At 37.4% G+C, this 60,948-nt stretch overlaps 1 long non-coding RNA gene across 7 annotated transcripts; it reads left to right on the forward strand.

Moving 5' to 3' along the window:
• Nucleotides 1–23,215: 23,215 nt before the first annotated feature.
• LOC308657180 lies at nucleotides 23,216–60,296 on the forward strand. 7 transcript variants are annotated; one of them, XR_014023863.1, is made up of 17 exons: nucleotides 23,216–23,569; nucleotides 24,036–24,087; nucleotides 24,625–24,790; nucleotides 30,723–30,807; nucleotides 31,263–31,506; nucleotides 36,925–37,099; nucleotides 37,224–37,415; nucleotides 39,461–39,611; nucleotides 40,317–40,432; nucleotides 42,078–42,359; nucleotides 42,535–42,685; nucleotides 43,467–43,639; nucleotides 45,421–45,568; nucleotides 46,994–47,134; nucleotides 47,681–47,718; nucleotides 56,890–57,043; nucleotides 59,528–60,296. It is a non-coding gene; the product is annotated as an uncharacterized lncRNA (long non-coding RNA). The 7 variants fall into 7 exon arrangements; XR_014023864.1 differs by having other exon boundaries at nucleotides 23,217–23,569; nucleotides 23,993–24,087; XR_014023869.1 differs by lacking the exon at nucleotides 23,216–23,569 and adding an exon at nucleotides 23,640–23,696 and having other exon boundaries at nucleotides 23,993–24,087.
• The last annotated feature ends 652 nt before the right edge of the window (nucleotides 60,297–60,948 follow it).

Below are 60,948 nucleotides of genomic sequence, written 5' to 3' on the forward strand. Positions count from 1 at the left end.
CAAGTACTCTACCACTGAGACCCAACTCTATCACCCCCAGTCCTTTTTGTTATTTTGAGGCAGGATCTCACTAAGTTGTTCAGGGTGTTGCCAAAATGCTGAAGCTGGCTTTCAACTTGTGAATCCTCCTGCTTTAACCTCCAGAGTGTCTAGGATAACAGGCATGTGCCACAATGCCTGGCCAATACTATTTTATTCATTATTTTTATGTGGTGCTTCATGCATGCTAGGCAAGTGCTCTGCCACTGAGCTATAGCCCCAGCTCTAATGCTACATTCTTAATGGGATTGCTGAGCAAATCAAATGGAATAATGTATGGAAAGCACATCTGCTCTAAAATGAGTGCTGAATAATTGTTAATTATTAAGTTGTGAAGAATTAAAACACACACACACACACACACACACACACACACATTAAAATAGATGTAGTTCCTGCCTTCTTGGAGCTCACCTGGAGGATGAGGTTTGGACGTGTAAATAAAATTGCCAGCATGAGATCTTCAGAGTGACAATATGGTGTGTCGGGAGCCTCATAAAAGGGACACTTATCCTGGGATTGAGGTCAAGGAAGGCTTCCAGAATAATGTTATGTAAAAAATGATATAAGAAAGCTGAGTAGGACTGTACCAAATAAAGAAAAGGAGGAAGAGTATTCTAAGAATAGCATCTTCAGAGGCTGAGAGTCAAGAAACAGCTTGAATCAGTTGAAGAATTGAAATAAATTCAGCATTATTGAAGCTGAGAGGCAATTCTTCAAGTTGAAAGTAATAACAAGAACTAAGGCTGGAGGTAGGTACAGACACATCATACCGAACCTCATAAATCAGTTTAGGAAGTGGGAAGGGTAGTGGGAGGACATAAAAGAATTTTAATCTAGGAAGTCACTTGATCAGATTTGCAGTGTACAAAGACTGCCCTACCAGCTGTTGTTATTGGGAGCAGCATGTCTCCAAGTACAGAGACCACCAGGCAAATTCAGAGACTGTTGTCATAATCCAGATCAGAGATGATGATGGCCTGACCCTGGAGGTGGACTGGGATGGAGAGAAACAAACTGATCAGAACACATTTAAGAGTTAAGATTCTTTCATCATGGATGGATGTGAGAGTTGAGCTAAGCATGATGATCAGAAAGCCTGGTGGATGGTAATGTTGACCTAAAATAAGAGCAGAAAGAGTAGATTTCAAAATAAATGAGTTTATTTGGGAATGAGCTGGGGATTATAATTCAAACTATGCCTGTTGTGATGGATCATAGGCATATCTGAGGAGGTAAGGGCAAGGGAAAGATTTTAAGGGCTAAAAGGAGAAGTTCACACACAATGTCCTGAAACAAAGTTTATTAATCACAGAGGCTCATGGCAGAAGCTGGAGATTACTCATTGTTAACACTGACTGTTGCCGGGGAGATGTCTTTGCAGAGCAATTTATCTGGAATGCTTTGTGTATTAGAGAGTTCTTGTAATTTTTATCATAGGCATACGTGCATAGGGACCTTCAAAAGGGCTTTGTGATAGTTCTTATCAAGGGCATGTGCTAAGAGACTCTCCTTTACGCTCTCCTAACTCCCTTTTGTTAGGATTTGGCATAACACAACTTACTTTTGATTATGACAACTTTCACAGTAGTATTATTGCATGAGGTAGGGAATACCGGAAGTAGTTGTTGGGGTGGAGTTCCTGGGCAAATAATAAGTTCAATGTTAGCTATATTGAGTTTTGTTGAGTTTGAGGTGCTGGGGAAATATTTAATAGGCAGTTGGATAACCAGTTCAGAAGAAGTATCTGGGAAGGAGTTATAGCTTTTGAGTTGTCACATAGAGTTGTCTACAACCATGGAAGTTAGTGACAAGTGTACCCTGTTGTGGGTAAAGTGAGCTGAAAGAGGACCAAAGAAACACTGACAAGAGTTAATATAGATAGGGGAACACAAAAAAAGAGGCAGAAAAGAAAAGGCCAGAGCAATATGAGGAAAACTTGGAGATTATGTCAAAAACCAAGTGAAGAGAGTTTAAAAGAGGATGCCGTTGAGCTAGGCTCAGTGGCATATGCCTATCAATTCAGCTATTTTGGGAGTTCAAAGCATTTGCAAGTTTGAGGCCAGGGCAACTAGAGAGACCCTGTCTCAAAAACACACAAGTAAATAAAAATAAAAAGGGCTGGGGATATAGCTCAGTGGTAAAGTGCACCGCTGGGTTTGATCCTCAGTACCAGAAAAAAAAAAAAAAGAGGATGATGTGGACAATATCAAGTTTATTGATTGTTGAAGAAAGGACTAGGAAATAGCCAGGGGACCTAGCAACAAAGTCATTAGTGAATTTACTGAAGGTGGTTCCTGTAGGAGGCAGAAGCCAGATAGCTATGAATCGAGGAGCAGGTGACATGAAGAAGTAGAAACCATGAATGTAGCTAGCTCTTCCAAGAGGTGTGTGGCTGTGACAAAGGAAATAAGGTGGTAACTAGAGAGATGCTCTCTCTCCTTTGAAACAGGAGAAGAAAAAAATGGCACATAAACTGTAGAAAACTGAGTTTGATAAGAGAACTGAGGGAATTCTTATTTAATGACATCTACTATTTTCTATAAGAATAAGAAATTGGGCCATCTGCTGTGTGTGCCAGGGAAGGGTTACAGATTTAAAGAGAAAACAACTCTGAATAGTTAGAGGACTAACATCCAGAACTATAAAGGAACTCAAAAACCAAAAAACCCAATTAATAAATGGGCACATGAATTAAACAGACATGTCTCAAAACAAGAACTATAAATGACCATAAATATATGAAAAAATGTTCAACATCCTTAGCAATTAGGGAAATACAAATCAAAACTATGATGAGATTTTATCTCTTACCAGTCAGAATAATAGAGTTCATCAAGAATACAAACAACAATAAATGTTGGAGAGGATGTGAAGAAAAGGGGACACTTTTACACTGCTGTGGGATTGTAAATTAGTACAACCACTATGGAAATCAGTATGAAGTTTCCTCAAAAGACTGGGAGTGGAACTACCACATGACCCAGCTATAGTGATGCATGCTTATCCATATCTATAGCAGCACAGTTCACAGTGGCCCAACTATGGAACCAGCCTAGGTGTCCAGCAATAGATGAATGAATAAAGAAAATGGGATATGTGTACCCAGTGGGGTTTTGTTCAGCTATAAAGAAAAATGAAATTATGTCATTCTTGGGAAAATGGATGGACTATTATGTTAAGTGAAATAAGCCAAACTCAGAAGGTCAAGCGTTGTACATTTTCTCTCACATGTGGAAGCTAGAGAGGAAAAAGGAAAAGAAAGGTGTTAGGTCTCGCCAGCGACCAGTGCAAATGAGATGAACCGGGTTTAAAAGAGCTGGCTGCTACATTAAGCTAAGAAAAAGGGTGAAAAAGCACAGGACACAGAAGTAATTTTCATATCGAGGGTGGGACAGCTCTGTGACCTTAGGGGTCAGCTTCTGCTTGGAAAGAGAGTGTGCACCCAGAATCTCTTTATTTTTTATAGGGGGACACACAAATGAGTTTTGATAGAATGTTCTTCACCAAATAAGGCAGGGGATTAGGTTTCAAAGGGGGTTGTCCAATCCCATTGGGTAACACCCAAGTCCAGGGCTAGAGCAAACTTTTTTTGCCAAGCGAAGTTGGAGGCCACTTGTATTGCACAGTGTAAGACGAGTAATGCCAGACCAACACCCCCTTACTCAAGGCTGGGAGAGGATGCTTAGCTTATGGGCGGCCTCCCATAGTTGGGGTGGGGAAAATCAAAAGTCGATCAGTTGAATAAAGGAAAGGGATTAGGAGGTGGGAGGTGGGGAGGGAGGTTCGAAGTGCTGGGGAGAAATAATTGCCAAATTATATTGAATATGTAACAACAAATTTTACCTTGTGTACAAGTATAATGCACCAATAAAAAATGTGAAAAACAAAAAGAAACTCCGAATAGTCATTGCAAAGAGTGGAAGAGAGATCTGACAAAAGTCATGGGGGGATTTCTGACCAATGCCATTATCCCAGTTGAGATTGAAAACTGAATATTTGTACCAGCTCGGTAGGCTGTAGGGGTAAGCAGAGAAAGTGTGGGCAGGAGAGACTGTTTTCCTGACAGGTACAACAGAAAGTCCCCAGAAAATAGCTGAGAATATTGGCAAGTGATTAGGAGAAATGATGCAGCATGAACTGTAACCTGATTATAAAAAGAAAAAACACAATGGAATGTTAATAAATAGAATAAAAGTAGAGTGGTCAAGGAACTAGGAGTCTTTATAAAACACAGGGGCAGGGCTGTGGTAGCTCAGTGGAAGAGCGCTTGCCTAGCATGTGTGAGGCAGTGGGTTTGATCCTCAGCACTACATAAAATAAATAAAATAAATGTATAAAAAGTACAGTAAAAAAAAACCACAGGGGCAACTTTAGAGAAAATTTTAAAAAGATTGGAGAGGCATGATGGTGTATACCTGTAATCCCAGCAACTCAGGAGGTTGAGGCAGGAGGATTACAATTACTCAGTAAGGCCCTGTCTCAAAAGAAAAAATAAAAAGAGATGGGAATGTAGTGCAGTGGTAATGTACCCCTGGCTTCAATCACCAGTATGACCACGACGACTACTACTATTACAATAAATTTAAAAAGATAGGAGGCTATAGTTAGGATTGATAAGGGATTCTCGCAGAGAGACTGGACACGGAGGCTTTCAGCCAGGAAGCAACTTTGTTAGTGCTAGCACCTTCGGAGTGAATTGGCATTTATTAGGAAAGTGCCCTCTGCCTCTTGCTAGGTAACCGAAACCTAACTTTAAACAATAATTGCCCTCCTCTTGCTAAACCAAATCTTAGCTTATAGCAAGAACTGGCCTTGAACATAAAAAAAAAAAAAATAGAAACTTACCCTTCCCCCGAAATCACCTGGTCCTTACAGCCAACCAAGAATATTAACCCCGCCCTTTGAAGAAGTCGCAATGGCTGTTCCAACTAGAGGCTGTCCCCCCTTAAAAAAAAAAAAACCCTTGTTTAGGTCTGGGGTTGTGGCTCAGTGATAGAGCACTTGGCTAGCATGTGTGAGGCACTGAGTTCCATCCTCAGCTCCACATTAAAAAAATAAATAAATTAAATAAAGGTAGTGTGTCTGTCTACAACAGAAAAAAAATCTTCCAAAACAAACAAAAAAACCCTTGTTTAAAAATCCTTTGCAGGGGCTGGGGATGTGGCTCAAGCGGTAGCGCGCTCGCCTGGCATGCGAGCCGCCCAGGTTCGATCCTCAGCACCACATACAAACAAAGATGTTGTGTCCACCGAGAACTAAGAAAAAATAAATAAACATTAAAAATTCTCTCTCTCTCTGTCCCCCTCTCTCTCACTCTCTCTTTAAATAAATAAATAAATAAATAAATAAATAAATAAATAAATAAATAAAAATAAAAATCCTTTGCAGATTTTCTGAAAGTGCAGCACTCCTCTCTCTGGGTGTCTACCCAGTAGTCTGCACCAATAAAACCTTTTATGCAGTGTGGTCTTTTCTCAATAGTTAACCTTACAGAATCCTAGTTAACCTTACAGAATCCAAAGGCTGAGCCCTCAGCTCAGCTGCACAATGCCTAATAGATCCTCTATTAGTTTTCCCTTTACATGTTAGGCCCTCTATTTCCAGTAAGTGGTAACAGTCATTCTGATTGGGTATTTTATTATTGATGTATTATATGTTTTACATAATGATGGGATTTGTCTTTACACATTTCAGTTATAATTTTTTGTTTATTTTTTACTTGCCTGCTTGGCCAAATACATATATAACAAATATAAATTATATGTGTAAATACATATTTAAATCAACATACTCTTTACAGAATAAAAATACTGAAAAAATAATCACATATCTATGCAAAGACACACTTATAACTCATTATTAAATGTATCACATCACATTCACCCTTGTGTTAAAGCTAGTTTACTTTTCTCTTTTGAGTATTTGAGAATGCATATTTTTATAGATTTGACTTATTCTAATGGACCCAATTATAATATTTTTAAATAAAATTGCTATAGCTTGACCAGTGGATGTATCTTGAAACTTTGTCTGTTTGGCTCTTCCCCTTATATTCTTGAAATATTTTTTTCTTTCTTGCTTCAACATAATAGTCCAAAGACATACTGATTTGTGTGTGTGTGTGTGTGTGTGTGTGTGTGTGTGCGCGCGCGCGCGCACTGCATGGAATCAACTACTCTGCCAAAGCATTCCACATTCTTTTGGTAGATAAAAGCACTAAAGATTATTTTTCTTTATTTGGTGCCCAGGGCCTTGGGTGCAGGGGCAAGCTCTCTATCACTGAACTACACTCCCAGCCCCAAATTTAGATTTTAGTGGTGTTCTTCAGACTAGATGCTGGGCAAAATTTTTTGAGCAGCTATCGGGCCTTTTATAATAGTGACAAATTTAGAAAAAAAAATTTAAGGTCATGATCTTGAAATTTTGTTTATGGAATCATAATTTTTCCCCCGTGGTACTGGAGATTGAATCCAAGGTCACTCTATCACTGAGCATTATCACTAACCCCTTTAAAAATAGTTTTGGGTCAGGATCTCACTAAGTTGCCCAGTTGGCTTTGAACTTGTGACCCTCCTGACTCAGCCTCCCAAGTTGCTGAGATTATAGGCATGTGCCACCTGGCCAAGATGAATCATACTTTTCTTACAAGTTTCACTGACCACTAACACTTTTCCAATATTGATAAATATTATCTTGTCCTATTAGTTATTTGCTCTTCTGAGAGAATCCTTTAGAAAAAAAGAAAAAAAAAGAGAATCCTTTAGAACTCAGAGAGGGCTGTTAGCCCTTGGTAGAAGTCTCTGGTCACATATGTATTTTAAAAATTCTTGCATTTGAATCCCAAACTATCAAAATTGAAAAAGTCCTTAGAAAATTTCTTTTTAAATTCATGCAGATTGTAGATGTACTGGATTTTAAAATTTTTGGTAGTCTAAGCATCCAACACTCCCTCTGACTCAGAATATTCTGATCTCCCTTTTAGGGAAATTCTCCATTATTGTGGGTGAAGATGATTCTCTGCCTGCCTTCTACTGCCAGTCTCACAGTGGAAGTTGTCTTAATCCATTTTCTGTCACCAATAGCACACTATCATATATGGGCAAGTTATAAAGAAAATAAATTAGGGCTGGGGCTGTAGCTCAGTGGCAGGGCACTTGCCTAGCATCAGAGGCACTGGGATCTATCCTCAGCACCACATAAAAATAAACAAATAAAATAAAGGCATTCTGTCCATATACAATTACAAAAATAATTTTTAAAAAAAGAAAATAAATTTATTTTGGCCCATATTTCTGGTCCAAGGTGGAGGGGCTGCCTCTGGTGTTGACCTTGCTGGCATGACCTTCATAGTAACTTCTGTGTTTTAATTTAAACTTGCTGAGTATTCCCTTGTATCACTAGTCTTATTTATTTATTTATAATGGAACCCATGGCCTTGTGCATGCTAGGTAAGTGCTCTACCCCTGAGCTATATCCCTCCCATTGAAATATTATTAATGAGATCTATCTTTGTAATCCACAGATGAAGTGTGATGCCAGATTCGTGGGATCCCAATAGAACTCCAGGAGCCGAATCCGATGCAATCACACAAGAGTCTTTATTGCAAGCTCGAGCCTGGACTCACAAGCGTTCTCGACGCAGCGGTCCCAGAGAGTGAGTCCCAGTCCTTTGTTCAGTGAGATTTTATTGGTTTGGGGGGGATACTCTATGCGTCACAACATCACACAGCAAATCATTCCATACCTCGGGAAAGTCAAACAACAACTCTTAACATTGATTAGCACATTCACTGGCGGGAACAAGTTGTGTCCATCTACAACTAAAAAAAAAGATAAAAATGTTTATATGACTATAGACGTGAAAAAGAACATTTTGCTTACAAAACAAAGGATTAGACTTTGGCTTTCTCTTCTACAATACATCACTCTTGGGCAAACTGCTGACAATTTTGGAAATACCATAAAATATATGGTAGAGGTTGCTAATGTTCCACTAAAATCCACCCTTCCTCCTTTCTGTGAGATTGTAATTGTAGTCTGGAATGTGTCCCTCTATCTTGATCCCCAGTATGATTAACGTGTAGCCATGTGGACTGAGTTGCATCTAAATGAATGCAATCAGAAGGGTTATGTGCCATTTCTGAACCCAGCAACTTAAGACCTTGTTCACCTCCTCTATACTCACAGAAGATGTGCCCTTGATCCAGTTACAATGACAGAGAAACAAGATGTGAAAATACTCTGTCTCAAAATAATTGCATAATCAATTTTATTTGAGCCATTGATTTTTGGGGTTTATTTGTCATAGAAATTTAGTCTTTAATACATAACCTTATCTGAAGAAAATAATTTGAAGGGTAATCTAGTTTTCAAGGTATTGGAAAATGAAAAAAAGTGTGAAAAAAATAAATCTGTACACTATAGTTAAATCTACATAGAACAGAACATTTTAACTGAGAATATATCATCAAAGTATAAAATAAAAATTCTTGAAACAGAAAATGCATATGTAAAGGAAATTCTAATCACACATGATAATATGCAGTAGTCCCAGCTTCTTGGGAGTTAGAGGCAGGAGAATCATTTGAGCTCAGGAATTCAAGGCCAGCCTAGGCAACACAGTGTGACTTCCTTCTTTTAAAAGACAAAACCAAAACCCAAACTAAACTTTAAAAGGAAAAAAGAATTTCTTAAAGGAAATTCCTAGTAATATCAGACTAAAATTTGCTATTGTATTGTGTTATTTATTGTTATTTAGCAAAATATTCCAAAACTTAATGACTTAAAACAATAATTTGGTATTTCTAATGATTGGTCATAGTACTTCCATTCCACATGATGTTGATGGGGTCATTTCTGTGTCTGTGTTCTGCTAGAAATTTGACTGGAATATCTAAGATAGTGTCACTCAATTTTCCTTGTTTCTAGAATAAATATAATATTTAATCATTTTAAGTTGAAAACATAATAGCAGAAACAAGATAAAGATGTCCAATTGCATGATTTTCATTCAACATATTATTAGAGGTTTTAGCCAATACAATAAAGCAAGAAAAAGAAATAAAAGTTATAAGATTTGAAAGGAAGAAAAACATTAGAATTAATAAGTGAATTTAGCAAGGGTGCTACGTTCCAAACCAACATACAAAAGTAAGTTATATTTTTGTATTCATACTGAAAACAAATAATTATAAAATAAAAATCTTATAATTTAAAATAATTAAAAATATTAAATCACCTAGAATTAATCTAACAAAGACATAAGCAATCTTTATGCTTAAAACTATAGAACATTAAGATAAATTAGAGACACCAAAATAAATAGAAAGACATTCTATCTTCATAGATTAGATGAGTAGACCCTTTATATGCTGGTATTAGTTTCCTAGTATTTTAATAATACTTTAATCCCTGTCTCTCTTGTCACATGGTGTTCTTCTATGTGTCCATCTCTATGTCTCTTTTCTTATGAGAATGTTAGTCAAACTGGATTTAGGGCCTGTCTTACTCCAGTATGGCCTTGCCTTTACTAATTACATCTGCAATAACCCTATTTCTAAATAAGGTCACATTTTAAGAGTTAGGACTTCAACTTATCTTTTGGGGAAGACAAAATCCTACACACTAAGTAACAAATACTTATTTTACAAAATAACTATACAGCTTCAGTATAATATTGAATACAAACCCAGCTAATTTTAAAATTTACAATTTTTCTTATAATTGATCTGATTCTAAAATTTATACAAATATGCAAAGGAGCAAGGAAAGCCCAGACAATCTTTTTTTAAAAAACATTTTTTTAGGGCTGGGGTTTTGACTCAGTGGTAGAGTGCTTGCCTAGCATGTCTGAGGCACTGGATTCGATCCTCAGCACCACATAAAAATAAATTCAATAAAGGTATTGTGTCCATTTACAACTAAAAAATGTAATTTAAAAATTTTTAGTTGTAGATGGACACAATACCTTTATTTTATTTAATTACTTTTATGTGGTGCTGAGGATCGAACCCAGTACCTCACATGTGCTAGGCCAGCTGTCCACCACTGAGCTACAACCCCAGCCCCACAAACACAATTGAAGTACATAATGGGAAGGAGGATTTTTTTCTATCCGATATCAAGATTTATTATAGATCTGTAACAGAAATTAAGACAGTGTAGTATTTCCATAAGGAGAGACAAAGGAACAAACTGCATGGTTCAGAAACAAACCTATGCATATATAGACAAAATATATGACAAAGGTGACAGTGCAGAGAAATAAAGGACAGCCTCTTCAAAAATAGGGTTTTGTCAATTTAATATTCACATAGAAAAAAAACACCTGATTTACCACATACTATATACAAAACCCAACTTCAGAAGGATAATAGCTCTAAAAGGGAATGACAAAGTAATAAAACTTTCAGAGATTTCCAACCTATGGTAGGAAAATATTTCTTTTTTTTTCTTTTTTTTAAAATTTATTGTTGGTCGTTCAAAACATTACAAAGTTCTTAATATATCATATTTCACAATTTGATTCAAGTGGGTTATGAACTCCCATTTTTACCCCGTATACAGATTGCAGAGTCACATCAGTTACACTTCCATTGATTTACATATTGCCATTCTAGTGACTGATGTATTCTGCTGTTTATCCTATTCTCTACTATCCCCCTTCCCCTCCCCTCCCCTCCCCTCCCCTTTTCTCTCTCTACCCCCTCTACTGTAAATCATTTCTTCACTTGTATTATTTTTCTCTTACCCCTCCTTTCCTCTTATATGTAATTGTGTATGACCCTGAGGCTCACCTTCCAATTCCATGCGATTTCCCTTCTCTCTCCCTTTCCCTCCCACCTATCATCCCTGTTTAATGTTAATCTTCTTCTCAAGCTCTTCGTCCCTACCCTGTCCTTGGTTACTCCCCTTATATCAAAGAAGTCATTTGGCATTTGTTTTTTAAGGATTGGCTAGCTTCGCTTAGCATAATCTGCTCTAATGCCATCCATTTCCCTCCAAATTCTATGATTTTGTCATTTCTTAATGCAGAGTAATACTCCATTGTGTATAAATGCCACATTTTTTTATCCATTCATCAACTGAAGGGCATCTAGGTTGGTTCCACAATCTTGCTATCGTGAATTGTGCTGCTATGAACATCGATGTAGCAGTGTCCCTGTAGCATGCTCTTATTAGGTCTTTAGGGAATAGACCGAGAAGGGGAATAGCTGGGTCAAATGGTAGTTCCATTCCCAGCTTTCCAAGAAATCTCCATACTGCTTTCCAAATTGGCTGCACCAATTTGCAGTCCCACCAACAATGAACAAGTGTACCCTTTTCCCCACATCCTCGCCAGCACTTGTTGTTGTTGGACTTCCTAATGGCTGCCAATCTTACTGGAGTGAGATGGTATCTTAGGGTGGTTTTGATTTGCATTTCTCTGACTGCTAGCGATGGTGAGCATTTTTTCATGTACTTGTTAATTGATTGTATGTCCTCCTCTGAGAAGTGTCTGTTCAGGTCCTTGGCCCATTTGTTGATTGGGTTGTTTGTTATCTTATTATCTAATTTTTTGAGTTCCTTGTATACTCTGGATATTAGGGCTCTATCTGAAGTGTATGAAGTAAAGATTTGTTCCCAGGATGTAGGCTCCCTGTTTATCTCTCTTATTGTTTCTTTTGCTGAGAAAAAACTTTTTAGTTTGAGTAAGTCCCATTTGTTGATTCTAGTTGTTAACTCTTGCGCTATGGGTGTCCTATTGAGGAATTTGGAGCCCGACCCCACAGTATGTAGATCATACCCAACTTTTTCTTCTATCAGACGCCGTGTCTCTGATTTAATATCGAGCTCCTTAATCCATTTTGAGTTAACTTTTGTGCATGGCGAGAGAAAGGGATTCAGTTTCATTTTGATGCAAATGGATTTCCAGTTTTCCCAGCACCATTTGTTGAAGATGCTATCCTTCCTCCATTGCATGCTTTTAGCCCCTTTATCAAATATAAGATAGTTGTAGTTTTGTGGATTGGTTACTGTGTCCTCTATTCTGTACCATTGGTCCACCCGCCTGTTTTGGTACCAGTACCATACTGTTTTTGTTACTATTGCTCTGTAGTATAGTTTGAAGTCTGGTATCGCTATACCACCTGATTCACACTTCCTGCTTAGCATTGTTTTTGCTATTCTGGGTCTTTTATTATTCCATATGAATTTCATGATTGTTTTATCTATTTCTACAAGAAATGCTGTTGGGATTTTGATTGGGATAGCATTGAACTTATAGAGAACTTTTGGTAATATCGCCATTTTGATGATGTTAGTTCTGCCTATCCATGAACAAGGAATATTTTTCCATCTTCTGAGGTCTTCCTCTATATCTCTCTTTAGGGTTCTGTAGTTTTCATTGTATAGGTCTTTCACCTCTTTTGTTAGGTTAATTCCCAAGTATTTTATTTTTGGGGGGGATATTGTGAATGGAGTAGTTGTCCTCATTTCCGTTTCAGAGGATTTGTCGCTGATATACAAGAATGCATTTGATTTATGCGTGTTGATTTTATATCCTGCCACTTTGCTGAATTCATTTATTAGCTCTAATAGTTTCTTTGTAGACCCTTTTGGGTCTGTTAGGTATAGAATCATATCATCTGCAAATAGTGATAATTTAAGTTCTTCTTTTCCTATTTTTATGCCTTTAATTTCTTTCGTCTGTCTAATTGCTCTGGCCAGTGTTTCGAGGACTATGTTGAACAGAAGTGGTGAGAGAGGGCATCCCTGTCTTGTACCAGATCTTAGAGGGAATGCCTTCAATTTTTCTCCATTCAGAATGATGCTGGCCTGTGGCTTATCATAGATTGCTTTTACAATGTTGAGGTATGATCCTGTTATCCCTAATTTTTCTAGAGTTTTGAACATAAAGGGATGCTGTACTTTGTCAAATGCTTTTTCTGCATCTATCGAGATGATCATATGGTTCTTATTTTTAAGTCTATTGATGTGGTGAATAACATTTATTGATTTCCGTATATTGAACCAGCCTTGCATCCCAGGGATGAATCCTACTTGATCATGGTGTATAATTTTTTTGATATGATTTTGAATCCGATTCGCCAGAATTTTATTGAGGATTTTTGCATCTAGGTTCATTAGAGATATTGGTCTGTAGTTTTCTTTCTTTGAAGTGTCTCTGTCTGGTTTAGGCATCAGGGTGATGTTGGCCTTGTAGAATGTATTTGGAAGTTCTCCCTCTTTTTCTATTTCCTGGAATAGCTTGAAAAGTATTGGTGTTAGTTCCTCTTTAAAGGTTTTGTAAAACTCTGCTGTATACCCATCCAGTCCTGGGCTTTTCTTAGTTGGTAGTCTTTTGATGGTTTCTTCTATTTCCTCTATTGTTATTGGTCTGTTTAGGTCGTCTATATCTTCCTGACTCAATCTGGGCAGATCATATGACTTAAGAAATTTATCGATGCCTTCACTATCTTCTATTTTATTGGAGTATAAGGATTCAAAATAATTTCTGATTATCTTCTGTATTTCTGAAGTGTCTGTTGTGATATTGCCTTTTTCATCCCGTATGCTAGTAATTTGGGTTCTCTCTCTTCTTCTCTTTGTTAGCATGGCTAAGGGTCTGTCGATTTTATTTATTTTTTCAAAGAACCAACTTTTGGTTTTGTCAATTTTTTCAATTGTTTCTTTCGTTTCGATTTCATTAATTTCCGCTCTGATTTTAATTATTTCTTGCCTTCTACTTCTTTTGCTATTGTTTTGCTCTTCTTTTTCTAGGATTTTGAGATGAAATATGAGATCATTTATTTGTTGGTTTTTTCTTTTTTTAAGGAATGAGCTCCAAGCAATTAATTTTCCTCTTAGAACTGCTTTCAATGTGTCCCATAGATTCCGATATGTTGTGTCTGTGTTTTCATTTAACTCTAAGAAGTTTTTAATTTCCTCCTTAATGTCTTCTATAACCCATTGATCATTCAGTAACCTATTGTTCATTCTCCAAGTGATGCATGATTTTTCCTTCCTTCTTTTATCGTTGATTTTCAGTTTCATTCCATTATGGTCAGATAAGATGCATGTTATTATCTCTACTCCTTTATATTGTCTAAGAGTTGCCCTGTGACATAATATATGATCTATTTTTGAGAAGGATCCATGTGCTGCTGAGAAAAAAGTGTAACTACTTGATGTTGGGTGGTATATTCTATATATGTCAATTAAGTCTAGGTTATTAATTGTGTTATTGAGTTCTATAGTTTCCTTATTCAAGTTTTGTTTGGAAGATCTGTCCAGTGGTGAGAGAGGTGTGTTGAAGTCTCCCATGATTATTGTATGGTGGTCTATTAGACTCTTGAACTTGAGAAGAGTTTGCTTGATGAACGTAGCTGCACCATTATTTAGGGCATATATATTTATGATTGTTATGTCTTGTTGGTGTATGGTTCCCTTGAGCAGTATGCAGTGTCCTTCTTTATTCCTTTTGATTAACTTTGGCTTGAAATCTATTTTGTTTGATATGAGTATGGACACTCCTGCTTGTTTCCGCAGTCCGTATGAGTGGAATGATTTTTCCCAGCCTTTCACCTTCAGTCTATGTATATCTTTTCCTATCAAATGCGTCTCCTGTAGGCAACATATTGTTGGGTCTTGTTTTGTGATCCATTCAACTAGCCTGTGTCTCTTAATTAGTGAGTTTAAGCCATTAACATTTAGGGTTATTATTGAGATATGGTTTGTTCCTCCAGCCATATTTGTTTATTAATGTTACTAAACCTGATTTGTTTTCCTCTTTGATTACTTTCCCCCCTTTACTGTCCTACCTCCCACTGATGGTTTTCAATGTTGTTTTCGATTTCCTCTTCCTGTAATGTTTTGCCAAGGATTTTTTGAAGAGATGGTTTTCTAGCTGCGAATTCTTTTAACTTTTGTTTATCGTGGAAGGTTTTAATTTCATCTTCCATCCTGAAGCTTAATTTCGCCAGATACACGATTCTTGGTTGGAACCCATTTTCTTTCAGTGTTTGAAATATGTTATTCCAGGATCTTCTAGCTTTCAGAGTCTGTGTTGAGAGATCAGCTGTTATCCTGATTGGTTTACCACTAAATGTAATCTGCTTTCTTTCTCTGGTAGCTTTTAAAATTCTCTCCTTATTCTGTATGTTGGGCATCTTCATTATAATGTGTCTAGGTGTGGATCTCTTATGATTTTGCACTTTCGGCGTCCTGTAGGTTTCTAGGATTTGGGATTCTGTTTCATTCTTCAAGTCTGGGAAGTTTTCTCATATTATTTCATTGAATAGATTGTTTATTCCTTTGGTTTGGAGCTCTGTGCCTTCCTGAATCCCAATGACTCTTAAGTTTGGTCTTTTAATGTTATCCCATATTTCTTGGATGTTCTGTTCATGGTTTCTTAGCAGACTTGCTGAGCTGTCTATGTTCTTTTCAAGTTGGAATACTTTGTCTTCATTGTCTGATGTTCTATCTTCTAAGTGATCTACTCTGCTGGTAGTATTCTCAATTGAGGTTTTAAGTTGGTTTATTGCTTCCTGCATTTCTAGGATTTCTATTTGTTTGTTTTTTATTACCTCTATCTCCCTGTGAAATTGGTCTTTTACTTCCTGGATTTGTTTATGTAGTTCCTTGTCAAAGTGATCTTTCATTGTCTGGTTTTGCTGTCTCATGTCTTCCTTGAGACTCCAGATCATCTGAAGCATGTATATCCTGAACTCTTTATCTGACATTCCATCTGTTGCAGCTATTACCTCTTCTAGAGTTGAGTTGACCTGCATTGCTTGTGGTCCTTTCTTTCCTTGTCGTTTCATACTGCTTGCGTTTCTTTCTGCTTGGTGAAACTGTTGTGTTTTTGAAATTTTCCCCCCATTTATTTATATTGCTCTTGTATAGTTGGGAGATCTCTCTTGCAGGGCGGGTAGTCACTGTGCTCCTCCTCTAATTAGGGTGATCTATCTACCACGCTGGTTGGTCGCAGGTCTGCCCACCCTGCGGGCGCGGGTGGCAGCTCTACTCTGCCCCCACTCCAACTGTGGTGACGTAACTACCACGCCCTCGGGTCGTTGGACCTGATCCGGATGTGGGCGGCAGCTCTGCTCCGCCCCTACTCCAATTGGTGTGATGTGTCTACCATGCTGGTCGGCATCTAAGCCTGTTCCACCGGTGGGTCGCAGATCTGCCTACCTTGCGGGCTCGGGCGGCAGTTCTGCTCAACCCCCACTCCCAGTGGGGGTACCTAACTGCCTCTCCAACGGGTCGCTGGGCCTTTTCCGGACATGGGCGGCGGCTCTGCTCAACTCCCACTCCAACCAGTGTGACGTGACTGCCTCGATGCTACTTGTCCACCACACTGGCAGGCTGCCGGGCCTGTCCTGCCAGTGGGTCGCAGGTCTGCTTACCTTGCAGGCTCAGGCGGCGGCTCTTCACAGCCCCCACTCCAAATGGGGTGACTTGGCTACCGTGCAGTCGGGTCGCTGGTCCTGTTCCAGGCGTGGGCGGCTACTCTCCTCGGCCCCAGCTGCAGTTGGGGTGTCGTGATACCACGCCGGCGGGTCACTTGGCCTGCTCTGGGCGCAGGTGGCAGTTCCACTCTGCCCCCCAGGCCCCCACAGCACCCAGCAGGACCCGAACCGAGAAGCAGACCCTTAGGTTCCCCAGCCCTGGGCCAAAGCAGCTTCAGGAGCCAGAACCCGGCCTTTCCAATCCCAGCCACGCTCTGCTAGGAGCAGGCTCCACAGAGCAACCGCCGGGGATTCCCAAGCCCCAGGCCAAAGCAGCCCCGGGAGACCGAGCCTGGCCACTCCAAACTCTCCCAGCTCGGTGCACGCTCCGCTAGGAGCAGGGTCAAAGACGCAGTCCCCGCGGGCTCCCCAGCCCCAGGCCAAAACTGTTCCGGGAGTCAGAGCGCCGCCGCCCCTCAGCGCACGTTCCACCTGAAGCTGGCATCAGCTCGCAGTCCCCGCAGGTTCCCCAGCCCTGGGCTAAAGCAGTTTCGGGAGCCAGAACCCGGCCTCTCCAATCCCAGCCACGCTCTGCTAGGAGCAGGCTCCACAGAGCGACCCCCGCGGGTTCCCGAGCCCCAGGCTAAAGCAGCCCCAGAAGCCCGAGCCCAGTCGCTCCAAACTCTCCTGGCTCGGTGCACACTTCGCTAGGAGCAGGGTCAAAGACGCAGTCCCCGCGGGCTCCCCCACCCCGGGCCAAAACTGTTCCGGGAGTCAGAGCCCCGCCGCCCCTCAGCGCACGTTCCACTTGGAGCTGGCGTCAGCATGCAGTCCCCGCAGGTTCCCCCACCCTGGGCCAAAGCAGCCCGGGGAACCAGAATCCGGCCGCTCAAAGACCAGCTCACGCCTTGCCAAGAGCGAGCCCCGAAGAGTATTCTCCTCAGGTTCTCCAGTCCCGAGCCTGAGTGATCTGTCTGCGAGACGCAGGCAAATACCAGCTTGGAATCACCTGTTCCGTAGTTGAATGAGCTGAGATCAGTAGAAAACAGGGATCATTACATCAGCTCTCCAAGATGGCGGCTGCTGTCCTCCTCCGTGGTCCGACTGGTGTCGAGAATCGAACTGGACCGCTTCTCTCCTCTGTCTCAACGCCGGAACTCAGCACTAAGCACGGCCAGTGCACCGCTGGCAGGAGCCCCCAGAATCTGCATCGCTGTACTCCCGCTTCGGTACCTCGCCGCTATCCAGCAAGCGTCCCAGACTCCATCCGCGGGGCGGTCCGCCGAGCAGGTTCTGCTACCCTCTGTGCGGAGAAATCGCCCGCGACCGAGCCCCCACAGTCAAATCCTGCACACTGGAAATCCGTCCTTTAGATTCTGGAGCACCTCGATTTCACTGGAAATTCCCAACAAGGTAGCCTTCAGCCGTTTCACCTCGTCTTTCTCCCGCACAGTGACGCGGCGCACTCGGTGATGCACTCCCATCGCCGCCATCTTCTCTCCGGAAAATATTTCTTAACAGTATGCAAAAGGCACTTAGTGTAAAAGTCTTCTACATTCATCAAATGGCACCAAAATAAAGTGAAAAGGCAAGCAACTAAATGGGGGAAGATATTTGGAATACTTGTATTCAAAAAGGACTTGACATAGTCCATTTCTATTGTTACAACAAAAACTGGGTGATTTGTAAATAATAGAAACTTATTTCTTTTAATATTTATTTTTTAGTTTTTGGTGGACACAACATCTTTATTTTATTTTTATATGTGGTGCCGAGGATTGAACCTAGCGCCCTGCGTATGCCAGTCAAGCACGCTACCGCTTGAGCCACATCCCCAGCCCTAGAAAGTTATTTCTCATGGTTCTGGAGACTGGGTAGCCCAAGATCACTGTACCAATCAATCTGGTGTCCAATAAGTGCTCACTCTCTGATCTTACATGGAACCTTGTTGCTGGATCCTCTGGAAGGGAGTAACATTGTCTCCACATAGGTGAAGGGTAAAAGAGAAGGAGGGTCAGGCAAACTTTGTGTTAAGCCTCATTTATAAAGGTATTAATTCCATTCTACAGTCTAATCATTACCTCTTAAGAGCATCACTTTGGGATTTTAGTTTCAATATCTAAGAGAGGAGAATTCATATCCAGAAAATATGTCCACAAGAAAATGACAGACAATCCAACAAAACAAAAACACCAAAAGCCAAGTAAGAGTCTTGAACAGGCACTTTGAGAGAGGATGTCTAGATGTCCAAAAACATGAAAATGGGTTCAACCTCAATAACCTTGTAAATGATAATTTGTTGAGAGCCACAGCCAAAGTGGCCCCAGCAAACTTCCAGCTGATTGGCTCCTTTGCAGTGATGCTCATTGGGCTGTTTCCCCGCCCTTTCAGGCCATGGAGCTGCTCATTGGGGGACTCTTTTGGCTCCACCCACACGACCCAGCCAATTGGCCTCAAGAGCGGGAGGAGTGGGGGTTGAGAGGCTCGCTGGAAGCTGGTGGTGGCAGTTGGGCTCTGAGGGAATTCCTGAAAAGCTCCTGTGGTGCAGTGTGTTTCTAAAAATAAAGTTCGTTTCTGCTTGACAAGCAGCTTGTGAATTGTTCCCAGCCAGACTGCGGCATTTGGTGGCCTACACGGGGAACAACTGAGGGTAAGTGATAAGGTAAACTGCTCACCCCTGAGGGCAGGGTGAGAGGATGGGTAGCCATTTTAAGATTCTTCTTTCGTTTTGTTTCACTTTTGTTTTAAGTTGCCTGTCCCTGGAGATGGGTGAGACGGAAGAAAAACTGCTCACATCTGAGGAAAAAAACTATTTGCGTCTGAGGAACAGATAGGGAGAAAGGACAGATGGACATTTCAGGAGGACATAAAGGCTGATATAATGAATTTTTGTTCCATTTTTGTTTCATTCTGTTTCGGTTTTGTTTGGTGTTATCTTGTTGGGTTGTGTTATCTTTATAATAGAAATATGGGATCAGAAATTAGTAAAAAACAAACCAAAAGAGTGTTAAGTAAATTATTAGAGGAAGGAGGCATCCCAGTAAAACCAAGAACAGTTAGGGCAAAGGTCGATACAATACAAAAATGTAGCCCGTGGCTTTTTAAGGAGGAGTTGTTGAATATATCACAATGGGATCATCATGGTGAAGATTTAAGGGAGAGGGAAAAGAAAAACCCAGGAACTCTGCCAGTTGGCACATTGCCATTATGGATGATGATACGATTTTGTTTGCCTAGTCCAAAGCCTTCAGTTCAGACTATGGTAGAAGACATGTTATATCAAGTAAAAGAGAAGGTCTCTTGAGCTAGTCAGACAGAGGAAGAAAATTTAAAGGAGGAAAAGCCATCAGGGGAGAAGTTAAGACAGGAGGCTGACGCCTTGAGGTCAGCTCATCCGATGACAGGTAAGGACCATAAGTAGTATTGGACAAAGGCAGGCATGGTCCCTAAGCAACATGTTTGTTGTTTAATTAAACAGAGAGGGGGAGATGTTGAGAGCCACAGCCGAAGTGGCCCCAACAAACTTCCAGTTGATTGGCTACTCTGTGGTGATGCTAATTGGGCTGTTTCCCCGCCGTTTCAGACCATGGAGCTGCTCATTGGGGAACTATTTTGGCTCCGCCCATGTGACCCAGCCAATCGGCCTCAAGAACGGGAGGAGTTGGGGTTGAGGGGCTCACTGGAAGCTAGTGGTGGCAGTTGGGCTCTGAGGGAATTCCTGAAGAGCTCGTGTGGTGTGGTGTGTGTTCTAAAAATAAAGTTTGTTTCTGCTTGACAAGTGGCTCATGAATTGTGCCCAGCCAGACTTCGGCACTAATTAATTTTTTTTTTTGAGGGGATGCCTGAGATTGAACTCAGGGGCACATGGTCCCTGAGCCACATCTCCAGCTCTATATTGTATTTTATTTAGAGACAGGGTCTCACTGAATTGCTTAGTGCCTTGCTTTTGCTGAGGCTGACTTTGGACTCAGGTAGCCTCCCAAGCCCTGTAATTATAGCCATGTGCCTCCTCACTTGGCAGGAAATGCTAATTAAAATTTCAGTGAGCCAGGAGCGATGGTACATGCCTGTAATCCCAGCAGCTCTGGAGGCTGAGGCAGGAGGCAAAACCAGCTTCAGCAACTACTGGTGACCCTGTCTCTAAATAAAATATAAAAAAGGGCTGGTCAATTTGGAAAGCAGTATGGAGATTTCTTGGAAAGCTGGGAATGGAACCACCATTTGACCCAGCTATTCCCTTCTCGGTCTATTCCCTAAAGACCCAATAAGAGCATGCTACAGGGACACTGCTACATCGATGTTCATAGCAGCACAATTCACGATAGCAAGATTGTGGAACCAACCTAGATGCCCTTCAGTTGATGAATGGATAAAAAAAAATGTGGCATTTATACACAATGGAGTATTACTCTGCATTAAAAAATGACAACATCATAGAATTTGGAGGGAAATGGATGGCATTAGAGCAGATTATGCTAAGCGAAGCTAGCCAATCCTTAAAAAACAAATGCCAAATGACTTCTTTGATATAAGGGGAGTAACCAAGGACAGGGTAGGGACGAAGAGCTTGAGAAGAAGATTAACATTAAACAGGGATGATAGGTGGGAGGGAAAGGGAGTGAGAAGGGAAATCGCATGGAAATGGAAGATGATCCTCAGGGTTATACAAAATTACATATAAGAGGAAAGGAGGGGTAAGAGAAGAATAATACAAGTGGAAGAAATGATTTACAGTAGAGGGGGTAGAGAGAGAAAAGGGGACGGGAGGGGAGGGGAGGGGAGGGTAGGGGAGGGGAAGGGGGATAGTAGAGAATAGGATAGACAGCAGAATACATCAGTCACTAGAATGGCAATATGTAAATCAATGGAAGTGTAACTGATGTGATACAGCAATCTGTATACGGGGTAAAAATGGGAGTTCATAACCCACTTGAATCAAACTGTGAAATATGATATATTAAGAACTATGTAATGTTTTGAACGACCAACAATAAAAAATAAAAAATAAAAAAAAATAAAAAAAATAAAAAAGGGCTGGTTATGTGGCTCAATGATCAAGTGTCCTGGTTTCAATCCCTGGTATTAAATAAATTAATTAAATAAATAGAGCCACAGCCAGATATGACTGTATCCCAAGAGTTGGCTAAAATTATAAAAATTTTTACTAGTAATTATTGGTTAAGATGTCGGGCAACTAAAATGCTCACACATTGCTGGTGGAAGTATAAACTGAAATAACCACCTTCTAAAATTGTTCGACATTATCTACTTAAGTTTTATGTATATATGCAAGCAATTGCACAAGTTTTATGTATATATGCAAGCAATTACATGTGTGCATATGTTACAAAAATAAGAACATTCACAGTAGTCTTATTCCTAATAGCCCCTGTTGCAAGGGTCACTATTAATAATTACTCAGAGGCAGATTGTCTTTAAATACAAGTGTATATTAGATTACACCAATCATCAAACAATTAATGCAAAAAGTGTGGGCTGTGCTGGAGCACCTCAATTTGCATTCAATACACACTAATTAAGCACTACAAGCAAGTCACACAATCCTAGGGCAACCAGAAGCCCCAAAGTCCCTCTGATGCCACCAGACTTCTCTTAGCCAAAGAGCAGACCTTGTCATTATACGCTGGTTCTCTCCAGCCAATGGTTGGATGTCAGGGAATGGTGGAGTCCATCTGGGGACGGACAGCAAGGCTGCCAGTCTCAGTGGCGTCCTCAGAGTGAAGCTCTTCAATGTTGTAGGACAGGCGGTTTAAATACAGTTCCAAGTTGGTGGTGTATGTTGGTGATTAGTTACACCCAGTGAGAGTCAATGTCCATTGATTTATGTCCAGTGAGATGATGTAATTGTGACTGGGCATGTTCTTTGTGCATCTCCATGGAGCTTTGCCTGTGGCTGCCATTCCTTATGGCTAGCAACTTAGTGAGTCCCAGCATGTCTATGGCACATGCTCCTTACAGTCCCAAATTGGAAACCATTTAGGACTATCAATCATAGATGATCAAATTGTAGTATACTCATTAAACATAGTACTACGGAGCAGGCAAAAGGAATAAACAACCACACAAATCATGGATGCATCTTCAAAACAATGTTGAATGAAAAAATACTCAAACTTGACTTTGGCAAGTTAATCTCATTATTTATATCTCAAAGATATAATGTATTTCTTAGAGGTGCGTTCAAGATTAATGGAGCCGAGTAGGATGGCATCCCCATCCGCTGGGGTGGGAATGCGGGTTGAAACAGGAGGATCATGAGTTCAAAGCCAGCCTCAGCAAAAGCGAGGCGCTAAGAAACTCAGTGAGACCCTGTCTCTAAATAAAATACAAAATAGGGCTGGGGATCTGGCTCAGTGGTTGAGTGCCCCTGAGTTTCCCTAGTCCACAAAAAAAAAAAAAAAAAAAGAAGAAGAAGAAAGGATTAATTGGAATAATACATGAAATGTCAGGTATTATTTGTATTATTTATTATGTTGTCTTGACAGGCCACCTTTCTGCAAACAGCCATTAAAGAATAGAGCAGAACACTTGTAGCGCCATCTAACGTCCCTGACAGCCTACCCCAAACTCCTTTTCCACTCTTTAACAAGGATCTGTTTCTTTAAGAAGTCAACCATAACTGGAGTAAAGGGGATGCTGGGAGTGAATGTCCTCTCTTCTTGGTCCTGGGGCATGACGGGAAAAGGGGGCGGAGACTAGTGCTGGCAGGGTCCACTGAATTCAGGTCTGAGGCATGACGGGAAATAAGGGCGGAGACAGGGCTCTGAAGGCTCCCTGAGCTCAGGTCCGGGGCATGATGGGAGAAAAGGGTGGAGACCAGGGCTGGCAAGGTCCAGTCAGCTCAGTTTATGGCATGACGGGAAAGAAGGGCGGAGACCAGGGTTGGACAGGTCCACTGGGTTCAAAGTCTCGGGCATGACGGGAAAGAAGGGCGCCCTTGGCCGAATACTGCGTTAAGCTGGATCCCGCAGAATTCCAGTGGGAGAAAATACTGTTCCTGCCAGCGCGAGGCCTTAGCTCCTGTTCTGCGTTCTCCGCTCGGGACTCCTCTGGGAACCGGGAGGCAACTGAAGGTGGGGCGCCGCGGGGAGGGCAGGCGGGGAGGGCAGGCGGGCGGGGGGGGCGGAGCGCAGCCGCGCCACGTGACAAGGAGGCGCTGGGCGGGCTGCGCAGCAGTGGTGGCGTGCTCCTACAGCCGAGGTCTCCTGGGGACATGCTGACAGGCTAGCGGGTCCAATGCTCTTCCTCCAAGACTGGGTTGCGGCGTCGGTTCTTACTGACGGGCACGAGACTTCTTGGTGGGAATGGGAACTTGGGAACTCATGCAATAACTCGGAGGAGGGATGAGCGCCCTTAGGTGGTTAAAACTGTGGCAAGTGGTCAAAAGTTCTTAAGTCTTCTTTGGCACGGACTTTAAGAGCAGTTGTCAGTTTCCTTGTTTGTCTTGTTTGGAAAGGTTCCCATTTGGTTCAACTTTAATATGCATTTTTTTTTAGAGGAAGGGAAGCTGACTTGAATGGCCAAGTTTCTTGTTTACAGGATGGCGTTACCTGCATTCAGAGGGGCCTGACCCCTATGGAGACGCTGAAAGGTACAGGTGACCCACTAAGGACATATTGTTGTGATGGGGTCTGGACCTCTGAACCAGCGTTAGACTAAGAATTGGCACCCTTGAAGGGTTCAAGTGAAGGGTGAGTTAGAGATATGGGGAGGTTGCTGTGTCCCTCTTTAAGAAATAAGACCTCTAGGTCAGTACTCCTGGAATTAGGAACTATTTCTTGAATCCATTCTTCTGAAAGCTTGGTAACTTCCTCTCACAGCTCGGTCTGCTATTCTAATTTCCTTTGCAACCTTAAACATTGGAGAAATTAGTGCTTGTCTTTAACAGGGAAGTTCAAGCTGTTGATAGAAGACTGTTTTCTTATGTTAAGGTAGTTACTAAAGGAGAGAAAGCAGGAAGAAAAAAGAACAGTTAGTCATGGTTCCAGAGGGTTGTTTTTCAAATGTTCAATCCTGACACTTTTTTGATAAAGGGGAGGATTCCCCCTCCCCATAAAAACAACAACCAACAAAAACAAAACAAAAAAACACTAAATAGCTGTGTACTGATTGTGTATTTTTGTTTTAGGAGTCCAACTATCCATTGCCAAGAAGAAATCTATTGGTTATAAAACTAGAACGCCTCTACATAAAAAAGTAGAATGAAAGAACCTTTGGATGGTGGATGTGTCAAAGCAATGATACCTCAACAGGGGCTTCTGGACAAAATTAAAGAAGAACCTGACAATGCTCAAGTAAACTTTTCCTTTTGAAAAAGTGACCCCCCCCTTCTTGTCTACTTTTGAACTGAAAAATTTACGTAGCCAGTTTAAGGCTTATAAACTAAAACAAATATTCTTTCCCCCTTAGGTGGGTGCTTTGGTTTGATTTTGTACTCTCGAAGTTCATGTGTTGGATGCATAATTAACCAATGCAGTGTTGTTGGGGGTTGAGGCCTAATACCAGATAATTAGGTCATGAGGACTTCTGTCCTCAAGGATGGATTGATGCCATGGAGTGGGTTAGTTATTGCAAGAGAGGCTTTGTTATAAAAGCCAGTTCAGCCCTCTTTTGCTTCTTGCTCTTTCTTGGATCCTCTGTTGCCTTTTCTTGTGATGTAGCACATAAGACCCTGACTAGGTATAACCCTTATATCTTGGATTTCACAGGCTCCAGAACTGTAATAAATTTCTTTTCCTTTGAATTATCCAGTCTGTGGTGTTCACTTATAGCAACACAAAATGGAGTAAGACAATGGGTTAATCAGATTTCTGTGCTTTGAATGATGAAATATCTTGGTAACCCTGCACTATTTTGTTTTGTAAAAAGAAAGTGATATGAATTATCATTTTTTTTCATATTTGGCATTTAAAAAAAAAGTCTCTTACATCTGATATCACTTTCTTGTTCTGTTAAGTATTTGTTGTCTACTGTATGCTCTGGGGCCCCAGAAATGAGTAGTTACCTTAGTCTCCTAACTCGTAGAATTTACTAATTAGTAAAGAAGACAGATTATACAAGTATTGGCCAACTAAAAAAAATATATATGTATGGTTACAAACTATAACAAGTGCTTTGGAAGAAAAGCCTGAAAATGGGCACTCTGACCTACTTTTGGTCAGGGGATAGGAGTAATTACAGAAGGCCTCCCAGAGGGAAGGATTTGTAAGCTAAATTGTGAAGAACAAATTGACTAGGCAACTGGCATGAAGAAGAGTGTTCAAAACAGTCCTGAGTTGGAAAGATACATGGTTCTTTTGGTGAACTGCAAGACCAGTGAATCTGGAACAGAAAAGTATTAAAATGATAATGATGGTGAACAACAACAATAACAGATGGTATGGGGCTGGAGTTGTGGCTCAGTGGTAGAACATTTGCCTGGCATGTGTGAGGCCCTGGGTTCAATCTTCAGCACCACATATAAATAATTAAAATAAAAAGATCCATTGACAACTAAAAAAATATTTAAAGAAACCAGATGGTATTAGTGTATCCATATGCAGTATATGTTGTGTCATAATAATATGATACAATTACTAATAACTTATTATATGTACTTAGAGCTTGAACACTGTTGCAAGCAGTTTACATACATGAATCCTCTTGGTGATTGCAACTTTTGGGTTAAATAGGAGCAGACATACATAAGAAACAGACAGTAGTTTGTTAAAAAGTCACCCAATTAAGGATCCATCTGTCTTATATGTTTTCTGTTGCTATAACAGAATACCTGAAACTGGGTGATTTATAAATAAGTTTATTTTGGCTCACATCTGGAGGCTGTGAGTCTAAGAACATGTTATTAGTATCTGCTTGACTTCTGGTGAGTGCATAGTATTGTCTTATCTCATAGTGGAAAAGTGGAAGGGCAAGCATACGAGCTTGGAAGTTACAAAATTCAAACCCTGCTTTATAACAACACATTTAATAACTAATTCAGTCCTATAAGAAAGACATCAATCCCTCTTAGTGGTCTGATCACCATTTAATGATGTCACCACCTCTCAACACTTTTTCAGTGAAAATCAAATTTCAACGTAAGTTTCAGAGGGGATGGATCATATTCAAACTGTAGCACTAAGTCATTTCATATTGCTATATCAAAATACCATAGACTGTAAGGTCTGTAAATGACAGATGAATTTCCCTATGGTTCTGGAGGCTAGCGGTTTGAAATCAGGATGCCACATGATTGGGTTTTGGGAAGAGCCAATTTCTTGTAGCCTTAGGTGGTGAAAAAGCTAGCTAGTTCTCTAGCCTCTTTTTTTTTTTATATTTATTTTTTTAGATGTAGATGGACATAACTCAATGCCTTTATTTTTATGTGGTGCTGAGGATTGAACCTGGGTCCTGCCTGTGCTAGGCGAGCGCTCTACCGCTGAGCCACAATCCCAGCCCCTCTAGCCTCTTTTTTTATAAGGGCACCAATGCTGATTATGAGGTCTCTACCCTCATGACCTAATTACCTCACAGAGAGCTCACCTCCAGATGTCACTTGAGAGATTATAAGGATTTCAATTTATAAATTCGGGAGGAGGGGACATAGACATCCAGTGTATTGCAGATATCTTAGTAGTAATGAAATAACATAACCAAAGACAGTGGAATCATTGACAGTGTCAGATTTAACTAAGGCCAAGTAAGATAGAAACCTAAAAGTGTTTATTGAACTAGATAATTTGAGATGATTGGTTATCTTAAATAATTTCTGATAAACTAGTAGCCTGATTGTTTCTGGTTTGGGAAGAAATTAAAGTGAGGAAGTAGAGAAAGAACGAAGTACATTTATTGAAGTTTGGTGGACTAGAGAGGGAAGAGGGAGGGGAGTATATTCATTTATAATTCGAGGGGAAGAAACCAATATGGAGATGGAGAGAGGTGGTAGATAAAGGGAGGCAGGATAGAGTGCTAGAAGAAGGAAGAGAAAAATCTTGAACACAAGCACTGTTTTAAGAAGGTTGCCTTTTCCTGTGAGGTAAGAAAAATTTGCTGATCAGTTTAGAGATATCGGGAATCAGGATGTTGAGGAACTTATTGCTTAGTTGCTTGTTTTTAATTGATTAAATTGAAACATTAGTGAGCAGGAAAATATGTGAGGTATGGTTTTGAGGGTAATGAAGGTTTAGAACAGTTATTTTGCAAAATACAAGAAACTGACCAGGGAAATATAATAAGAATATAAGAAAAATATTAGAGATTGAGTAGTTAATAAGGCAAAACTGAGGAAGGTATATATTAGTACTTTTAACTTCTACCTCTGAGTGCCAGTAAATAAATATCGAGTAATGTTTAAGACCATTCACTTTGGATGGAATGGATTTGGATTTATTCATTCATAAAATATTTATTATGGCCACTAAGTATAAGAGCTGGTATTTTGGGGTATACATCATTATGCTACACATTTTATGTTAAATCATTTGTTTTCTGCTAATGGTCTATGGGTAATATCTTTATTTTACAGTTAAGGAAATTGAAATGAAGAATGTTTAAGTAACTTGTATAAGAGCCAAGATAATGTTTCTGTCTGCTGTCAGAAACCATAGTTTTCTCTGTTGTTTACTATTCCTGGTATCGGATATACAGAGATGAAAAGACAGATACGGTCCTTGTCCATAATGGACATAGTCCTTTCAGTCTAGTGTGTTAGCCATTAATCATATTACCATTCCTCAAAATATGAAATAATGTTATGATAAATGCTATGAGAGAAAGGAGATGAAAGAGAACTGAAGAAAACTTAATTTCAGTTGGGGACCAGTGTTTGAATTCATCCTATCAGTTATATTGTATTTATACATCTGTGAGATGTGAGAGAGAGCATGAATTTTGGAAGAGAGACCTGGGTTTGATTTTCATACTTAGTATTTTTGTTACCTTGGACAAGTTACGGAACATCTCTAAACTTTACTTTCCTTTTCTATAAAGATTGTATGATAGTTATCTTTTTAAAAATTTTTTTACTTGTTCTTTTTAGTTATATATGACAATAGAATGTATTTTGATATATCATACATACGTGGAGTATAATATCCCATTTTTTGTGGTTGTACATGATGTGGAGTTACAGTGGTTGGGTATACATATAAGACATATGTATATGTCTTATATGTCTTATATGTATATGTATATGTCTTATATGTCTTATATGTCTGATTCATTCTACTGTCTTTCCTATTCCCATGCCCTATCCCTTCCCTTCCTTTTACCCCCCCCCCCAAATCTAGTGAACTTCTGCCCACTCCCATTCCCCCTTGTTGTGAGTAGTGTCCACATATCAGAGAGAACATTGACCTTGGGTTTTTGGGATTGACTTATTTCACTTAGCATGATAGTCTCCAGTTCCGTCCATTTACTGGCAAATGCCATAATTTAGTTCTTTTTGGCTTAGTAATATTTTCTTGTTTATATGTACCACATTTTCTTTATCCATTCATCAGTTGAAGGACACCTAGGTTGGTCCCATAGCTTTGCTATTGTGATTTGAGCTGCTATAAACATTGTTATGGGTATGTTGCTGTAGTATGCTGATTTTAAGTCCTTTGGGTATAAACTGAGGAGTGGGATAACTGGATCAAATGGTGATTCCATTTCAGGTTTTCTGAGGAAGCTCCCTACTGTTTTCCAGGGATTGCACCAATTTGTATGAGAGTGTGTTTTTTCCCCACATCCTCACTTTTATTGTTTTTTGTATTCTTTTTTTAATATTTTTTTTAGTTACAGGTGGACACAATATCTTCATTTTTAATTTTTTTTTTAATATGGTTCTGAGGATTGAACCCAGTGCCTACCATGGACTGAACACATGGTAGGCAAGCGCTCTACCTCTGAGACACAACCCCAGCCTGTTACTTGTATTCTTGATAATTGCCATTCTGACTGGAGTGAGATGAAATCTAGTGTAGTTTTAATTTGAATTTCTCTAATTGCTAGAGATGTTAACATTTTTTTCATATATTTGTTGACTGATTGTATTTCTTTTTCTGTGAAGTGTCTGTCTGTTTCCTTTGTCCATTTATTGATTGGGTTTTGTTGGTGTTAAGTTTTTTGAGTTCTTTATATATCCTGGAGATAATGCTTTATCTGAGGTGCTGGTGGCAAAGAGTTTCTCACATTCTGTAGGCTCTCCCTTCACATTCTTACTTGTTTTCTTTGCTGTGAAGAAGCTTTTTAGTTTGATACCATCCCATTTATTGATTCTTGATTTTACTTTTTGCACTTTAGGTGTTTGGTTGAGGCTTGTTCCTAAGCCGACATGATGAAGATTTGTGTCTACTTTTTCTTCTAATAGGCGCAGGGTCTCTGGTCTAATGTCTAGGTCCTTGATCCACTTTGAGCTGAGTTTTATGAAGAGTGAGAGATGGGGGATAGTTCTGTCTTATAGGGAGCACCTCTTTTGGTGTCCAAGTACCTTTCACGGAAAGTGGTGAATTAATGCAGTGGTTCCTAGTTTTTGGCACTTAATAAAGCAATTTCAAAATTTTTGGTTTTGGAACTGACATAGTTGTTTATTTTGAAAAGTATAGGTAGGTTTTTGCTAATTGCCATTTATTATGTCCATTGTTTTAGGAAAGACAGTTTTTTAAAAATTGTTTATTCAGAAATATGTAAGGCCATTTTAACACAAAAGATGGTCGTGATTTCCAAATAAATGGTAGTCCTTTTCAAGATAGGTGTATATATTTTTAAAAATTTGTTTAATGATTATTTTATCCTACATTTTAAAGAGTATATTAAAGTAAATCTGATTTAGGCTGTGATGCTTTGTGCATAATGAGTTGATTGCATTGAAATTCTTCTCTTTTCTGCCGTTACAGATATGACAGCTTATAAGTCTTTTGGCTAAAATTACTGATTTAGATCTAATCTCTAAATCATCCAGATTTCATTTCATTTACTGCTCCCTTGTAAATACATCCTAGAAAATGAGTAGTAGTCTGGGTTGGAATAACTGTATATTATTCTCATACATCAAGATTATATTTGGAAAGTGGATATAGCTTTATAAAATATTCTCCAATTCTAAAGATTGTCTTTATGAAGATTAAATCTAGTCTAATAACTTTCAAATTTTGACTTTTTAGATATTTGTGAAGGTGATTGTGAGTAAAATATAAAAGATATGAATGTGATAGAATTACTTACATATATTTTATTCATTTTTCTCTTTTTCTTTGTATTTAAAAGGAGTATGGACATGCCCAACAGCCAAAAACTCAAGAAAGTGAATTGAAAATCAGTGCTGTGTTTTCAGTTAGTGACAATTCTCTTGGTAAGAAATAGAACTGTGTGAGTTAATACTGTTAATATTTGTTTACTTTGTCTAATACAATTGAGGGAAAGCACCTCTTCATCTAAGTCTTCTCCTTTAGAGCATGTTTTTCAAATTGGGAGCTGTTATTCACCATCATTTAAAAAAAGGAAATAGAATGAGAATATATCAGAATGTGATGTGTATAGCAGGGAAATGTGCTATTTCTTGAAACTTCTGTTTCAGTTATTAAATTATACACACACACACACAAATGTGTGTGAGAACTGGGTTATAATGTAAAATTTTAATTTTTATAGGTCATAATTTAAAAAGTTTGAAACCCCTGTTTTAGAACATTGTTTCATTGAATTTCAAAACAGATTATATGTCCTAAAAAAGAATTATACATACATTTAATATTTTGCATATATAAAAAATACTAAAACTGGTGTTTTTTTTCCTTATTTTGCTAGCCCAGCAGTTGACTTCAGGCTTTTCTCTTGTACCACCTGGCACAAAAGTATTGGTTCCTTCAGTTCCACCTGTAGCTATTCAGGTTTTTTGTTCTGGTTGTAAAAAGATGCTTTACAAGGGTCAAACTGCATATCACAAGACAGGATCTACTCAGCTCTTCTGTTCCACACGATGTATTATCGGATATTCTTCACTTGTCTGCCTACCACTTCCTCCCAAGAAAACCTGCACAAACTGCTCAAAGTAAAAATTCTTAATGATCTCTTTTTTTTTACTTTAATTTTTAAAATGTGTATATATTTTAGTTTAAACATGTTACTACCTCATGTCTCTTTGACACATTTCTATGGAAATTGTTTTTTAACTATATAAAGTTACAACATTATATAAGTAACTTGGTGTTAGAAGTATTGCCTAAACCAGTTTTCTGCCTCTTTCAGTTTAAATTTTACCATGGAAAGAAATGAACCATTTTTGGAATTGTAAGACCACTCATATTTCTGTAAATGTGGACAACAACCATTTAGAATTGTCTAAAAGCTATCTTAAAGTATAGATACAGCTGGGCATGGTGGTGCATGCCTATAATCCCAGTGGCTCAGTAGGCTAAGGTAGGAGGATCACGAGTTCAAAGCCAGCCTCAGCAAAAACAAGGCACTAAGCAACTCAGTGAGACCCTTTTTTTAAAATAAAATACAAAAAAATAGGGCTGGGGATGAGGTTTAGTGGTCAAGTGCCCTTGAGTTCAATCCCCAGTACCCCCACAAAAGTATAGATACATTAGTATCACTTTTTTTGTGTGTGTGTGTGTGTGTGCTCGAGATTTAACCCAGGAGTGCTTTACCACTGAGCTACATCCCTAGTTCTTTTTCTATTTTATTTAGAGACAGAGTCTTGCTAGTTGCTGAGGCTGGCCTCAAAATTGCCATTCTCTGGCCTCAGCCTCCTGAGTGGCTGGGTTTACAGGCACATGCCACTGCATCCAGCTTAGACTCGTTCTTAATAATATATGAAAGTTATTTAATTTTTCAGAAGGCAAAAACTGCTAAGTGGTCACAGAAATAGGTGTTTACTTCTAATATCCTTGTGAGCCTTTATTTGGGTCCTTGCTTTATAACACTGCTTAGATGCAGAGAGAAGAAGAAACAGAAAGTTATATAAACTTTCCTTTATCTTACTTTTGAAGAATTTGCCATGATTTGCCTATTTTCATGATAGTTGATTCCAGTAAGAAAGTGTGAAACTTCTAGCTTCAAGTTTCATTTGCTGGAGCCAATAGGACTAGATTTAGTGGCCATCACACAACTCTAGATCCTAAGGTAAATGTCTTCTTACTGGCTAGCAGCTGCCAAGATCACACATGAATGAGACAGCAAATGAAATTGTTGCAAGTTTGTGTTGTCAGTAGTGATTACGTAGAGGAAGAAAAGTTAAAAGCCTGGTTGTAGATCAGTGGTGGTAGTTCATTGGTAGAGCAGTTGTCTGGCATGAGTGAAGCCCTGGGTTCAATCCTCAGAACTAAAGGGGGAGAAAAAAAAAAAGAGCTTGGTGTTTTAGATTATGATTTCATCACTTCTTGTTAGCTAAGTGACTTGGGAGAGATACGTTAACTTTTCTGAATCTCAGTTTTTCACTGGTAAATAATATCTACTACTTTTTTTTTTTTAGATTTTTTTGTAGTTGTAGATAGACAGAATGCCTTAAACTATTTATTTATTTTTTTGTTTATTTTTATGTGGTGCTGAGAATCGAACCCAGTGCCTCACACATACTAGGCAAGCGCTCTACCACTGAGCCCTTGCCCCAGCCCAATATCTACATCTTTTTAAAAAATATTTATTTTAAATTATTTGTCAGTAGACCTTTATTAATTTATTTTTATGTTGGCTGATTATCGAACCCAGGGCCTCACATGCCAGGCAACTGCTCTACCACTGAGCCACAGCCTCAGCCCCAAGAGTTTTTTTCTTTTCACTTTTTTTTATTGGTACATCATAGTTTTACATAATGATAGGATTTGTTACATATTTATACATGCACAGGCACATAGAACAACATTGAAATTTGGTCAGTATCACTCCCCAACGCTTCCTGCCTCCTTCCACTTCTGCTGTCCCTTAGTCCCTTGCATTTATTGATCTCCCTACCCCCTAGGATTTTTGTTGTTGTTGTTCTAGGTATTAAACCCAAAGGTGCTTACCCAATCTCCAGTCTACCCCCCCTTTTTTTTTGAGGTGCTGGTGATTAAACCCAGGGCCTTGTGCATGTGAGGCAAGCCCTCTACTGAGCTATATCCCCAGCCTCCAGCACTTTTTTATATTTTATTTAGAGATGGAGTCTCCCTGTGTTGTTTAGGGCCTCATTAAATTATTACAGCTGGCTTTGAACTATCCTCCTGCCTCAGCTTCCTAAGCCACTGGAATTACAGGCGTGTACCACTGTGCCTGGTTCCCTAGGATTTTAATAAGACAGTGTTAGCACATTACCTAGCACATATTTGATAGGGGGAATCTTACTGTTAATAATAAATTTTAAATATTTGTGTGCTACTATTTATAATTATTACTTTGCATTATTATTGTGTATACTTTATAGGCTCTTTCATCTTTGAAGATAGGTGACAGTTTCTTTATCTAGTTGGTGTGTTTGAAAGAACGAACAAGGCTCGTCATTGGAGAAAATGCCCGTTTATTGAGGAGGAACACCTCTGCATATTTATAGAGCCGGGGGTGGTTTGACAGTTATGACAGTTTAATGGTTGAATGGTTTGACAGTTGGCATGGGGTGCTTTCTGATTGGTGGGTAAGGATCATTGAGCCAGCCAGCAAGGCTAGTCTGATTGGTGGGTAAGGATCATGTGAGCCAACAGGGCTCACCACTGGATGGCTCTTCTCAGGGGATGGGGAAGTTAGTCTTTGGAGCGAGGCAACTCCCAACATGTTGGCTTAAGGTATCTAAAAGTAAATTCTGCTAAAAGAAAAATCTCCAAAAGGGAGAGGTGTTGTTCAGGGTTTTATTTGTATATTCAAATGTAATTTGTTTTAAAATGCCCTTTTTATACTTTAATATGATAATGTCTTTTTTTAAATATGTATTTTTAGTTGTAGATGGACACAATACCTTTATTTTCTTTATTTAGTTTCTTTTTTTACGTAGTGCTGGGTATCAGACCCAGTGCCTGGGGCATGCTAGACAAGCACTCTGCTACTGAGCCACAACCCCAGCCCTGTTAATGTGATTTTAATGAAACTGAAATGAGAGAGTAAATCAAGTTTTGTTTTTAGATATTTTGTTTCAACATATTGAATATCAATATAAAATGAATTAAGTTTTAAAGAACTTGGCATGACTTACACATCTGAGTGTATAATATAGTTTTTAAAGGAGCACCCTGGTTGGTGACTTTTTACCACAGTGCTGTCCTTGTTTAGATTTATTTATTCATGTGTTTATTTATTTATTGTGGTGCCAGAGATTAAACCCAAGGCCTCACACATGCTAGGCAAATGCTCTGCCACTAAGCAGCACCCCCCCAAAGTTTTTGATCTCTGGATATTGCCTTCAGAGTGTATGGAACATTCTTTTAGATTAATTTAGAGTACAAATCTGTCTTTTCAGCATGGATTTTTAAAAAAAAGTTACTTGATGTCTTATCAGGTCAGTATAGTGAGTGATTAAGCTGAGTTACCCTGTCAAGCATGATATTCAGTCATACAATTAAACAATGGTTTTAGGTTCTTATAAATTAAGAGAAATTAAGGGAAAGAAGAGAAAATAGAAGAAAATGTTTTAGAGCCATGTTATTATGGCAACAGGTATAATTTTTTTCCCCAGGATAAATGTTAAGGTTTAACATTCATTTGAATACATAAGGGGATAAATGTTAAGGTTTAACACTCATTTGAATACATAAGGTTTGGAGTGCATTTGTATTTGTGTGCACAAGTTTTTTTAAAAAGTCATTCTTATTGAGTAACTTATGCATACACTATGACACTGGCAGATATACCTTATTAAGTAAAATTCTTTATTGCTGTTTTTAGTAAGACAGAGCGATACTTTTTAAAATTAGTACTTCACTTACATATAAGCATATCTATTTACTTTTTTATTCTGCATAATAAAGATACAGGACGGGAGCCAAGTTAGTGGAACAATTTAATTCCAGGCTGCCTGCATTTGTACTCTGCCATCACTGCTGACCAACAGTACAACTTTGACAAGTGATTTCACCTCTGATTTGCTTTTCTTATCTGTGAAGTGGCAATTATATTTCCCTCCTTGTGTTTTTATGATATTTAAATTGGTAATTGAGCCAGGGGTGGTGATACATACCTGTAATCTCAAGGCCTCAGGAGGCTGAGGCAGGAGGACTGCAAGTTTAAAGCCTGCCTCAGCAACATAGTGAGACCCTGTCTCAAAAAGGGCTGTGGATTTCATTTGGTAGTTAAGGGCCCTGGGTTCAATCCTTGGTACCAAATAAATAAATAGGGTAATTGAGTAAAGTGAATAATGCCTGGCACATATTAGTTACTCAGTTTACTTATATATAATATTACTGCCATTATTATTATTGTGACCTGGACTACTGTTTCTAGTTAATAACTGTTCCTTTGATTTTTATACTTGTGGGAGGAATAGTAATATTTAGGTTCTCTTTTACCAGGGTATTTCCATCAGTGCTTATTGCAATAATTAGCTCTTATAAAATGGCTCTAGAAATCTCATACAATTAAAAAAAAATCGCACACAATTATTCAGTTATTTGTGTTCTTCCTGTCTCATTTATGTCATGCTTATTTTTTATGTTAGTCATTGGTAGTTTCCATTTCCTCAAATCTTGTATTTTTAGATTTTAAAATATTTCACATAATGTCTCATTCATATTTCTATTCTTGGCAGTTGCTGGAGAGTAAGAGGACACATATCTTGAGGTCTGGAGTTACGGGATGGCCATGAATTTAGTCTTATTGACTCTAGCAGATGAAATTTGGTTGGAGCTGGAAGCTTCACTGTTTTTTGTCATGAGCTACTGGCCAGTTATATTTTTTTGTTTTATTTTTAATTAAGAACTCCTTTTTTGAATCCAGAGCCCCCTGTATGCTATGCAAATGCTGTACCACTGAGCAATATTCCTAGCCTCTTTTTATATTGTTTTGAGACAGGGTCTTATTAAGTTGAACAGTCTGGCCTCTAATTTGTGATGCCCCTGCCTCAGCCTCTTGAGTAGCTGGGATTACAAGCATGTGCAGCCATGCCCCACTGACTGCTTATATTTTAAATGAAGTTCTCCCTCCACACATCTGTGAATTAGATATTATAAACCCCATTTACACGAGGAAATTGAAACTTAATTGCCTAACTCATTGTTACTCAGCTGATAAGTGACAGAACATAATCATAAACCCAGATTATTTTTTTTTAAATTTGTCGATAGACCCAGTACCTTCATTTTATTTGTTTATTTTATGTGGTGCTGGGGATCGAACTCAGAGCCTCATGTATGCTAGGCAAGTGCCCTGCCACTGAGCCACAACTCCAGGTTTTCATATGCTTTATTCAAGTTCTTTTTCTAGCTGCCCCTGGTAAATATCAGGGGTAAATACTAGTTACAAAGAGGAGAAAGTTACATTTTGTTTTGCCTTTGTTATTTATTTTTAGAGAAATTTTAAATACAAAGGATGTGATCACAACCCGGTTTGAAAATTCTTCTCTTAGCAAAGATTTCTGCAGCCAATCTTGCCTGTCTTCTTATGAACTAAAGAAAAAACCTGTTGTTACCATATATACCAATAGCATTTCGACAAAGTGCAGTATGTGTCAGAAAAATGCTGATGTAAGTTACATTTTACTTTTATTGGGATTCTTCTTAAAGATCAGAGATTTTTTTAACTGGCTGCACTTACTTTATGTGTGTGTGTGTGTGTGTGTGTGTGTGTGTTTGTGTGTTTATTTCCTAGGTTCGATTTGAAGTTAAATATCAAAATGTGGTACATGGTCTTTGTAGTGATGCCTGTTTTTCCAAATTTCACTCCACCAACAACCTCACCATGAACTGTTGTGAGAACTGTGGAAGCTATTGCTATAGTAGCTCTGGACCTTGCCAATCCCAGAAGGTTTTTAGTTCAACAAGTGTTACAGCATACAAGCAGGTATGAATATCAGTTTGTCATGCATAGTCAGGCTTACTCTTGAGCTGGCTGAGTAGGGATGAACTGCAGAATAAAAGAGCAAGCTCCTGCCATCCATTCAACCTAATGTGATTTCCTCTCCAGGAAAATGTGATTCTGATATTGTGGGGGTGACTATGATGTGAGATGATATAGGTGGAGTAGGTTACTTTAAGGTTCTCTTCATGCCTAAGAATTCATAGGTAATTACATGATTTGCTGTGTGAACTATTTTGTGAAATTGTAAAGAAAACTCCTTATTGTTAATAAACTATGAGCAAAAGTTAAAAGGTGATAATCAGTGAATCTTGGGAAAGTACCTTTTTTTTTGTTTGTTTTGTCTTTGGCACTAGGGATGGAACCCAGGGTTGCTTGACCACTGAGCCACATTGCCAGCCATTTTTTATATGTTAGAGACAGGGTCTTGCTAAGTTCCTAAGGCTGGCTTTTAAATCGCAATCTTCCTGCCTTAGCCTCCTGAGCCTTTGGGATTATAGGCGTGTGCCACCACTCCCAGCATCTTTTTTATTCTGAAGAGTATTTTGAACTTAATTGTCATTTTGTTTTTTATTTTTAATTGTTTGTTATTTTGGCTTAAGTATTAAAATACTTTAGCTGATTTTATTTATTGTAGTGAGTAGTAGATTAATCTGGTTATTAAAAATATCACTTTGTAAATTTGATTATTTCTAATGATTTGGGTTTTTAGTTGTTTTTTTTTTTTAAAGAATGTGAACTGGGCTTGATCCTCAGCACCACATAAAAATGAAAAAAAGATATTGTGTGTCCTCCTACAACTAAAAAATAAATATTTAAAAACAAAAAATAATTTGAATGATAGTTTTTTTTTCTTTTTTTGACCAGGTTTTTGATTTGGTAATTCTGTTGTGCTGTTAGGAATGTACATTCGTGATTAAAAAGTATATCTTTTCTAGGAGTTGCCACTTAGGCAGTCTATTTACTACTTTCACAGGAATAGAATCTGATATTTTGTAAATGATCCAAAAATCAGTTCCATGTTTAATTTTGTTACTGGTGTTGTACTCAGTCCATTGCATAAAGGATGTTCCTCTTTTGCTAGGAAGATTATGTGAAACTTCACAATTTACATTTTCCTGCTGTTTACTTTCTTACCATAATATAGCAGTTAGGAGCCTAAACTTTGGAGTGTGATGGAATAAGTTTAATTTCCTATTTCTATTTATCTGTGAATTTAACTAAAGTTGCTTTTTAAACTTTGGTTAATGTAATTTTTGAAAGCACGTCACTATGTTGTTTAAGAATGATATGATACAGTGTATGTTAATTGCTTAGCATGGGATTTGACTTAAATTAAGCATTCAGAAAGTTAATAAGATTGGTTGTATAAATAATAGCCCCCATTTAATACTACAATTATTTCTTGCAACAAACTTACAGGCAGACTTTATTATGAAATTCAGTTTAAAAAAATTAGTAGTTCTGGGGCTGCGGTTGTGGCTCAGAGGTAGAGCTCTCGCCTAGCATGTGCAGGGCGCTGGGTTCAATCCTCAGCACCACATAAAAATAAAGAAATAAAATAAAAGCATTGTGTCCAACTATAAAAAAAACTAAAAAAAAAGTAGTACTATAAGATCTCATGATATGCATAAAATAGCATTTCAGTCTCTCACTAAAGAGTCTCATAAGTTAAGTAGCTTTAAAGATGGTGGTGGATTTTACTAGATTGAGGTTTAGGTCCATACTGAGGATGGCTGTTTGGCTCAGGGACCACCTGGTCCTCTCTGGTTATTTATGATGAGAAAAGTATGTTAATTCCTTGTTTATTACTTGTGTTTTGTTCTCGATAAAATCTGAGTAGCTACTACTTTTCTTTAATCTTATTGTCTGAAAAAACCTGTTTTCCAACTTTCATAAAAGTCTACTTGTCATGCTCAAATATTTCAGTCAAAGGCAATTGTTAAAGGTAGCTTTTCTTCTTTTTAGAACAATATGTAGTTATGTATGCTTGCACTAAATATCTAAACATTATTTTGTTTTCTTAATAGAATTCGGCCCAGACTCCTCCCTATGCTCTGGGGAAATCATTGAGGCGCTCTGCTGAAATGATTGAGACTACAAATGACTCAGGAAAAACAGAACTTTTCTGTTCTATTAATTGCTTATCTGCTTACAGAGTTAAAACTGTTACTTCTTCAGGTAATGTTTAAATTTGATAAATTTATAGATTAGTAACTGTTGAAGAAGCCTGTAACTGCTTTTCTTTCATTTTCTAACCTAAATTTATCTGTAGGGTTAAATACTCAAGTTTGATTTAAAAAATTGATTTTTAAATGCAAATAATTGTATATATATTTTATAGGCTTTGTATATGAGAAGAAAGGAAAAATAATTGTAAGTTCTGGTTAGTTATTTAAGTAGGAGTTAATAAAGGTTAGATGTGGTTAGATTTACAAATTATTATAGAATTCCTTGATTTTTTTTTTTGTTCTTTATTTTTGTTGTTGTTGTTTATTATAGTTGGTATTCCATATCTGTAGCTTCCCTATTCATGGATTCAAACAACTGGATCAAAAATATTCCAGAAAAAAATTGCCTCTGTACTAAACATACAGACATTTTTTTCCTTGTCAAGTATTATAGGTAATCCAGAGATGCTTTAAAATATATGAAAAGATGTTTGGAAAGGTATGCAGAGATTACATGCAAATACTGTGACATTTTACGTAAGGAAATGGAGCATTTATGGATTTTGGAATCCTCATGGAGTTTTGGAACTAATTTCCCCAGGTTACTCCGCTGTGCCGTTGTACTGAATATTTGATTATTTTTTCTTCTACTTATAGGTTTTTATTTGTTCATTTTTATAATGTATTCATTGCTTTTTATTTTTTTGTCATCAAGGCGTCCAGGTTTCATGTCACAGTTGTAAAACCTCTGCAATCCCTCAGTATCACCTAGCCATGTCAAATGGAACTATATACAGCTTCTGTAGCTCCAACTGTGTGGTAGCTTTCCAGGTATGATCAATCTAAAGTAGTGTTTTATCCTTGTAGTTTTCTTAGGTTTTATTCCATGGCAAAATGTTAACTGCTGAAGGTCTATACTTTAAAAAATTCATATTTAAGAAGAAAAACCTTCTGTTCAGCCTGGGTTCCAGAGGTTATTTGTACGAATTATCTAAGCCTGGACATAGGGCTTCGTTATTTGCTGAGGGCCATTACCAAGTAGGAATGACGCATCGATTTCCTTGCCAGCGTACCCCATGTTAAATTTGCTGTGACCTTGCATGTGTGTTTGAGAAAGATGACCCTACTCTAGGACGAGGGTGGATCCAGGATTAGGGTGTATCCTGCAGTTTGAGGAAGCATAGTATCCCGGTCCTTGGGTTTAGGGCGTTCCCAGTTTAAGACCTTGGGTTTTAGGGAAGTTCGATGTTGAGGATTATTGCTGCTGGAAATAGGGCGTTCCTGCTACCTGAGCTCCCTTTGAGTTCTCGTGAGATTCAGAGAGTATTTTTTGGGAAAAAAGCCTCATGTAGTAGGTGAATTGGATGGCAGCAGAACGGGATTGCCCGAGAGCGTGTGTGGAGACCGGTGTGAGTTCGGGAATAAAGAATTGCTGTTTGAATCTACAAAGCTGTGTGGTGGCTAGTGATCTTGTGCCCAGCCAAGACCGTGGCAGTTATTCAGGGTACTTAGGTGAACTATTCTTCCCTTCTACTTTCTCCCTTGGTTCTCTCCGTTTCTGAAGGATGGAGACTAGGCTATAATATGGTGAAGTACAGTAGTAGCCTTTGGGAGCTCATGTGCCCCTTACTCTCATCCTGGGCCAGAAACTTAAGAACTCCTCGCATGTAGTTATAAGCATCCACTTGTCCCATGTTCTTCTATTTTCTGCAATACACACAAAAAGAATAGAGTTTTGTGATATCCTGGGTGGAAGGAGGCCTGATGTGGTATCTCTGGCCCCAAGGAGAAAAGAGACTGCTGGTAGCCACAGTGTTATAATAGCTATTAGGAGTTGGTAACTGAGTGTAGTGGCACACACACCTGCAAACCCAGCTATTCCAGAAGTTGAAGTAGAAGGATAGCAAGTTCAAGGTCAGTTTGTGCAATGTAGGTGAGACCCGTGTCTCCAAGTTTTTTTTTTTAAGTGTGGGGGCAGCGGTGCTGGGGATGGGTTCAGTTGTAGAGTGCCTGCCTAGCATGTGTCAGGCCCAGGGTCTAATTCCCCAATACTACCAAAAACAAGAAAAGATTTGGTTGGTGACAAGCATGCAGGAAGAGGTACCCTGAGGGAAGGCGAGGCCTGCCATAATTTACTGGAGAAATATCTGAGAGTTTGTTATCTGTGTGTGTGTGTATATATATATATAAATTTTAGTTGTCCCTGGACCTTTATTTTTTACTTATTTATATGCAGTGCTGAGAATCTAACCCAGTGCCTCACACATACTAGCTCTACCACTGAGCTACAACTCTAGTCAAGTCTCAATCTTTTAATGTTGCATTTGTCAGTCCTTATATTTTGAAAGTATGTCATTGAAACTCTTCCTATGAGAAATATGATTCTTAAAAACTGTTGTGGGATTAATTAAATTGAGAAAGTAAAAATATCAAGTTATTTCTCAGTTGATTAAAATTTTTGCCTGTGTTCATTCAGAATGTATTTAACAAACCAAATGGAACACAGTCTTCTGCCGTGCCTCCGTCTCAGGGCCAAGTGGTTGCGAGTTCACCTTGCCAATCAGTAAGGCCACCAGGAGGTGGTGGCCTTGCCTCTGCCATTTCCTCCAGCTCTGTCACTGGCTCTGCCATAGCAGCCAGTCACCAGACTCTTGGTGAACAATCCCAGCAGGTTGCGGTAATGCAGACAGTTGTGAAACTCAAGTGTCAGCACTGTTATCATCTGTTTGCCACAAAGCCAGAACTTCTTTTCTACAAGGTAAGGAGAGATGATAAAAGGAATTGCATAGAAACTTATGCAATAGAAGCACTTTTAGAAGTACTTTTTTCATCTTTGACAGTCACTGAGTTTGCTTTGAAATAAGAAGGAAAAGGATTTATTAACAATAAAGCAGCTGTTTAGTTAGATCTTAATGACTATTATTTCTCTGCAGGGTAAAATGTTTCTGTTTTGTGGCAAGACTTGCTCTGATGAATACAAAAGAAAAAATAAAGTTATGGCAATGTGTGACTACTGTAAACTGCAGAAAATTATAAAGGAAACTGTGAGATTCTCAGGGGTTGATAAGCCATTCTGTAGTGAAGGTAAAGAAAATGGCTTCGTATTATATACACTGCATGTGGTTGTTATGAAATAATTTATGATGAGTTGGGCAATTAATCATGATTAATTTCCAAGTAATTTTTCTCTTATGAGGTATAAGTTGAACATTTTTTATGTTGAGGTTTACTTAGTTTAAAGTCTTTTTTCAAGTTTATTTTTTTGCTGTGCTGGGATTGAATTTATGGCATTTTTGTTGTAGGAAAGTGCTCTATTACTGAGCTACACCCCAGCCCTGAAGTCTTTCTTTCTTTTTTTTTTTTTTTTTAAATATTTTTTTAGTTGGTCAATGGACCTTTATTTATTTTTTTTTTTTTATTCTTTTTATTCTATGTGGTGCTGAGGATCGAACCCAGTGCCTCACACATTCCAGGCAACTGTGCTACCGCTGAGCCACAGCCTGAGCCCTGAAGTCTTTCTTTTTATAAATGTTACAGTAAACTCAGTAAGGAAAAATTATCAAAATATAATTAAATAATGGTATTCATATAGAAAGTCTTGTAAATAGGGAACTTTAGTAGTTACTGCTTCTTGGTTTAAGAAACTTATAGTTCTGATGTTTCTGAATATAGATGGTCTTATATTTACATTTAAAAGGGGATGTGGGTTTGTTTTGTGAATATAAAAAGACTTCTTTAACCTAGAGGCAAATAGTGTGTTTAGGAATTAGCTTAGGATTTGTATCTGTGACTACAGAAACTCACTTTACCTCCTAGAAGTTAATGTAAATTTGATGTTTCTTCTTGCATCCCTGTGTGTGCTCAGTCTGCAAACTTCTCTCTGCTCGAGACTTTGGAGAGCGATGGGGAAACTACTGTAAGATGTGTAGTTATTGTTCACAGACGTCCCCTAATTTGGTAGAAAATCGATTGGAGGGAAAGTTAGAAGAGTTTTGTTGTGAAGACTGCATGACCAAATTTACAGTTTTGTTTTATCAGGTAAGTGTGATATACTTTTTAACTTTTCTTTGTTTTCCCACTGGGACAGGGTCTTACTGTGGTGTTGAGTTGGCCTTGAACTCACAATCCTGTCTCTGCCTCCCAAGTAGGCTTTTGTGTGTTTTTTTTAAGTTAGTACAAATTATTTGCTATTTAAAATATGTTCAAATTATGTGAATAAAAGTGTGTTTAGAGCTGTATAGAATAAATTATGGGCTACTGTAACAAAATTTGGTTGAATATAACCATCTTTGGAGAACAGAGTTATGATTTCTAGAGACTTTGTTGTTGATTGAAGACATGTACCATTTATTTTTGCTTTCTTTCATTTATTTCAAGGCACATTGACCTTGTTTGTAACTTCGAGTTCTTTTCAGTTATAACTTTACATAATATTGCCTGAAGTGGCTCTCATTTAGGTTACTCTGAAGAATTTGAAGTCAGACCTTGTTCTTACTTCATGGGTCAAATGACAATGACTAGCAACCTTACCCACTTTCTTTTAGAAAAGGTTACCTTTTTGAAAGACTGTCAATGATAGTTACAATTAAAAATAAAGAAAAGAAGTGAAGACTAGGGAGGTTAAGTAATGTGCCTTTGAGGAAGCTGGTAGGTGACACCTAGGTAGCACCTGTAACACTTTATTGAAGTCTCTATTTTCTTATCTACCTCACTCCCAAAATATAATATTCTTGTGGTGGCAGATAATAACTTTTTCATCATTCTTTCTATGTTTAGGACCAATCAGTGCTTAAGACAGTGGATATCTAATTAGATGTTTGTTGAGTAAATAAAAGTCTTAATGACCTCAAAGCCTATATTCCTTCTACTGTCATATGCTGCTGCCTTTTGTATGTGTGTGTGGGGGTGTTACTGGGGATTGAACCCAGAAGTGCTGTACCACTGAGCTGTATTCCCAGCCCTTTTTATTTTACTTGGAAACTGGCTAAGTTGCCCAGTCTGGCCTTGAACTTTTTTTTTTTTTTTTTTTTTTGGTGCGTCATCGGGGTCGGGGTACCAGGAATTGAACTCGGGGGCACTTGGCCACCGAGCCACATCCTCAGCCCTATTTTGTATTTTAGAGACAGTCTCACTGAGTTGCTTAGTGCCTCACTTTTGCTGAGTCTGACTTTGAACTTGTGATCCTCCTGCCTCAGCCTCCCAAGCTGCTGGGATTACAGGCTTGCATCACTGTACTCAGCTGGCCTTGACCTTGAATTTTTGATCTTTCCACCTCAGCCTCTCCAGCAGCTGTAATAACAGGCATGTACCACCATGCCTACCTATATGGCTTCTTAATGTTTTGAAAATAGAATCTGCCTTTAGATTTTTTCATCACTAATTTTGAAAACAGAAGAGCAATTTGTATATTCTTTTTTTTTTTTTTTTTTTTTTTAGTTATAGGTGGACACGATATCTTTATTTTATTTTTATGTGGTACTGAGGATCGAACCCAGCGCCTCACGCATGTAAGTGCTCATGCTAGGTGAGCACTCTAGTGCTGAGCCACAACCCCAGCTCCCTGTTTGTATATTCTTAACCTAGGACATCTACGTGAAAAAAAATAATAATTATATGTGTGTGTGAATATCTATATATATATTTTCACATTTTATATATATTCACACTTTAATTTCAGTATTTTAGAATAGGAACCTTACATTTTGTAGACTCAGCTGACCTATATACCATGTTTTCATAGTGCCTCTAGTTTATGATGAATGTTGTCTTTTCATTATTTTATAGTTTTGAGCCTATATTGTCTTAAATTTCTTTCTCAGATGGCCAAGTGTGATGGTTGTAAACGACAGGGTAAGCTAAGTGAGTCCATAAAATGGAGAGGCATCATCAAACATTTCTGTAATCTGTTCTGTGTCTTGAAGTTCTGCCATCAGCAAAGCATGAATGATCCTCCTCCACAAAATAAAGGTAAGATTAAACTTAGCTAATGAGACCTTTATATCACTTCTAGGATATATTATCACCATACAAAGTTGAAAATAATATAATAAAAACAAAATTTTATTGGATTCAAATAATCTGATGGGAAAATTAATTTTGGTCTCATAATGAAACATACCAAGAAATTAATAAATCTGTACTAATTTATAGGAAATATTTATTTGATTGCTTTTGATTGAACTTACGTGTACATACATAACTTACATAGTTTATTTTCAGTTATTAACTGACTAGTCTAAAACTTAAAAATCAGCACAAACAAAGGGAGAGAATATAAGTAGATTAATATAGTTTATGTGGCTGATGTAAGATTTGATCCAAAGCCTGTTTGTAGCAAAGGAGAAAAGAAAACACATTAATTATCTCAGAAAAAATAAATAGACCACTTCTTCATGGGTAGCAAAGTTTTTCTTGGCTAAGAATAAAATAATTTTGTAAGTAGGACAGCTAATGTGGTCAGACTGTCAGAAGAATAGATATGTGGCATGTCCTTAAAGTAGCTTTCCTACGTAGCACTTTCTGAATGTTAGATCAAAACGCTTGGCATTATTACCCTATATACATGTATGATTACACTATTGGTGTGATTCAACACCATGTACATCAAGAAGAATGAGAAGTTATGCTCCATTTGTGTACAGTGGATCAAAATTTATTCTGTCATGTATAACTGATTAGAACAAATAAAAAAAATCCCCCCCAAAAAAACACTTGATATAATGTTCTCTGATCAGAGCCTGAAGTGCTACCTAATTAACAGAATTTATGTCCTTTGGCCCCTTGCAGTCTGGCTCTTGTCTACTTTTGCAGTCTTATTAATTCTTACCTTAATCACATATGCTGATCTTTTGTGTTAGCTATTTGTTATCCCGGACCAGTCATGTTTGGAAGAATATTCATTTTGTAATGTAGCTTCAGAAAACCAATGTTAAGTGGTGGATAGATAGGTCCCTCATCAACTTACTTAGATAAATTAGCATGTTAAATTTTTATTTGAAGCAAATTCAAGTGTAGAGTTTTAACATTCACTAATAGAATAGCCCAGTCACTCCTGAAGCTAATACCTATATTTTTACCCAGAAAATTTCATTTGAAGCTTATTTTACAGAATCAAGCTCCTTTTTTTTTTTTTTTAATGTGGTACTGAGGATCGAACCCAGGGCCCTGCGCATGCCAGGCGAGCGCGCTACCGCTTGAGCCACATCTCCAGCCCCAGAATCAATCTCTTTTTAAGCCCCAATAAACACTAATCTGACCAGAATCCCTCAACCCAGTGTTATATAGAGTTAGATATTTTCATTGCCTCTTAAGAACCTTGTTGTTAAATAGCTTTGTGTGTTGTATTGTATGATTATTTTGTTTATACCTGGTCTTTTTATTTATTTTAATCAGTAAATATTTGTAAGGCACGAACTGCTTTGATGGAGCTCCCTTCTGCAAAGACAGTTACAACACCAGTTATAACCAATGTGGTGTCATTGGCAAAAATACCTGTTGCCCGATCTACAGGAAACACTAACAGTGTTTTAAAAGGTATGACTTGATAAAAAGGCATTTGGCTAGAAGGTAGAGGTAAGCATTGCATAGCCTAATTGTTTCTTCTTGGTAATATTTTTCTTTATATAAGAAAACCCTCTCCTCTGTCTGTGGGGAAAGTAGGTAGCAAGCAAGGTGATGTTGGTGTAAAAGCAAGCCATATAGATTGTTGATTTTTTTTTTTTTCAAGAACCCAGATGATTTTAACATACCTGCTTCTTTACCATCAGAGATTCTAGTGCAATAAGATGGGCCTTGGGCCTGGGGCCTGGAGATCCCTACCTTTACCATATACTACAGGTGATACTGATGTGGTTTCCTTAGTCCATTTTTTGAAAATTCTAGTCTAGACTGTAGCCTACTTTGGAGGGAGGAAATTAACTCCTTGATCTCAGTGTTATTATGTTTGTTTTGGGAATAGTAGTGTATGTCTTGGAGTATAGCTTAGTGGTAAAATGCTTGCTTAGCATGCACAAGGTCCTGGGTTTGATCCCATCACTGTAAAAAAAACTTTTTTTTAAAAAAAATCTTAATTTATAACAGGTGCAGCTACTAAGGAGGCAGCAAAGATCATTGAAGATGTAAGTTTTATTTTTACTTTTTTATTTTTCCTGATAATACCATTAGGGTTTATTTTCATTTTGGACATAACATTCTAATATATCTGAATAATTTTCTATTTATAGTCTATTTACAAAAGGCAAAGTAGGGCTGGGGTTATGGCTCAGTGGAAGATCGAGCGCTCACCTAGCACATGTAAAGCACTGGGTTCAATCCTCATTACCACATAAAAATAAGTAAAATAGGGGCTGGGGTTGTGGCTCAGTGGTTGAGTGCTCACCTAGCATGTGTGAGGCACTGGGTTTGATCCTCAGCACCACATAGATTTAAATAAGTGAAATAAAGGTGTTGTGTCCATCTACAACAAAATATATATATATTTTTTTAAAAAGGCAGAGTAATATATCATGCACTAACTTTTTGTCTTGAATGTTATAGTTTGCCTCTAGATCATTAATAAGAATATATTCCTGATTTATTTTACTGTTTGTGTTAACTTTAATTTTTTAAAAAAGATTGCTATTTCATCTGGTTGCATATTTTTCTTACTATTTTCAAGTATTTATTTTTTAGACTAGAAAGTTTTTTGAAAGTTTAGTGTGGAGTCATTGTAAGTAAATTTTGTGAGAAAATGTGCAAGGTGAAAGTATATGTAAACTCTCATTTTATGTCTCATTTGAAATAGAGTGAAACTTCCCAAAAAATTTTTAAAAATTTGGGAAATGCATCATTTCAGATCTGGTAGGCTAAAAGGATTACAAACTATGCATCACCTTAATAGGAGAATAAAATTTCCTTTGTCCTTTGTCAGGATCATGTTAGTGTGTTAGTTCTTGGGTTAATGTTTTTGGTGACTGTTGTGCTGCTATCTTAACATTTGCTCTTGATATAATTAAAAATCTTATGTGATGGTATTATTCAAGGGTTAAGTGGTAGTACTGGTGCTAAAAAGTGTGCCCCAAATTCAGTAGCTTTGGAATAGAAGTTAGATGTGATGAAAATCTATGAAGATGACACCTCATACTGCTAATTCAGCCAAGTGTACTTACCCTGCACAGTGGTGGAGGTGATGGTCAAGAAACCTAAAGCAGCCTTAAAGTAGGTGCACTTCCTTAGTTCACAAAAATTATAGCCAGGCAAGAATAATGAAATAAGTGGAAAATATCCTGGCAGTATGGACATGATTTGAAAGGAGATGACAGTGAAACAAAATGTTTTACTGAAAGTCACTGCCCTTCTAATTTTAAAGTCCATTGAGATTTTTTTCGTTTTCTTTTTTGATACTGGGGATGGAACCCAGAGGATCCTCCTACCACAGCCTCCTGAGCCACTGGGATTACAGGCATGGGCCATCATGCCTGGCCCCATTGAGGTTTTAAGAATATAAAACTGAGCAGGCAGACTATATCTACTACCTCTAAAGCTATTAACACCTTAAAGAACCTATCACTTGGAAGACAATATATGGTAACTTGATAAAAATGATTCTGTGAAAGTGGTAAAGAAGGTAGATTTGCGCAGTCAAGGAAGGGCCCATTAAAAATTTGCTTGGAAGAAGCTAATTTTACAATATTCTTAGTTCATATCTTAATATGGATATAGAGATTGCATGTGTTATACTTATAATACATATACATGTATTGTATGTATACATATTATACATTATATACATAAAATGAACATGGAAAATTTATTTAAAAAATGAAAATTTGCTTGATTTAGAATTAGAAAAACAAAGGCAGAAGGAAGAAGACCACAGCAATTAACCTGGTCTTCCTTACAACTAACAGTAAGACTGTTGGCATGGGCTTTTAACCATGTTTTTGTAGAAATCATTTATTTTGAACAAGATAATCCAAGTATGGATTGCTGTTCTAGGTATCAAGGAAAAAGATCAAAAATGAGTCTGCCTGTCAAGAAATCCTCAATGGAAGAAAAGAGAAAAAAACCACATTAGATTCATTCTTTAGCAAAAGTCTTGCAGGGAATCAAACCAGCTTTCACTGGAATGTAGAAAGATAGCTTGTCCTAATTTAGTAGCTCTTAACTCTCCCATTATTTGTGTTGTTGGAAGATGATAATTCCTACTTAGTTATTTTCAGGCAATATACCATATTAATGAAATGTCATTAAATTAACTTACTTTGATATTTATTTGTATATTATATGTTGTACATTAAATTATTTAAAAATTACATGATTAGTAAATCACTATTGTACCATTAATAATTGTTATTAACTATATAATATAATTATTAACTATACAATTATATAATTGAAGTGTTTTAATGTTATATATTAATAAGTATTATTAACATGTTTATACAAATGTTCTATATTGATTGTAGATTTATGTAGTCTGAGAATACATCCCTCTGCCACTTTGTCTAAATGGGACAGTTAGTCTTGAATTATGCTAGGTTTGAATTATTCAGGTTATTCAGGAACTCTGTACCTCATATTTAATGTGTCTGCCCTATATATGCTTTCCTCATGTGGAGTATTTTTAAAATTCACCAGTCATTTAAATTGTGTTACCAAGTACCTCTGATTAAGATTTTCAGTTTAGTCTATAAAAAGCTAACAATAAATAATGTAATACTCTTATGATGTGAAAAAAGTCCCTGACAGTCTTAGAATCATTTTGTTGTTGTTTCTCCAAGAATGGCAGTGTGAATCTCCCTTCAGTTATTTAAATGTACTTAAATTTGGTGGAATGGCAAAAAAATTATGAAAAGTACAAAGAAAATCTGAAAAAGTCAGCAAACTTTAGGTAGTAAATACTTTGTAGATCATTTGGTCTCTGTTCTGCCATTGCCGTGCAGAAAGGAACACAGACAATAGATGAATTAGTGAGTGTGGCTGTGTCCCAATAAAATTTATTTACAAAATGGATAGAAGATTGGACTTTGCCCACAGTCTGTAGTTTGTCAACTCCTGCTCTACTTTGTTCCCATCACCTAGAATTAACCATTATTTGCCTGTAGTTTTTCCCCTCTTGCCTTTTTCTTTTTAAAAATTATTCACTATCACTAATCCCTTTTCACATCTCCAGAAGCAATATCATGAGTTTTGGGTGTCCTTTCAGACCATTTTGTAATCTTTTGTATATGTAGTATGAAAATATTTAATATTAGTTTTAGAAATATTTATCCGTGTTGATACAATACATTTTGTACATTTCTGTTGATTACTATTTAGTATTGTATTTTCTGTAGGTACCATATTTAATTATCTACTGCGTTATTGTTAAACATTAGGTTGTTTCTAGCTTTTTACTATTAAAAAAAAATCTCTGCTAAAATGAATATCCTTGTATATGTCTTCTTGTGCATCTATATGCAGGAATTTCTCTAGTGTAGAAATGAAAGAGTAGAATTATTGAGTCAAAGAGTATTTGGATTTCTAGTTTTTAAATTGCCCTACAGTGACTGTTATTTGTTTATATCCATTTCTCATAGCCTCACCATCATTTCTTTTTACTTATTTATTTAAAAGTTTTTTAATTGGCTGAGTACAATGGTGTATACCTGTAATCCCAGAGACTCAGGACGAAGAGGCATGAGGTTTGTATGTTCAAGTCCAGCTTCAGCAATTTAGCAAGACCCTGAAAATAAAATAAAAAATGAAAAGGTCTGGGGATGTAGCTTGGTGGCAAAGCACCTCTGTTCAATTCTTTTTATGTATTTATTTTAATTGTTTAGTTGTCAGTGGACTTTATTTCTCTACGGTGCTGAGAATCAAACCCAGTGCCTCACACATGCTAGGCAAGTGCTTTTACCACTGAGCCACAACCCCAGCCGCCGCCGCCGCCCCCCCCCCCAGTTCAATTCTTTTTTGTGTGTGTGGTTCTGGGGATTGAACCCAGGGCCTTGTGCATGTGAGGCAAACACTCTACCAACTGAGCTGTATCCCCAGCCCCTATTCAATTCTTAATACCACAAACGATTAATTATTGTATTATAATTATACATAGTAGTGGGATTGGTTGTTATTTCTGCATGCACACAGTATAACAATGCAATTTGGTCAGTTTCATTTCAGAGCAACTCCCTGAGCAACTCCCTTTTCTCCCATCTTCCCTCCTTCTGTTTCCCTTTCTTTATTCTACCTGTCACCATTCTATTTTAATGAAATCCCCCTACCTTTTTCTTCTTTTCTTCTCTCTAGCTTCCACATGAGAGAGAAAACATATGACTTGACTCTTGACTTTCTGAGTTTGCCTTATTTCACTTAACATGATGCTTTCAAGTTTCATCCATTTTCCTGCAAATGACATAACTTTATTCTTCTTTATAACTAAATAAAACTCAGTTGTGTTTATAATACAGTTCCTTATCTGTTCATCTATTTATGAATACCTAGGCTGGTTCCATAATTTGGCCATTGTGAATTGTGCTGCTATAAACATGAGTATGCATGTTTGCTGTAGTATAATGACTTCAAGTCTTTGGGATAAATACTGAGGACTGGTGTCACTGGGTCATATGGAGACTCCATCCCTAGTCTTTTGAGGAACTTCCATAGTGATTTTCATAGTGGTTATACTAATTTATAAACCTATCAATGGTGTAAAAGTGTTCTTTTTTCCCCCACTCATTTTTATTAAATGTCATATTTAATTTTTTTTCCTTTTGCCAATCTGTTTGATGGTTTTATTGTTTTCTTATTTTATATGTCTCTGATTACTAGTAGGTTTGCTTATATTTCTGTTTTTTGGTCCTTTGGATTTTCTTTTCTTAGAATTTCTTTCTTTTAATCTCCTCCTATTTTTGTACTGAATTACCTTTTTCTAACTGATTTCTGGGTCTTTGTACAGTCATTTTTGTTTCTATGGTTTCTGTCACCCATGGCCAACCATAGTCTGAAAATATTAATGGAAAATTCCAGAAATAAGTAATTCATAAATTTCATATTGCACACCATTCTGGGTAGCATTATGAAATCTCACACTATTCTAGTCTGTCATTAGGTAGTTTTTAGTACTACCTAGATGATGGGGCTGATTTTCAGATTCATTCCTCTTGCTCTGACCTTTGAGCTCTAGCTAGATTTATGTATCCAACTGCCTACTTGACATTTAGACGTAGCCATTTAGAATAACTATCTCAAATATGTCTAAAATAGAATCATTGTATTTCCCTTAGGCTTCTCTCCAGCGTTGGCTACTTCTTACCACCCTTGGGCTACATCTGTACTGTCGCCTTTCTTCTGGATTATTTCAGTGACCTCCTGCCTGTCTTCTTGTATCCATTCTTACCCTGTTTTTTCTCCCTGTGGTTGCCAAAATGATCCTTCTAAAACAAATCAAATCATGTTACTCCTATGCTCAAAACCTTTTTGTTGAAATTCTAAAGCAGAGGAATAAAGAAAGGAAGGAGCTAGTTCCCACATTAAAATTATTGGAAAACTACAGATATCATAAAGCTACATACATAATTAAGACACAGCTACAGGAATAGACATCTCAACAGAAAGGAAATCCAGAAATAGACCGTGTGTGTGTGTGTGTGTGTGTGTGTGTGTGTGTGTGTGTGTCCGAATTTAGTAACAATAAAGGTGGCATTTCAGATCAGTAGGAGAAATATGGATTATTCAATAATGATATGACAGCCGAGTAGACATATAGATAAGATTTCTATATGGATTTCTACCTCACAATTCAGACCAAAATAAAGTTTAGATAGAGAAAATATTTAAATGTAAGAAACAATGAAGGTACTAAGAAATAAACAGGAGAAAAATTTAATAATGTAGAAGTGGGGAAAGCATTTCTACTTTCCATGAAAGAAGCCACAGGAAAATTCAACTATATTTCAAAGTCAAAAGACAAATGACAGAATGCAAAGGTTGCAACTCTTTTCACAAAAAGCTAGTTTAAAAAACTGTATAAAGAGAATTTGTGAATCAATAAAAAGACCCAATGTCCAGTAGAAAATAGGCCAAAATATGATCCATCAGTTTACAGACTGAACATAAAAATAGCTCTTAAACATAGGAAAAGATATTCAACTTCAAAATTAAAGAAATACTATTAGAATTGCAGTTTAATCATTTTGGCCAAGATAGAAATGATGAACAGCATTGTTAAATCATTCTTACACATTGCTAATAGGAGCATAAATGGGTAAAGCTGCTACAGAGTCATTTAATAGAGACCTTAATTTAAAATGTAAATATAATTTACCTAGAAATTCCATTTTTAGTAATATACCTTTCAAATACATTTTGCACATTTGTGAAATTGATTATATACTAGGATATAAACTGCAGCATTTTTCACAGTAACAGAAGTGTGAAAGCAACCTGGTTGTTTCATCAGTGACTGGGGTCATGGTGAGTTCATTCTTGAATTATCATGTGAATTAGGAAAAAATAGCCCTATTCAGGCAAAGTCTGAAGTTCACCCCTTTCTGGTCCCACACCTGTTTACATGGCCTGGCAAGTGGAACCTCCTATACAAGCATATATAGTAGCCTTGGTTGTAGTTAAACTTGGTATAAAATATCCATACAACAGAATACTATGCTGTTGTTAAAAAGAATGCAGCAGCTCTGTATGTGTAGACATAGAGGAAAAGCACCCTCCCATTTGTGCTTTAAACACAGATGTGCCTTTGTGCATTTTTGTATACACATATAGAATATACCTGAAAGCCAACAATAACTAGATTATAGTGACTGTCTCTGAGGAGAACTGAATGGGAGAGAATTTTAAGAGGGAAAATTATTTTGACATTGTTTACTGTTTGAATCTTTAAATTTTATGTTGCATATGCATAGGATTTAAAAAAAATAAAGGAAAACAAGGCAAAGGTTTGATAGACAATTCACAGGAAAGGAAATGTAAGTAATGGTCACACATGAAGAAATGCTTCATCACACTAGAATAAGATAATTTTTCACTCATTAGAAATAGCAAAAACTATGATAATACTCAGTTGAATAGATTGTTGGGTAACAGGCTTGCATATATTGCTAATGGCCATGTAATATGGTATAACTTCTATGAAGAGCAATTTGGCAATATCATCAGAATTAGAATCATGTACATGTACTTTAATACCCACCAACAACTTTAGACTTTATTCTGTAGAAATACTAACACATGCAGAACCAGTTTATGTATAAGATAGTTACTGTAGCATAAGATTTATAACTACCTCGTTAGCAAGGAATCTTCATATTATTGTATGTTCTGTAATGGCCAACTATGCAAGCTGTTCTAGGCAGCTTCATACAAAATTATGTAGATATACCTATAAGATAGGTTGTTAAGTGACAAGAACAAAGTGCTCAATCTTGCTAATATGCTACCATTTGTAGTCAGAAACAATTATTTAATTATATAGACCATCTCTAGAAGAAACTGGTAATAGTGATTGTATGCAAATTTGAGTCTAGATAGATGGCATTAACGTGTACACTTTTATACCTTTTTAATTTTGTACTAAGTACATTTATTATTTACTTATTTGGTACTGGGGATTGAACCCAGGGGTGCTTTACCATTGAACATTCCTGTTCTTTTTTTTTTTTTTTTTTTTTTTTGAGAAGGGGGTGGTCTCACTAATTTGCTGAGACTGGCCTGTAATTTGAAATCCTCCCATCACAGCCTCTCAAGTCTCTGGGATTACAAGGCATGTACTACTGTGCCCAACTCATTACTTATTTTAAATAAATGAATTTAAATATAACCTTCAACGGCATTCCATCATATTTAAAATACAGTCCCTTTTTTGTTGTTGTTGCTGCTGTTTTTAACTAGGACCTTCTGGTTTTACACAGATTGGCTTCTGCCAACCTTCCCAATATTCCCATTCTCCCCCTGCTTACTATTTCAGCTTCATTCTTGTTGATATTCCTAAGCCACGTTAGGCCCTTTCCATCTTGAGGGTTTTTGCATCTACAGCTCCTCTGCCTGGACTCCTCTGACCTCAGACTTTTGCTTGGCTCATTACTCTTGAATAATTCAGATGATCTTTGCTCAGATGTTTTCTCCAGAAGTATCCTTCACACTGTCACTTTTCATTCCCTTACCCTGCTTTATTTTTCTTTACTGCTGTTGTCACTACCTGGAATTATACATTATATGTTTGTTCTACTTGTTTGTTTTCTGTCTCCCTCTAGAATGTAAGGCTCATAAGAGCAGGACTCCATTTGTTTTCTTTTTTTTTTTTTAAAGAGAGAGGGAGAGAGAGAATTTTAATATTTATTTTTTAGTTATTGGCGGACACAACATCTTTGTATGTGGTGCTGAGAATCGAACCCGGGCCGCATGCATGCCAGGCGAGCGCGCTACCGCTTGAGCCACATCCCCAGCCCCTCCATTTGTTTTCTGCTCTATCCCCAGAGCTTAGAACAGTCCCTGGTTTGTGGTAAACATTCAGTAAATATTTACTGAATGAATAAACATTTAAATACATTCTCCCACTCTGTTGTTTATCCTTAACTTTATTTTATAAAGACCTTTGTTCACAGAAGTTTTAAATTTCCAGGTGGTCAAGTGTATCAGTCTTTTTTATTTTGTTATTTCTTTTGTGTTTGATTTAAGAATATTTTCTGTGCACTTTGATCATTTGGAAGTTCTCCAGTGATTTTTTTAAGTTTTTTTTTTTATATTGGTCTTTAATCAATAAAGAATATTTTTTTCCTATATGTTCTGGGGTTGGATCTAATTTTTCTGAGTAGCAAATTGTCCTAATCAGCAAAAATTGTTTTCATTATTTGGATCATGCTACAGGCAGAATTATTACTTATTTTTTGTAGTGCTTGGATCAAACCCAGGGCCTTACACATGCTAGACAAGGGCTCTCCTTCTGAGGTACGTTCCAGCCCTCAGAATATCTTTTTTAAAAAGTCAGTAAATTGAACTGATACCAATTAGGAGAATTGAGAATTAACATGTTTCCCAAAGTACCTTCTTTTTTGCAACTGCTCTTTCAGACAAATTATATTTCTTTTGAAATATCACCTTTTTTAAAAATTTTCAATATTTATTTTTTAGGTGTAGATGGACACAACACAATGCCTCTATTTTTATGTGGTGCTGAGGATCAAACCTGGGTCCCGCCTGTGCTAGGCGAGCCCTCTACTGCTGAGCCACAATCCCAGCCCCCCCTCCCATATATCACTTTTAAATGATAGTAATTAGTGATAAGGAACTAAAAACTCTCTTTTGTATTTAACTAGGAAAGTGCACAATCAGATGCCATGAAACTTATATCTTCCCAGTCTTCTCAGTCTTCCAAGCTTTTAAAAAATAAAGCTGTATTATGTAAGCCTGTCACACAGACCAAGGCCACCTCTTGCAAACCACATACACAACAGAAGGAATGTCAGACAGGTACGTGACTTTGTGCTTTCCCCAATGTGTTTACTGGTTTTTATAAGAAAGGAAAGAAAGAATTGACAGTTTCTCAAATGTGAAAAACATTAATTTCTAGATCACCTCTCTAAATCCACATGCACACATGTATGTGAACAGACTTGTATATACACAGACATCTACATGTGTATATTGCTATTTTCCAAATATGCAGACAACTATTTTAATTACTAAGATGAAGATTTGATTAAATTTATTACTGATTTAGCTGGGTGTTGTGGTGCATGTGTATAATCTCAGCCACTCAAGAGGCTGAGGCAGGAGGATCCTAAATTCAAGGCCAGCCTCAGCAACTTAGGACTTAAGCAACTTTGTGAGACCCTGACTCAAAATAAAAAGGGCTGGAGATGTGGTTAAGTGCCCCTGAGTTAAGTGACATGTCATACCATGTCCAGTCTGATTTTATTTTTAATAAAGTGTTACTGGTTTAAACTTAGTTCTTTTTTCTTTTTTTTAAACACTGACTTCAATTGTTAGACATATCTTTAAGATGTTTGTGATCAGAAAAATTGTTGGACTTCATACTTGAAAAAGCTGTAAATTATTGCTCCAGTCCATGTTAACTACTTTTAAGCCCACTGTGCTTGTATTTACAATTACTTTAGTAGCCAGCTATGCCCAAAGCATTTTTTAAATTATTTTTAATGATATTGGAATTGAACCGGGGCTTGTTTGCCAAGTGCTTTTTCCATTGAGCTATATCCCCAGCCCTTTATTTATTTATTTATCTATTTGTCTTTATTGATTGATAGATACTAGGGATTGAACCCAAGGGTGCTTAACCACTGAGCCATATTCCCCAGCACTTTTTATTTTTTATTTTGAGACAGGGTCTTGCTAGATTGCTTACAGCCTTGCTTAGTTGCCCAGTCTGTCCTCAAATTTATGATCCTCCTATCTTAGCTGACTGAACAGCTTGGATTTTAGCCATGCATACCATGTCCAGTCTGATTTATTTTTAATAAAGATTTTTCCTTATGTAATTATCTGTATTTAAAAAGCTTAGTCTATGTGGGCACGGTACACCTCTAATCCTAGCAACTCAGGAGGATGAGGCAGCAGAATTATAAGTTAGAGGCTGGCCTCAGCAATTTAGCTAGATAGACCCTGTCTCCAAAAAAAAAAAAAAAAAAACCCAGTAACAACGATAGCAAAAAAAAAAAAACCTGTCAAAAAGTACTCAGCTGTTTTTTATTCAGGGTACCTTTCTTATGGTAGGAGTCAAAGAAATTGCTATTTTTCTTCTTCAGGAGATTTGATTATTTTATTTTATATCCCTGTTAAAATGATACACTATGTACATGAATTTATATGATCACATGTGGAGGTTAGTAAAGGCTCTGTGGGCATCTGTATGTGGGGGTATATGTGTACCTATACATTTTTTAAATTTCTAGACTAAATATTAGATTATTTTCTGTATACTGTTGTAAACTGTTAACTGCTTTGTTATTTCATACTATTGAAAATATTCCATGTCAGTATAAATTTAAATATACATCAGAATTCTTAATATACATAAATTTCAGAGTATATAACATAACCAACCCCTTAAGACTAGAACTTCAGATTTATTTATCTCCTTCCTTCCTTCCTTCTCCAGTACGGGCATTGACCCCAAAACATGCCGTATGCTAGGCAAGTGCTCCACCACTGAGCTCTACCCCCAGCTCCTAGATTTTTTAATACTTATAAAACAATGTCAAGTTAAAGTGTATTAATGGATCTTTGTCCACTTGTCTAGTTATGTTCTTAAGACAAATCCTAAGAAGCAGGATTACTCATTCAAAGGCTGTAGTCAGTTTTTAAAGCTTTTAAAACCTGTTGCTAAATTGCCTTCCTAAAAAGTTACAATTTATGTTCTAAATATCAGTGTTGGATAGGATTAATTTCTCTTCACCCTCTCTGACACTGGATATCACAATCAACAATTGCCCCTGTGTTTTTAACTAACTAGGTTTCTTTCTTTTCCTCAACTTTAATTTAGAAAAGTATCAAAATTCAGACAGATTGAAAAACAGTATCATTAATGTCAGCATACCCTTTATCTAGATTCACCAAGTACTTCCTTCTTCCAACATTTTGGTTCTTTTCCTGAGCTCTTTGAAAATAAAATAATTTATTCTTAATTTGTGTGTGTCATGGACTTCAGAACTAATTCCAGTAAACTATTAGATACGAGAGATTAATTTCACATTTTACAGCTTATAATTTTATTATAATCAAGTGGCCAAACTTTGGACAAAGGAGAAATTGAGTTTTTAATGGCATCATGAAGGTATTATAGTCTGTTTTTAAAACTTTAATCAGGATATTATTTTCATAAATATAAATAGTAACAAAAAAATTTTAAATGTGTGGGGAAAAAACAAAGAACAGTGCTTATTTGTTCTTGAACTTAACAGTTTACACATTTAACAGTGATTCAAATATTTCCTTCAGATTTAGCTATGCCAAATGAGAAAAATGATGCAGAACTTGATTCTCCACCTGCAAAGAAGAAAAAAATAGGTTTTTTCCAGACTTATGATTTGGAATATTTAAAGGTTGGTTGTATTATGTGTCCTGGATCAAAAGAGAGTTCACCAAGGCCACAGTGTGTCGTTTGTGGAGAGATCTTACCCAGTGAAAGTTTGAAGCCGGCAAATCTTTCTCATCATTTGAAGACAAAACACCCAGAATTAGAAAACAAGCCAGTAGATTTCTTTGTACAAAAATCTCTTGAAATGGAATGTCAAAACAGTTCTTTAAAAAAGTGTTTACTAGTTGAAAAGTCACTTGTGAAAGCTTCTTATTTAATTGCTTTCCAAATTGCTGCCAGCAAGAAGCCATTCTCTATTGCTGAAGAATTAATCAAACCGTATTTGGTAGAAATGTGTTCGGAAGTTTTGGGTTCAAGTGCTGGAGACAAAATGAAAACCATTCCTCTCTCTAATAATATAGTTGGATACAGAATTGATGAATTATCTGCAGACATCGAAGATCAGCTGATCCAAAAGGTCAGAGAGTCAGCGTGGTTTGCTCTTCAGATAGATGAGTCATCAGAAATCTCAAATACCACCCTTCTCTTGTGCTATATTCGTTTCATTGATTATGAGTATAGTGATATAAAAGAAGAATTATTATTTTGCCTTGAAATGCCTTCTCAAATCACTGGTTTTGAAATATTTGAACTAATAAATAAGTATATTGATAGTAAATCTCTGAATTGGAAACATTGTGTTGGTCTCTGTACTGATGGGGCTGCAAGCATTACTGGCAGGTATTCTGATTTAAGGGCAAAAATTCAAGAAGTTGCCATGAGTACAGTGGCATTTACACATTGTTTTATTCACCGTGAACTCTTAGCAGCTGAAAAGTTGTCTCCATGTTTACATGAAGTTCTTTTGCAGTCAGCACAAATTTTAAGTTTTGTAAAGAGTAATTCATCGAGTTCACGGATGTTAACAATTTTGTGTGAAGAGATGGGACCCGAGCATGTGAATTTACCACTTCATGTTGAAATATGTTGGATATCAAGAGGGAGAATTTTAACAAGGTTATTTGAATTACGACATGAAATTGAAATATTTTTAAATCAAAAGCATTCAGATTTCGCCACCTATTTTCATGATGAGGAATGGGTTGCAAAGCTAGCCTATTTAGCGGATATATTTTCACTTATAAATGAGTTAAATTCAAGTCTTCAAGGAACCATGACTACTTTCTTCAATTTGTATAATAAAATGGATATTTATAAGAAAAAGTTAAAAATGTGGTTGAAGCGGACACAAGAGAATGATTATGATATGTTCCCTTCATTTTCTGAATTCTCAAACTCATCAGACTTAAATGTGAGAAATATCACAAGCATTATTCTTGAG

The sequence above is a fragment of the Spermophilus citellus genome, assembly GCF_964194105.1.
Source record: "Spermophilus citellus genome assembly, chromosome: 9".
Taxonomy (NCBI): Eukaryota; Metazoa; Chordata; class Mammalia; order Rodentia; family Sciuridae; genus Spermophilus; species Spermophilus citellus.